The sequence below is a fragment of the Arachis hypogaea genome, chromosome 13, assembly GCF_003086295.3.
Source record: "Arachis hypogaea cultivar Tifrunner chromosome 13, arahy.Tifrunner.gnm2.J5K5, whole genome shotgun sequence".
NCBI classification, from domain to species: Eukaryota; Viridiplantae; Streptophyta; class Magnoliopsida; order Fabales; family Fabaceae; genus Arachis; species Arachis hypogaea.
This window is the reverse complement of record NC_092048.1, coordinates 18,296,913-18,369,001: the sequence shown is the minus strand read 5'-3', so window position 1 is coordinate 18,369,001 and position 72,089 is coordinate 18,296,913. Positions and strand designations below refer to the sequence as shown.

At 33.1% G+C, this 72,089-nt stretch overlaps 3 protein-coding genes across 13 annotated transcripts; 2 read left to right on the top strand and 1 right to left on the bottom strand.

Annotated features, from left to right (window-relative positions):
• Positions 1 to 23,667: 23,667 nt before the first annotated feature.
• On the bottom strand, positions 23,668 to 31,706 carry LOC112737554 (uncharacterized). Of its 2 annotated transcripts, none has more exons than XM_025787508.3 (4): positions 31,464 to 31,706; positions 25,729 to 25,941; positions 25,281 to 25,435; positions 23,668 to 23,996 (listed from the first exon to the last, which is right to left on the bottom strand). In XM_025787508.3, the coding sequence occupies exons 2-3, from the start codon at positions 25,888 to 25,890 to the stop codon at positions 25,292 to 25,294; spliced, it is 306 nt and encodes a 101-aa protein (XP_025643293.1). In that variant the 5' UTR covers positions 25,891 to 25,941; positions 31,464 to 31,706; the 3' UTR covers positions 23,668 to 23,996; positions 25,281 to 25,291. The 2 variants fall into 2 exon arrangements, with proteins under 2 accessions (XP_025643293.1, XP_072067448.1); XM_072211347.1 differs by having other exon boundaries at positions 25,729 to 29,893; positions 31,464 to 31,705.
• A 13,305-nt stretch (positions 31,707 to 45,011) lies between these two features.
• On the top strand, positions 45,012 to 48,537 carry LOC112737553 (peroxisome biogenesis protein 22). Its single transcript, XM_025787506.2, has 8 exons — positions 45,012 to 45,475; positions 46,192 to 46,428; positions 46,517 to 46,564; positions 47,010 to 47,066; positions 47,153 to 47,254; positions 47,433 to 47,498; positions 47,828 to 47,929; positions 48,082 to 48,537. The coding sequence occupies exons 1-8, from the start codon at positions 45,383 to 45,385 to the stop codon at positions 48,184 to 48,186; spliced, it is 810 nt and encodes a 269-aa protein (XP_025643291.1). The 5' UTR covers positions 45,012 to 45,382; the 3' UTR covers positions 48,187 to 48,537.
• A 1,746-nt stretch (positions 48,538 to 50,283) lies between these two features.
• LOC112737551 (zinc finger CCCH domain-containing protein 13) lies at positions 50,284 to 57,874 on the top strand. Of its 10 annotated transcripts, XM_072211357.1 has the most exons (13): positions 50,284 to 50,412; positions 50,581 to 50,869; positions 51,887 to 52,734; positions 52,835 to 52,942; positions 54,096 to 54,129; positions 54,678 to 54,819; positions 54,915 to 54,971; positions 55,466 to 55,563; positions 55,681 to 55,752; positions 55,894 to 56,114; positions 56,289 to 56,491; positions 56,728 to 56,928; positions 57,526 to 57,874. In XM_072211357.1, the coding sequence occupies exons 5-13, from the start codon at positions 54,116 to 54,118 to the stop codon at positions 57,592 to 57,594; spliced, it is 1,077 nt and encodes a 358-aa protein (XP_072067458.1). In that variant the 5' UTR covers positions 50,284 to 50,412; positions 50,581 to 50,869; positions 51,887 to 52,734; positions 52,835 to 52,942; positions 54,096 to 54,115; the 3' UTR covers positions 57,595 to 57,874. The 10 variants fall into 10 exon arrangements, with proteins under 10 accessions (XP_072067458.1, XP_072067453.1, XP_025643287.1 ...); XM_072211352.1 differs by lacking the exon at positions 51,887 to 52,734; XM_025787502.2 differs by lacking the exon at positions 51,887 to 52,734 and having other exon boundaries at positions 57,482 to 57,874.
• Positions 57,875 to 72,089: the final 14,215 nt, after the last annotated feature.

Below are 72,089 nucleotides of genomic sequence, written 5' to 3'. Positions count from 1 at the left end.
GTTTTGGTGTTTTATGTCTTAATGTTGCGTTTGTTTGTTGAATTTGCTGAATTAATTGCATGCTTTATGCTTAAAAAATTGCTTATATTGATTAGAATTTATTTATAATGTACTACATTTTAAGTTCATCCGCCCACCATAATACTATGGTGGATTTTTAGCTTTCCTCCATGAGCCGCCATCCGCAATCTAAAACTATACCCGCAAGTCAAAAAATTCAATAATCAAATACCATTTTGTCCTATCATGCACTCATTATCAGCGTCAACGTTACGAAGAATAATAGGATCTATTCCATCTTTACAATCAAATCTCTGTTTAAGAGCTTGGTTATATTTGACAAAAACAAAGTCTTACAACTTCTGGTGCTCAAGTTTGCTCCTCCTCTTAGAATGAATCTACAATCAAATTAAAATAGAAAAACAAAAGGTGTCGGTTTTGTTGATAACTTGGTGTCATTTCATGAAATTATTAAATTGTAAAGGAGAAAACCACTTGAGAATTGAGATTTACCACTTGTTTTAAGAAGAGAGGCAGAAGAGAAATTTAGGATTTCTCTTAATGTTATATATACATGGGAGTGAAAATGATTTTAGTAACTGAAAAGTCGCAGACTAGAAAAGGGCAGTGAAAGTACGCATATACCTCTTTTAAATTCATCATTGATGCTGCTTATAGGGCGGAAACGGTTTTCAGCATCCACATAAGATCCCAGCGGGATTTGCCGAGGAAAGTTGGGATTTGGCCGAGATCCTGCCACATTACCAGTTGGGATGGATGGGATGAAAAAACCGATATCTCATCTGATCTCGTCTCAGATGCGTGCTGGGATGGGGTGGGTTGCCTCAATCCCATTAGGGTCCCATGGGATTGACTGCTATCATAGATAACTCTGCAAATAACATAGGTCTACAACAATCAAAATTTTCATTTCAAATTATTATTTAAAGTTGTGTTAGATCACATATTATCACATGCTTTTTCTTTATTTAATGATCTAGAGAAGAGCAAAAACCCGGATAGAGTTAGTTGTTTGTTTGGTTCCATCTTAAGCTTTTAGTTAAAAACTGCTCACCAGTTTTTTTTCCTGATTTTATCCATTTTTAATTGATTTTGTGTTGAATTGTGCCAACTATTGTAAAATAAATAAAGAAACAGAAAGAAATATAAAATAAAGAAGTGAAAATAGAAGACTATAATATTAATATTTAGTAATATTATTACCTCAATATAATAGAGATGATTTATATATATTCACTAATTATATGTTGCAGTATATAAAGAGATGGAGGAATGTTTGTTGTTTGTGTAAGTCATTGCTTCAAACCGCACTTCTATTTATAAACGTACAAAAGTTACACTTTCAAACTCAATTAACTTTAGGTTTGTCTTTGATCAACTGAACTTTACTATTAAAAAAATTAGCCGCCCAAGTCATTAATTGGGCATCCATCCTTATCACAACACTTTCTCTTTGATGTGCATTTAAGATTATGCCTCATTAAAACCTTATTAAAGAAAAATCTAATGGAAAAAAAACTTTAATGAAGGAAAAAATAGTACAATATCCTTTGTGATGAGAATTGTTTCATTAAAAACCTTGTAAAAAAAAACTCAATAGGGAGAAAAACCTAACCAAGAAAAAAAGTGTATAGTCTCATAATTAGTGTTCAAACACAAATAACTGGTGGATTTGTTCTCATAATTAGTGTAGCAACAATTTTAAGGTATTATATAAACAATAATAGTGATTCATTTTGTGTATAAACAATAAACTACTGGATGTTCAAACATTTTCACCAGTGGCCACACAACAAGCATAAATAATTTCACCCATACTATTAAAATAAAAGTTTTGATCGGGTTATAAGACTTTGGTGTTTTTAAATTAGTTACTTGCACAAGTAATCTCGCAAATTTCAGGTTGCAAGTCATATTAAACATACGTATGCTGGTCTTATAGATGTATCTATTAAGAACACAAATTGTCTAATCAAAGCTTACATGTTGGAAATATTCACAACATATATCACTATAAATTCCTTTTGGAAATTCAACCGATTCAAATCCAAACTTTTGTTGATAATAGCCATAAAATATTGAAAACATATAGTACAAGAAAATTTATTAGATTGAAAAAATCGTTTGAACCTTCAATAATTATATAAGTTTTTATCCCATTTTTCATATACTTATTATTTCAGTATATCTCATTTGATTATCAAATGACAAACTATTTGAACAAGTAAACTTCTGGTTTACTCACTACCACAAAAACGGATTTTAGCCACGGAAAAAACCGTAACTAAAGTCAAGAAAAACCGTGGAAATGACACATTAACAACGAATGTAGATCCGTGGCTAATAAGGGTGACACATTTTCATTTAGCCACATTTTTGGCCTGTTAGCCACAATTTTATAGACTGTGGAGACATTTAAATAGCCACGATTTTGACATTGTTGCCTACACTCTAAACTGTGGCTAAATGAGAATAATGTAAATAAAAAGTATAATTCTACACTTTTTTTCCGTGGCTAATATTAGCAAGTCGGATTTTTTCGCCATATTTTTTCCGTGGCTAATGTTGATGGGTTATTTAGCCACCGTGTTTTCTGTGGCAAAATAAAAATATGTATGAAAAAATTTGCTAGGCCGGACTTTTTTCCACACTTTTTTTCGGGGCCAGTATTAATTGGCTATTTAACAACACATAAATCCGTGGCTAAAATTAATATTTTTTTTAAAAGTAAGCTTTTAGTCATAATTAACAATTGAATAATTTTTTTTTTCAAATTGTTATTATATATATATATATATACTAACACGTTAAACATATTTTATAATAAAAAATACCATTTAAACAACCATAATATATAGAATAAATTATCATTTATACCCATAAAAGATACAGATGCTGACAAATGTACCTATATAAGAATAAAACGACAATTATAACCATGGAAGATAGCTTCCGTATGCCAAGAGTACCTGGATCTTGGTTACACAATTGGTCCGTTAGGGTATTCTTGGCACACGGAAGCTATCTTCCATGGATACAATTGTCGTTTTATTCTTATATGGATACATTTGTCAGCGTTTGTATCTTTCATGGATACAAATGGTAATTTATTCTAATAAATATTAAAACAAAATAAAATTAGCAAACTAAGTAATAACGGTGAAGAATATGCATTGTTCATATAAATAGTTAAAAAATAAAATAAACCAAGTTCTATCATTTTATACGATAAAAAATAAAATTATATCTAATAATAGTGTAAACTAGATATAAATTAAGATTAAAATAACAAGGCATGAGGTGCATCAATCCGATTGAGTGTGTGGCACATGATTAGAGAAGGTAGGTACTTCATCACCATATTTCTGTCGTAGAAATCTGTGGAGAGTTGTCACTTGATCCTTAACTTCTTGAAGTTGCCTCTCTAAATATGCGACATGTTGTTGCGATGCACTGCTAGAACCTCCGTAATTTGCAACTCCAAAGATGCGCTTTGACTTACCAAAACCACTGGGACATGTAGCATAACTAAAACCACGAACTCGCTTACCATTCTCAGGACCACAGACTATTCTAATTGCATCATCTGGATGAACCAAGACTTTTGAATGAATACGTTCAGTGGCAGCATGCTCTTTGATCTTCAGTCAAATGCTCTGATATTTTTTTTTTTACAAACAAATGCACATCGTTTTGAACTAGTGTATTCACATAACTAATTCTTAAAAAAATATACAGGAGTATAAAAAAAATTCAGGCACTTACAGCTAATCGTTGTCCTTTCCCGCTTACATAACTTCCATCTTTCTTTAGCAAAGTTGATACAATAACCTTGCTTCGACATACATGCCTTCCCATTTGTTTTTCCTAATACAATAAATAGAATTTTAAAGGTAATCACAAATTTAATTATAAACTCTAATTTTATGGCAATAGTATAACAGTACTAGGTACAATAAATAAATAAAAAAAATAGCATCTGAGTTGCTCTTATAGCATTGCTTTTACTTCTACCGGCATGCGAAACTATAAGATTCTCACGATTTCTGATGTTTTGCAAATATTGTTTCTATGATTTTCAAAAACAAGAAATTAGTAAATAAATGTTACCAGATAACCATAGCCAATATTCAATAAGAAAACACAAAAACATAGAATAAGTATTTACCTTTGTTTTAGAGTGCATATAATGATCCACAAAAGTAGTTCATTCAACAGGTGGTATGTCTGATGGATTCGCAGCCAGAATTTCTGCCTTTCTTTTGTTATGATAGAAGTGTTGTCCTCATAAAATTATACTTATGGGCCTTCAATTTATCACATGAGGTTCTCATAACTCATTTGATGTCAGCAGCATAATCAAACTCAAAATTTTCTTTGAAATAATTCATAGATAAAATCAATTATTAAATGATAACAAATCAATAAAAATACACATCAAAGTGAAGCAACTTACTTCAATAAATTTTCACTGTCTTTTTGTGTTATCTTCTGGCATCTTATTCCATCTTTTGATTGATATGGGACAAAATCTAATTCGCCGAGCTACTTGACCAAGAAATCTCACAAACAGGTTTAAGACATTATCTCAACCTTGTTCATCTGCATCCAATTCCATCATGACTTTTTTCACTTTTTTCAAGGCCCAAACTTGATTTGCTGTCATTTTGTGTCTAGTAGAGGTGTTTGAAATCATGGAAGACCGTCAAGTCAAACTAAACCAAAACAGCATGGATCACACACACACGCACACACACACGCACGCGCGCACGCGCACACGCGCGCGTGCACACACACACACACACATTAGTAATTAATCTAAATTGCATACTAATCTAATCTAAATTGCTTACATATATCGGTACCAAATTAAACATAGTATTAGACAATAAAAGCACGGTGGGTTGGTTCCAAGGTGTTTTTAAAATCCTGAACTTACTAATTAAACAAGTGCGGCTTTAACGAAACGCAAAATTAGATTGTATAGTTCAAGGTTTCATCAGACTAAAAGAGGTTAACAACAAACTAAACATATACATTGCTAGTATGTCCATGCATGATTAATCAAGATAAAATAATATTATTAATTATTGTGTGTAACAACAAGAACCAATTCAAGGCCCATAATGCGGGCCACAACTAGTAACATATTTTATCCCAAATATGAATTGTTCCTGATCGTGTATAAAATGTATAAAAACTACAAGCAAAAACACTATATCACACTATCCAATAATTTTAAAATATATATATATTTATTTATATATTTTAAAAGAGTAAAGTATCATTTTTGTCCCCAACGTTTGGTGTAAGTCCTAAAGTTGTCCCTAATATTTAAATCGTCCTATTTAAGTCCCTAACATTTCAAAATTAGTTCAATGTTGTCCTGCCGTTAGGAATCTGAAAGCAGAATTGACGACGGGACAAAATTGAGACGATTTTGAAACATTAGGGACTTAAATAGGACGAAAACGTTGGGGACAAAAATAATACATAGAAAAAAAATTTTAATTTTATTCTTCAATAATTTCAATTATTTTTTAATCACATCTAAGTAAATTACACTTAATCACGTTACTTTCATTCTGAATAAATTTATTTTTTTTATAATTTTACTCTTGAAAATTTTTACTCATAATGAAATGTTTGTAGAATGACTAGTACATAAACTTGCGGAAAAGAAAAAAATAATACATATACAATAAAGTATAAATTGTACCTTTTTTTTCCAATGTATCAAAATTATTTAATGTTTAATTTAGCTAAATTTTATTTTTAATTTCATTCTTTAATAATATCAAATTTTATAAAAAAAATTAGAATGAAAATAATGTGATTAAATGTAATTTACTTAGATGTGATTAAAAAATAATTGAATAATTATGTATCGTAAAAAATTGATATTATTAAATGATAAAATTAAAATTTATTTCTATGTATCATTTTTGTCCCCCAACGTTTTCGTCCTATTTAAGTCCCTAACATTTCAAAATCGTCTCAATTTTGTCCCGCCGTCAATTCTGTTAACAGATCCCTAACGGCAAGACAACATTGAGCCAATTTTGAAATGTTAGGGACTTAAATAGTACAATTTAAACGTTAAGGACAACTTTGGAACTTACCACAAATGTTGGGGATAAAAACAATACTTTACTATTTTTAAAATTATACATATCCAACAAGAGAACGCAGCAAAAACACAAATAGGCTAGGTGCAGAGTAAACAAAAAAGGAACAGAATAGTCAGTGCCATACATAAACCACACAGACAACACCTATAAACAGTATTGATCGATTCTAGTGTGCTACATCTAACATTCTCATGCATTAAAGAGTTTCACAAGTTGCGATATCCAAAAGGAATGAGAAATATACAGTAAATTATTATGAGTTTACTTTCCTAACAAAGTTATCAGCGATTTAGAAAGACATAAAGGGAAAAAAGCCTAAATCATAGAAATTAAAAAAAAAAAGATGATAAAAGAAACCAGCCAGCACAAGTATAACTTCTAGAGAATAAAATCAACCAATACTGGGCTTTGTGTGTAAATGCACTAGAGATTGATGAAATTAAAAGGCATCTACAAGAAGAACACATGTAATGGGCTAAATAAATACATTTGATTTGGCAGAGGGACCACTTATAAAAAAATTAAAATATTCAGTTCTTACAATTAACTAATTGGAGCATATTAAAGGAGCAATGATTGAAGGATGGTGGACTCAAATAATAAAGTAACTAGAAAAGTCACATAATGTTATACGGGTAAAACTAAACCAATAAATGAAATAAAAACTGAAAAGAACAATCTAACTTTGTAGGTGAAAAGAAAATGCCGCGAAAGATAACGGGCAAGACATAAATGGATAACTAACCTAACCAAGGCCATGCACTAAAATGATAACCATTCAGCTGAAATCAGTTTCGGGCTCCGAGATGTCAGAGCCTTTTAAGATGCTTAAAGAGATTAAAAAGGATACAACAGTAACATATATATATTTTAGAGGAGCATTTGGACAACAAACTTATATATCGATACTATTTTCTAGTTGCTTGAAAAGAAAAGTTAGAGTTTAAATAAACCTACCTTTGACATTCACAAGTAGTGGCTCATTTTTATCTCTTTTATTCATAGATGCATCAGGTTCTGGTAGATCAATACCACTTTGATTTATCATCTCTATCTCTGAAAATTCATCCCCATCATGATTGAGACTTATTTGGTCCAAACCTTCTTCTGAACTCAAGCTTATGTCTTCACTTTGTTTTCGTAGCTCTTCAAGGATTGATTGTCCAGAAATATTACCTTCACGCTTCATAGTAAACTAAATGTCTATAAAATAAAGTCATAGACAATATAAAAAAATTGAGAAAAAAACAAGTCAAATAAAAAATAGTGAGATAAAATAGTTCATATAATTGAAACACAAGAAGTCAAACAACATAAAAGTAGTTTCATACATGTCTCCACATTTAAATAAATTAAACATTACTAAACATAATAGTAATACAGCATATTCATTAAGTCATTCATAGAGCATATTTAACAATTCAAAATTAAAATTAGATTTAGGATATTTTAGAAGTTTCATCATGCATAATTAAAAGAAAGCACTCAAGTCCAACATACTAAATCAATGATTTCCTGCTTAGAAACTGGTAAATATATATTTGGGTAGGTTGGATGATGTTTCTCCAATCTTATATCATTGGTTAAGTCTTAAAACCAAACAAAAATATCAAAAGTAAAAAATCATATAATTTTCTGCTTAATGTGTATTCTCATTGATGATGAAATCCATATACTAACCAATAACTCAGTCGTGATCATGGATTTAAAACATAAGGCCAAAGAGCTAGTAAACGGGTAGAGAAAATTAGAGACTTGTTAATTAATAATTACCTCATTACATACATAGAAGACTACCTAGCTTAATACATATAAATAGTCATGATGATCTAACCATACCTTTGCCCCCTTGAAGAACACCATACATGGGCAGAATTTTTTTGAAAATCCTTTTAATCTAATAAGCCCTTTTTCACTCTTACTCTGTGGTTAGCTATTGTATGAAGTTGAAGGGAATTACTTGAATTGGATAAAATATAAATTTTAGATGAGATATATTTTATTGAGATTAATTAAATTGGAAAAAAAAGGAAGACTTTGGTATCAATCACTAATCATGTTCTTAAGCATAGTTTCAAAAGAGATGCTCAAAGCACCATTGCAGAACATGCCTCGGACAACGCAATCAACTCCAACAACAATAAGACGAGAAGAAAAAACATAAATCGACCAAGATAGAGTTTGATTTCAGTGTTTGAGAGAGGCAAAGATTTAGAGCAGTACCTCTAGACAGAGTGACGGTGACAGAAGCACAATGGAGCAAATTAGGGTTCCTTCCAGACTTCTTTGTGATTTGGGATTGCCGGTAGAATCGTGATTCCCAAATGTTTTTTCTTCTTTCTTCGATGACTCCACAGAGAATTTACTGATCCCACTCGAACTGCAAATTCAGAATGGATAGAAATTATTAAATCCCCTGCTCTTCAACAAAACCATCCGGTGAGACCGATCCCAAAACCTAAATAGGATTGGATTTAGCGAAATAGATTGGTTGAAGGTCATTTGAATTGATCTGAGTGCAGAAACTAAGAAAGTAGGTATTTGAAGAAACTGAAGAAAATGGATTCAGCAACACGGATTGGATGAAGGTTAGCATGCTTGATCTGAGTGCAAGAGCTAAGAAGCTAGTAATTTGGAGAAACTGAAGAATAGTGTGAGGGAGTTATTCTTAAAACTAGATGAGTTGGCTATGGTGCTTAATAAAAGTTGCTTTTAAGCTTGTCGCTAAAAATTTCACTTGTTTTATTATAGACGCTAATTTGAATTTTGTTTAGTGAAGTAACTAAAATTTTTAATTTAAATTAATATTTAACTTTAATAAAAAATTATAGAATTATAAAATTTATAATTATATACTATATTTCAAAGATTTCACATACTAATTAGAATTTTAAATTTTGGCTCATTGGATTTCATCTAAAAAATTGCAATAGTAAAAATTAAAGTAGATAAACATAAAAATTTGAATTTTCTGTCTTTGGATTGGAAAAAAATTAAAATTTTATAAATATTTAAAAAATATACTTACATGAAATTAATTTTCAATCAATTTTTCTATTAAATTAATAGTATGATAATAAAGAAAAAGAGTAATAAAATTTAGCAGTACAACTAAGATTGTGAATTTTAAAAGTTAGACCTCTATTTATAAAGTTTGCAATAAATTATTTTTGGTCTGTTCAATTACAAAATAGATTAAAAAAAGTATATACCACTAACTAAAGTCCAGCAAGTCATCAATACCAATTTCATCCTCACAAACATCATCATTGTCTTCAGTAACATGCATTTCATCCGATTCTGGTTCGTTAATATCGTCCCGCACTAATGAAAATTCTTCGAGATTCTCTACTTATTGCTCACAAAATGGTATGTCCTCCACCAAAGACTCATCTAGATCCTCCTCATTCAAATCCCCCATATCATATAAATCTCTAGGCTTCATGTGACAAACAGAATACCATCCTTCGTCAAATGGATCATTAACATAGTAAACCATTCTCGCATCTGTTGCAAGAATAAATGGCTCATCTAATTCAAGAGCACCCGTGTGTATCAACTCTGAAAATTTACACTTGTAATCCCAAATTGATCTACCTTCCCTTATTAAGCGTGGTGTCAACCCAGATACATTTGAAGAAGATAACCCTTAGCTTGCCAAAATAGTCTAATTCTATTATATCAGTCACTTTACCATAGTACGTATTGTCACATGATACTGTAACAGGGTTCCGTCCACGGCTAACACTAGTGGTAATTGCAGACATGACTACACCACTATTTTGTATTTTAAGTCTTTCATCGTTATTTATTGTGTGAAACTTGAATTCATGAATATTGTACTCTTCAAATCTCTTTACAACATCATTAGGCCCTTCTGCAAGCCATTAGATTTCAGGGGTAATGTCATATGTATCATCATTTACACACCACCTGCATGTGATAGATTACTCTAAATTTAAAATGTTTTCACAAATTATAATATAGAAAAAGGTAAATTTTACAATAAATGTAACTAACTCACATAATCCCTAAACCACTCATGGAACTTGGCATGCATATATTCTTCAATGAGTTTAGCTACATTTCTTTTATCGCGGTGTAATTCAGAAATTTCACCTCTGCATTTACTGGTAAAGTAGATAATAGTTACACAAAAACTATAAAAAAAAATAAAGATTAAAACATAGATTGCATTATGAATTACTTGCGAAACTTGTCCACTAATGAACAATTTGCCAGCACATAGCAATGAGCCTGTGTTTTCTCAAATGGTGTCAACGAATTGATCTTTTGCGACCTGCAAGGACTCCCTCTTGTTGGAAAAATTTTAGCAAAAATGTTAGAATAACTACTAAGAGTGTTGTCATTTTGATCGTCGTTATGATTTGGTCGGTTAAACCTTGTCTCAATCCCATCTTCCTCTAAATATCTAGAGCAGAAAGTTAGACATTCCTCCATCAGGTAACCTTCAGCTATGCATCCTTCAGGTGCAGCTTTATTACGAACATAAGATTTTAAATGTCCTAAAGTCTGTTTGCAAGAAGATAACATTAATAAACAAATATTAAACATTACAAATAGAGTCAATCAAGATTTTCAATAACATGAACCACGAAATATAAACATAACATTCTACCTTTCAACAGGATACATCCATCTGTAGTACACTGGACCAGCAATCATTGCTTCCTCTACGAGATGAATAACCAGATGAACCGTCACGGTGAAAAATGACGGAGGGAATATCATTTCCATGTGGCAGAGCGTCAAAGCAATTCGATGTCAAAATTTTTCCAAGTTATCAATGGATAAGGATTTGCCAGAGACTTCCTAAAATAGTTGCACAACTCAATTAGTACAGATGTCACCTCTTTAGGCATGGAATTTCTAAGAGCGATCGACAAAATGTGCTCCATGAGAATATGTGAATCATGGCTCTTTAGGTCAAAGACCTTCCTTTTTTAAGATCAATATATCTAGATATGTTTAAAGAATAACCATCTGGAAAAGAAACAATTTTAAGAATTCTGCGAAAAATATCCTTGTCAGCATTTGTCATTCTGAAACAAGAAGGATGGTATTTGGAAGAATTAGTGTACGAATGGAGTTGTTCTCGGATTCCCATCAATTGCAAGTCCTTACGGGCTGCCAAGTTGTCCTTTGTCTTATGTTTGTCGTCAAGTACAGTAAATAAAACATTGTCACAAACATTCTTCTCTATGTGCATCATGTCAAGGCAATGACGAAGGAGATTATCCTTTCAGTATGGTAAATCCCAAAAAATACTCCTCTTTTTCACTGCGAAGGGTTGTTTCTAGCATTGAGTGCTTCCTGTGATCTATTTTTTCTACTCTGAATTTGAGACAAAATAGCACTTCCTGATAATGTTAGAGGAGGGCCTTTTAGTTCTGGAGCACCATCAAATGAGTGCATATTGTGTCTATACTTGTGGTTATGGGGTAATCACCGACGATGTACCATGAAGTAATATTTCATGCCATGCTTTAACCTTCTAGATACTGTATCAAAATTACATGAAGAACATGCAAGACTATTATGTGCATTCCACCCAGATAGGTTATCAAGATCTGGAAAATCACTTATAGTCCAAAATAATGCAACATGCATGCGAAACAATTTACCATCAACAGAATCGTATATGTCAACACCTTTCCATAGTTCTTGTAACTCACTAATAAGTGGTTGCAGAAAAATGTCAATATTATTACCAGGCATCTTTGGACCAAGAATTATCATAGACATAATAAGGGAGGTTTGCTTCATACAACACCATGGAGGATAGTTGTATACATACAACATCATCGGCCATATGCTAATGTTGGAGCTGAGAGTCCCAAATGGATTGAAACCATCGGTTGCCAAAGCAAGTCTTATGTTACGAGGATCTTTAGCAAACTCAGGACATAACAAATCAAACTCCTTCCATGCCTTGTTATCTCTTGGATGCTTTAACTTTCCATCTGAGTTAGGAAACTCTGAATGCCAACACAATAGTCTTGATGTTTTAGAGGACATGTATAACCTTCTTAACCTAGGAGTGAGAGGAAAGTATCTCAACACCTTTGTAGGTATTAGCCTATTCATATCTTCACCTGTTTCCACAACTCCCGGATTGTTGTTGGTGTTCTCCTCTACTTTATATCAAGATGCATTTCAAACTATGAATTTACTCTTTATCTCATTATCTTTACCCCAAAAGAGTATACAGTTATTTGGACATGCATGAATTTTCTCATATCCCAAGCCTAACAGCTTAGTCATCTTTTTTGCTTTATAAAACGAATTAGGTAGATTAGCATGAGGAAAATCTCTCTAGAGAAGGTCAAGTATCATCAAGAATATCCTGTCAGTCACATCGTATACCACTTTGATATGATGCAGCTCAACAATAAATGACAACTTGTTGTACTTTGCACACTCGGGATATAATTTGTGATTTTCATCCCTTAGGTAGCGTTTGTTTCGAGGTACTGGAACAGAGACTGGGATTCAATATCTTGTTTGTCGATCCAGAGACTGATATTAAAAGTTCAGTCTCCATCTCCAAAATTTCAGTATTTCAGTATCTCCAAAAAGTAGGGACATTGGAGACTAAAATTTTTGAGACGAAGACTGAAATTTAACTAATAATTTTTTTTCCAAATACACCCTTAATCCAAATTTATAATTCCAAATTCACCCTCTGTACAAATCTAATCAGGGCTCCTTTTCATATGCTCCTCTTATCAAATATTGGACCACCATTGAAGGGACCTTCGTAAAGCCTCTGCCATATCGCCGCCTTCAAGACCACCATTTCCTACTCCTCGTTGTAGCCACTATGTTCGCGTTTGTTCGTGTTCTCATCTTCCATCCTCTCTTTGCTTGTCTTCTCTTCTCTTCTTTGTTCACGTTTCTATTGTTGTGAATAGGTTCTCTTCTCTTCGGGTTTATGGGAGCACTTTCTTCTTATACTCTCTATGTATGAAGCTTGTCTTCTCTGGGTTTTTGTTTTTATTGTAGAATTCTTTTTACATGAGGTTGTAGAACGTATGTAATTTGTTGCAGAATTTGTTGTAGCTTTTGTTTTGGAAAAAATTGTTTTACATGAAGCTTGTCTTCTCTGGGTTCAATTTTTTGTGATTAATTCTATATATCAGCGTGATTAATTATTTGTATGAAACTTGTCTTCTCTGTATTCAATTTTTTGTGATTAATTCTATTTATTGTGAATTTGTTATATCTTCAATTTGTTACTGATTTGTTAGTTGTCACTAAAGAGTGAGATGCATTGATGAATTTGTTTTTAAAATGAGAGTACTCATGAAGAACAAGTTATCCTGATGAATTTCTACCTATTATAGCTTGGTCAATTTGGTGCATCTAGCTTGTTTGCAATAGTTTTAATTGAACCTTTTATTATATATGCCTGAATCTTCCTCTAATTTTACATGAATCTTCCTTTAGCTTGTTGTTTTTGTTTTGAAGAATTTGTTTTACATGAAGCTTGCCTTCTTTGGGTTCAATTTTTTGTGATATATAGAGTGAGATGCATTGATGAATTTGTTGTTAAAATGAGAGTACTCATGAAGAAGAAGTTATCCTGATGAATTTTTGCCTATTATAACTTGGTCAGCTTGGTGCATCTAGCTTGTTTGCAATAGTTTTAATTGAACCTTTTATTATATATGCCTGAATCTTCCTCTAATTTTACATGAATCTTCCTTTAGCTTGTTGTTTTTGTTTTAAAGAATTTGTTTTACATGAAGCTTGTCTTCTTTGGGTTCAATTTTTTGTGATTAATTCTATATATCAGCGTGATTAATTATTTGTATGAAGCTTGTCTTCTCTGTATTCAATTTTTTGTGATTAATTCTATTCATTGTAAATTTGTTATATCTTCATTTTGTTACTGATTTGTTAGTTGTTACTAAAGAGTGAGATGCATTGATGAATTTGTTATTAAAATAAGAGTACTCATGAAGAACAAGTTATCCTGATGAATTTCTACCTATTATAGCTTGATCAATTTGGTGCATCTAGCTTGTTTGCAATAGTTTTAATTGAACATTTTATTATATATGCATGAATCTTTCTCTAATTTTAGGTTTGTGTTATCTGTTTCTATTTATTTTTCGGTGGTGAAGCTTAGATACAAAGTGGGTAGACTTGGAATTACTCATGCAATGTGTTTTGGTTTAATATGTTTGATTTGAGGTATTGATTTGAATGGAATAAAGTGAAGTACCAGATGTGGGTTGAAACTAAAAAGTTTTATGCCCTTTTACCTACTGTGCTTGAGACAAAGTCTAATATGTGTTGTTGTTAAACATAACTTTCTCATCTGTGTTACTACCATTTAGTATTTAGACAAATGCATTGCTCATCATTCAAATTTCACTACCATGATCTGAATGCTCTTCTTTAAGTTATGAAAACCTCTTTTTTGGTTCACTAGATGGTAAACTTTGACAAAAGAAATTGAATGAGTATATCTAATTTTATTTTTATTAGATAAAGTTGAATATTTATGCCTTTTTTGAATGAAATGACTTTGCTAGGAGGGAATATAGCGATCGAAAATTATTAAGCGATGTGTGTCTTTTTATGAAGACATGAGAGTGGAGCATGATAATTTGATACTGTTCTTTGTTCTTACATTATTTGTGTACTTTAAGGAGAGAAGTAGTGGGCAAGTGTCGTTAGGCAGAAAAATGAATAGCAAAATTAGACGTGATGTTTTAGAGCATATTATTGGCAAGGGTGATAGAAATTGTATTTGGGAGTTGAGAATGAACACAAATGCCTTTGCTAATTTGTGTGAGTTGCTCCAAGTTCAAGGATGACTTCGAGAGGATGGTCAAGTAAGCTTGCCAGAGTAAGTTGCAACTTTTTTTAATTATCTTAGCGCATCACAAAAAAAATCGCAGTCTACAAGTTAAATTTTGTAGGTCCGGAAAAACAGTTAGTAAGTATTTCAATAAGGTTTTAACGGCTGATATACGTATCCAAAGAATTTTGTTCGCCAAGGCTTCTTCGGTTGAAGAAGATTGCGTAGACCCCACTTAGAGGAGGTTTAAGGTATAACTACTAAATTTTGTGTATAATTTGTTGTTCAGTTGGAAGGACTGTGTATCTAAGTATCATAATTTTCTATGGATTATAGGGTTTTTTGGGAGTATTAGATGGCACTTATATAGAGGTGACAGTCCCTAAGTCAAAAAAGTCAAGATATCGAACAAGAAAAGGTAAAATATGTACCAACGTCTTAGGAGTATGTAACCGGAAAATGAGCTTTGTTTATGTACTTTAGTGGATGGGAGGGATCGTCATCTGATTCAAGAATACTTCGAGATGCAGTCACTCGTTGTAATAGTCTCAAGATACCACACGGTAATTCAGCCACTGTTAGATTTAGACATATAGCTTTTGTTTACAGTAGTTAAGCTTACGATGTTTGTATTACTTGTTTATAGCTAATTAGTATTTAGTTGACGCTGGTTACACCAGTGGTTCTGGATTTCTAGCACCGTATAGAGGCACTCGATATCATGTTAGAGAGTGGGCCCAAGGAACACGTGTACCTCGCAATTATCAGGAGTATTTTAATAGGAAGTGTAACACCCTACCACACGGAGTCTTATGCTTAAGTCATAAAGCTGCGGTGGCAAGGTATTACGACAAGTAAAAGTAAAAGTATATATATGATAATAGTAGTTGAAAGGAATTTATACCGAGGAGCCTGTGAAGAAAAGTTTAAAGCAAAAATCGTAATGCTCACGTAAACGGGAAACTTGCGTGTGAAGAAAACTAAGTTTCATAAGTATAATAAACAAAAAGTAGGAATAGAGGGTCAAAAATACAAAATAACAAGCTCTTAACTCAGCCTGCAAAGCTAAGACTGGCCGGAGAATATTTACATACATAATATACAACCTTAAGCCCAAAGGAACATGTTTAAAAGCCCTAGTTCTCCATAAGACCTCTAGGAGGTACAATAGCAGAATAGTAATATACACATGAGGAGAGTCTAATACATATATATATATATATATATATGAAAAGTAGGGCTCCAAAATATTTCTCTTCACTGCAGAAATCCAAACGCCTAGCGAGGTGCCTCTCGACCTACATCTAAAAATAACAACACAGTATGGGATGAGAACCGGAGGTTCTCAGCATGGTAAATATGCCACGCATATAAGATATAAGGTCCTGGGAATGCCAGAGGCAATCTTAGAACGCCGACACTTAGATATAAAACTTAAGGAACTAAAAACAGAAGCTATAAATCAAGGTGGTCATTCTAGGGATTTCTAACTTAACCAAGTTTAAATCTTAACTAAGTCCCTAACTTCTCTGCCTTTCCTCCGTTTCTCCATATCCGATAATTCGCATGAACAAACAAACAGACAAGGCAAGCACAGGTAGAAAACAAGTAATTCAAGTAGCAATTACAACAGTTAGAAGAATATAATCAATTAGGCATTCCCAATTAATGCACAAGCAAGCAGTTCAAACAATATGCATATGATGTATGTCTGTCCTATGGATGTTGATATCAATTGTTGGTTACGTAGCCAGCCCAACATGTCCTCAAGCTCAACACTCACCATGGGGGAGAATCCCCAAGCTGACATGGGAGAGACAACACCCCAAGCTCAAAAATATCCATGAAAAAAGTCTCAAGCTGACATGGGGAGAAGAGACAATACCTCAAGCTCAAAGATTAACATGGGGAGACGACACCCCAAACTGACATGAGGGAGAGAACACCCCAAGAAAATAAGATATATTCTTAACCAAATAAGATAGATTCATCTTTATAAATAATTTTATATTTATACTTTATCATTCTTTTTAAATACTAGGGAGTAGGGACAAGTTTTAAGTTTTTTATAAAATTAATCAAACCAATTTAATTTTTAGAAATTGGTGATAATAAATTCATAATCTTATTCAAAGAAAAATATAATAACTCCTATAATGGTACAAAATCATTTATTAAAATTATATATATTCACTACTGGAATATAAGATTTCAAAATACTTATTCATATACTTCAGGCGATATGAACATTGAGATTTATTCACTTTATGGAATAATCTTTTGATATATTCCTTTGATGAAATATACAAATATAAGATCAATTGTAATTTTGAATTATAATGACACAATCACTTCAAGGAACAATTATCTTTTAATTCCATATGTCTTTGTTATGACAAATGGTAACATCATTATTCACTTTGCTTGATGAGCAATAAAATCATTATTCTTATAACTGCTTCTAGCAGATTAAAGGATTGTCATTATCTATAGTGATAAATTTGCGTGCAATCCTACAAGGATGCAAATTTTCATTATTAAATGGCATCTTGAGGATCTATTAGTTCACAATAAATTTTCGTAATCCTACCGGGATTGTCGTTTTAGAGGAAAAACAACCATTTGTACCCATGAACTTTACGAACGCTGATAAAATACTCATTAAAGAAGAAAACTAACGTTGTATTCATCAAAGATGGATTTCGTACGACAAAAGTACCCAAATCCTAAATTTATGTTGACTTTTTAATAAAATTCCAGAATTACTCCCACCATTATCTTCAACATCAACTCCCAACTATCTCTTTTTTCCCACTCAAACTTTCACATCCCTCCATTAGTACCACCTTAACTACCTTCTTTTTTCTCTGCTACTTCACCACCGCTACCATGATGCATTTCCATCTTCATGAACCATATCCAAGAAACTTGATCACCGACTCAACCTCTCCAACCGGATCCCTCTCCCCCTTTCTCTCCCCCTCTTCCCCAAACCCCGCGTCATCTTCGTCACGGTCAATGCCACGCACCTCCGTTGTCGTTGTGGTTATCGAAGTCATTCTCTGACTTGACAAGTATCCTAACATAGATATGATTGGAGATTTCTGAGAGAATTTGAACAATGAATACACTCAATTGGTTTAATTTGGGTATAGACAAAAACAAATAAATTATTAGTTACAGGAGATTTGTTCAAGTTCGTTAATTATATAATAAATTTGTAATTTATACTGTTGTATATATAGGACCTTTCTCCATGGAGTCCGTGAGCTTGAAGTGGACCTAGGAGGAGTTGAATCGCACCACAGGAAGGGACCTTGCGCGTTGGATCTCAGTTCAGTCTCGCTTCCAGAGCTTCTCCATCTTGTGGCGGCATTAGACGGGGTCTTGGCCGAAGAGGCATTGCGGTATCTCTGTGCAACGGCGTTGCTGGAGCTTGAATCCGGTGGCTTTAAACTCTGAACTTGCCACTGTGCCAAGGTATAGGTGATTTGTGCATGGGCTTGAGGCGGCGCTAGGACCGCCGCGGAGTTTGGGTGGCTGCAGTTGAAGGTGGTAGCGTTGTGTGGGAACGGATGGATTGCCTGGTTACCTTGTTGTCGTCTTTGTCATCGTCAGCGTGGAAAGATGACGGCAGTGGTAGTTAGTGGAGTAGTAGAGAATAGAGGGTGGTTAAGGTAGTGGCAATGGAGGTGTTTGAGATTTGAGAAAGAAGAAAGGAAGGGTTGAAGATAAAGGATGGGGTAATTCTAGAATTTTATTAAAAAGTCAACATAAATTTAGGATTTGGGTACTTTTGTCGTGCGGAATCCATCTTTAATGGATACAACGTTAGTTTTCTTCTTTAATGGATATTTTTGTCAGCATTCGTAAAATTCATAGGTACAAATGGTTGTTTTTTCTCGTTTTAGATATTCGAAAGAAGCACTTCTTATAGGTGATAATAATGTCTTTCTTTTGATCTCTTTCAAAGATCCGTAGGATCTTTTAAAACAAGATACTTGCTTTTATTGAACCATATTTTTTTAAACAAAATTATTAATCAAAGAACAATTCTTTTTTTATGTAGAAGGTCAGATAATACTGCAACCACAAAGCATACTCAAAGTTGAACATTTTATCCAATGAATTATATGTAATTCTTCAGGGATCAATATTACAATAATGTCTTTAGGACATACTTATTAATATAATATTATAAGACTTATAGTTTTGCATTAATGGTAATTTCAGACCCATTTAATCAATATGAATTTGAACTTTCAATATTGATGATAAAAATTTCTTTTATTAATATATTAAGAGTTACAAATTAAAAATAAAAAAATTTGACATAATTAAAATTTATTACTATTAATCTTCTCTTGCTTAAATTTGATAAGAGCTTCGTACTGATAATGTGTTGTAAAATAAATAAAAAAGGAAAAATAAATATAAAATAAAGTGAAAATAGAGGATTCTAGTATATATTAATATTTACTAATATTATTATCTTAATATAATAGAAATTATTTATATATATATTCACTAATTATATGTTGCAGCGTAGAAAGAGAGGGAAGGAATGTTTGTTGTTTGTGTAAGTCATTTGCCTCATACCATATTTTTATTTATATACGCACAAAGTTACACTTCCAAACTCAATTAACTTTAATCTTGTCTTGATAAACTTAACTTCACTATTGAAAAAATTAGTCGCCTAAGTCATTAAATGGGCATCCATCTATATTACAACACTAACCAAAATTATCAACTGAACCCGATCAAATCAGTCAGACTACTTATTGGTTCAACTAATGGGTTATTAATTGAACTGGTTGACCCGATTTCACTTAAATAAAAATATAAAATAGATAAAATTTAAATTTAAAATACATGTTTTCGCTAATATATTAACGACAATTAAGTCTTAATTTCAAAAAAAAAAACTAATACAAAAATAAACATAAAATTAGTTAGTACTATAATAGTATCTATTAAAACTAATAGTGGCCCTGTCTGATGCGCGGATGCTGTAACAATCCTTAAAATTGAATTTGTAGTAAAAGTAAAAACTAAATATTAAAAAAATATTTTATAGAATTGGAAAAATATTAAAGGATAACAATTCCAATTTACAAATATGCATTTGATATATTTTGATAATATACTATAGTTTATAAATTTAGATAGCATGTCTAATTAAAATTAAAATACAAAGTGAGTTACAAATTAACATAAAGAAAATTCTTTCTTTTTTTGTGTCTTACTCAAATATCTGAAATTCTCAAATTTCTGAAATTCTCAAATGTTGACATTATTAACTCTTCTCCCTGTCCCACAAAGACTTCTGAGAATTTGTTAGTTAAACTATTAAAGAAGAAACAAAATAAATAAAAAACAAAATTTATTTTTATAATTGACTTACTTGGACAAACTTTAAAATGGTCCTGAGATTGGCGTTATGTACTAAAATCGTTCTTGAGATTCTAAGTGCACCAATTACGTTCTTGAGATTGAAAAAAATGCACCATATTAGTTCTTAACATATTTTTCATTAACGATGTGATGACATAGCATGATGACGTGGACTGTAAGTGACACGTGTCACTTCATAATTTGGCCACGTGTAATGGTATGATGATGTGGTGACCAGTGACACGTGGCATGCTGACGTGGATAGTTGTGCCACATATCACAATGTTATTTGGCCACGTATCCGTTTGTGCCACGTGTTGCAACAGTATTCGTCCACGTGTCATCCATTATGTCATCGTTGTATATGCGCCAAATTAGTCCCTCATTTTGCATTAAGTAACTCATTTTAGTCCCTGAAATTGGATGTCGTGCACCAAACTAGTCCCTTCACCAATTTTTTCACATTTTTTTAAATTTAAAATTTTAATATTTTGGATACACTAATTTCAATTCTATTTTTTCATATATCATTTAAATACAAGTGCTTTCATAAAAATTTTTAAGATTTTAGTTTTAATTATATAATTTTTTTTAATAATTTAACATTGGTAAATTTTGTAATATATAAGTATGTTATTATAAAAAAAATAATTATATGATTGATTAGACACATTTTTTTCATAAAAAAATATGTGTTTTTAACAAGAAATTAATAATTAAAATAAATATTTTTTTATGAAATACACGTTTTCGTTATGTGTAAATGAGCTAGATTGAAGGCACTTCAAGCATCCTCACTACCATCTTTGACCTCTGCAGTCTAGACGAAAGAGGTCGGAGATGGTAATGATGGAAGCTTGAAATGCCTTCACGTCAACTCCAAGACGGCGGTTGTTAGGGGTATCCGCAAGAAAAATTTTTTTTATAAAAGTATTGAAAGAGGTCGGAGATGGTAGTGAATGTGCTTGAAAAGCCTTCACATCAACTCCAAGTCGGCGGTTAGGGTATTTGCAAGAGAAAAAATATTTTATAAAAACACTTTTATTTGAAGAACATGTGAAAAAATAGAATTGAAATTAATGCATTAAAAAATATTGAGAATTTTGAATTTATAGAAAAAATGGGAAAAAACTGGTGAAGGGACTAGTTTGGTGCACGACATTCAATTTCAGGGACTAAAATGAGTCACTTAATATAAAGTGAGGGACTAATTTGGTGCATATACAACGATGACATAATGGATGACACATGGACGAATACTGTTGCGACACGTGGCACAAATGAACACATGGCCAAATAGTATTGTGACACGTGGCACAACTATCCACGTCAGCATGCCACGTGTCACTGATAACCACATCATCATACCATTACATTTGGCTAAATCATGAAGTGACACGTGTCACTTATAATTCACGTCATCATGCCATGTCATCACGTCGTTAATGAAAAATAGGTTAGGGACTAATATGGTGCACTTTTTTCAATCTCAGGAATATAATTGGTGCAATTGAAATCTCAGGAACGATTTTAGTGCATGACGTCAATCTCAGAGACCATTTTGGAGTTTAACTCATAGTTATAGACATAATTGCAGAATGATCAATTATATAATTTATGTCTTCTCTCAAATCAATAACCAATTATATCATTAAAATTATTCTCATTTAATACAAAGTTTCTTATAAATATATTATCCTAATATGTTTCGTTCAATATAGACAAACTATTCAATGATTATAATTCATCATTTACAAAGCTATTATCACCAACATACATTATATTATTTTTTTGTTGCTACGTGCTATTTAAAACACATGTGGAATTAATGATATTTTTTACTTGAAATAAGTATCATCTTTTCTATTCTTTACAATAGAACAAACTCTTCCAAAAAATTATCCGATAGAGATTTCAAAAATATTTCAAGAATCAACATAAAAACCTATACAATTATATTATACAATTAACTTCTAAATTGTATGCAATCTATAAAAACCATCACATTTATCACCGTTGTCAACTATAGTAATTCTAAACCAACCATCATCAACTTAAATTCATTATATTTTTTATGAGTAAATAGTTATTTCTGATCATAAAATATTCAAACACGGACAAAATCGATCATGAAATAACAAAATTAAAGTTGTACCCATAAAAGATCGGCTTCCTATGACAAAGTTATCCAAATTCTAAAAAACTACCCAAAAATTCCAAATTACCCTTCCCTCACCCATCATCATCATCACATTACTCTCTCTTTCTCTCCCCCTTCTCTCTCAACACAGGCTTGCCGCTCCAATCCCCCTTCATCTCCTTCCGTTCACTACCGTTATCTTCGAGCCCCTCTCTGCATGTGCCCACCTTCACCACCGCTATCTTTGAAATCGATGAGCAACAAATTCCAATTTTTCCGATTCGAGCTATTCACACAACCTCCAGTGGCGATCCAAGCTTGCTTTGCAACCTTGTTAAGCTTGAAGAAGTCGGGTCAAGTCGGTTGGTATTCAGGTTTTGCAAGTGGGATTGGGAATGCATCGCTGAGGAAGGCGAAGGGGTGGATTTTTCAGCGCTGGAGACAGCGGCGAGTCTGAATGCGAGTGGGTTGAATAGGATCACCCCAGCCGGTCCTCTGTAATTAGCGCCAATCACCTCCACACCAACGTCAATTGAATGCTTCAATGCAAGCTCTGATGATAGAACTGGAGAGAAACAAAAATCCCCAAAATCAGCACCAAAAACAAAATTGACACCATAACTCGAACAAAAATGAAGACGAGGATGAGTTTACTCTACCACACTAATCCTAATCTTTGAGAATCAGGGTCTCTCCTTCGACGAGGACAAGTTCACTCTCTATCGCGCTACTTGCTTATGTCGGTCCGGTGGGGGTTGATGACGACGGCCATCGAAGGGAACCTTAGCCGGAGCTCTGATCGATTCTCTCTCTAGTTGAAGCTTTGCGATGAGAAGGATACATCTGCTGCTTGATTACGTTGGGGATGAAGCCCTTCTGATGGTGTTTTTTGTTGCTGCAATTGTGGAATGATGAGAGATTAGGTTTTGAACGCTCAATAGGACCAAGGATTAGAACTACTACTATGGCCAACGCTGGTAACTGTGACTTCTCTTTGCTGCAAAATGTGTGGTATATGCAGCTAGGGCACAGCCACAGCTCTGGAAGTGATGATCATGATGATGGGAGAGGGAAGGGTAATTTGAGATTTTTGGGTAGCTTTTTAGGGTTTGGATAGTTTTGTCGTACATAGCTGATCTTTCATGGTACAACTTTAATTTTATTATTTCATGGTCAGTTTTATCAGCGTCTGAATTTTTTATGGTAAAAAATGACTATTTACTCTATTTTTTATGGTTAAAGAGATATTCAAGTAAAAATAAAAATATTATCAAAATCTAATTAACTCTAAAATCAATAATAAGTAATCGAAGTTCTCTTTCAAGACACCTCTACTTGCTGAAGCCTTCATTTCAACTATCAATCCTGAAAGTCCAGTTCGCTCACTTGCCACCCTCAAAACACCAATAAAATCCCATGTAGGAGGAGCATTTTGAAGTTCCTTCATAGAAATGAGAGGATTTCTTTTTTTGAGCTGAAAATCAAACATTACTCAGCATTAAAGTAGTTTCTTTCAGAATATAAATATACATAAATCGAGAAATAAAGCAAATCATTAACCATGTAAAACTTCTATAACATTGTTCCACACAATCTCTTCCAAACTGTTACGGGACGGACTACCCTCACACCATAGACCAAAACCATAAAATTCAACAAACAAATGTACCCCAAAACCAATGACATCGGCTTGACAATTCTCAGGTTACTTTTTGTCGGATCAATGTTGCATCTGTAAAAAAAACTGACTACCTCATAATCTCCTACATCATGGTTGCCAATTCCTATGAAGCTACAAAAAAAAACGTTGAGTACCGTCAAATTTACCGGCAGAATAAATCCAACGGTATAAACCTTGCCAGTAATTATTTACTAGCGAATTTTTTCGTCTATCGCTAATTACCATCGAAATATTTCCACTGGTAATTTTTACCGTTGGATTTTTTTCCGGTAATATATTATTAATTAATAATTAAATTAATAACTATAGGAGAATTTTACCGACGGTAAACTTAAATTTTAATTTTTTTTTAAAAAAATTGTTTAAAATTAATATATAATTTTAAATATTTAAATTCAATAATTTCTAAACTAATAATTCAGAAAATACAACACTGAACTAATTAACTCAGAAAATAATTAATTCAGATAGTAATAAATTTAGAAAATTGACAACAATAAACAATAAGTCAATAAAATGTTTAATGGCCTCAATAATAAATCATACAATTAATAGCAATCAACTAATTAACTCAAAAAATAATTATAAAAAGAAAAAAAAACGTAATTCATGCATATTCAACAAGACTTCGAAACTTGAGGGTAATAAAGATCAAACATTCACGCTAACTTGGCAACCTAAACTCTAGCAATACTTATGTGGAAATGAGATTGGAAAAGATTGGTTTTCAAACTATCTAGTTACAAGCTAATCAACCTTAGAACGCAGCACAAGAAAGTTCTCCTACCATAACAAATTTAGAGATGATATCAGAATCTCAAAATGGAGAACGAAGGAGGTTTTGGATTTTCTTCTAAGACGATGACAGAATCAGGGGTTACATTTCAATCTTTCTTACTAATAGTAACAAAACAGTATAATCAAATTCAAGCTGCAAAAAGTATGCATATAAACAATTTCTACTATACTTGAAAAAGGTAACAAACAACTAGCTGACTCTACTGTACTTTATTTCCAATTCCATTTACGTCAACAGCAAAACTGCTGTAGATTTGACAACTAAGATTCTTTCAATACCTTACACCAATTTAGGGAGCAGGTGCTTCAGTGCTTAAGGGCACATTCTCAGGTACTGGTGTAGTGGGAGGAGTATATATGCGTGCTTTCTTGAGAATTTCAGCAACAATCCAATGTTTGTGCTTGCTCAAAGGCCTAGAAGGATCCAGTCGAACCTGAAAGAACAACAGCAAAAGAGATCGCTTACTAAATGTTCTTAAAAAAACTAGAGGGCATATTAACATTTAACCATCAAGTGATAAGAATAATACAACTACCAAGCCTTATTTCACTAAGAGAGATTAGCTATATAGATCAAATATCATTATAATATCCTATCATAAACCATGTCTAAAGTTAAAATACTAAAATCTCAAGCTACAAAGACAATACTAATAACTAAATTCAATATTTTAAGAAATAAACAAGGACTGCAAATTAGATGGATAAGTTGAAAGTTGTTACTAACTCGATCACCAATGTTACAATGATTGTGCTCGTCGTGTGCCATAAATTTAGAAGTTCGTTTGATGTAACGGTTGTACACTTTGTGGTGGAATAGCCTGTCCACTGCCACCACCACTGACTTCTGCATCTTATTGGAAACCACCATTCCTACGACTTGCTTCATCGTTCTAACCCAACCTACACAATCTCTAAGCCAGATTCCGATGTACAACAACTACAACACAATAAAAAAACAAAATATATAAATAATGAATGCCAAAAGTACATTTTGGGAACAATAACCAAGGACAGAAATTCCGGTGGATCAGGGCATGTTTTCATTACAATCACCACCCCTAATTTCCATAGCATAGTCGTTTCATTTATGCCTAAAATTTAAAATTGTTGAATTTATTCCGTTCAAATAACATAGTTTCATGTTAATTTCAAATATAAGTAAAAGGCATATTAGTAACACAATAGCAAAGAGGCCTTGATTGCACATAAAAACCTAACAAAGAAGAAGATGAAGAAAGCACTCTAAGTTTCTAAGTATTCAGCTCAATTGATGCATTTTAACAAACAGGTAAATGTCGAGGCTGTGACCAAAACAATCTCACTCGTTTTGTTCTGTGATTCTTATAAGTCTTAGGGGTGTACATAGCCCGGCCCGGCCCCAAACACTTTAGGGGCTAATTTAGTGTGATTTCATTGGGTCTAGGGCCAGGTAAGGGTCTCAAAAATAGATCCGGTCATTATTTCGGGTCGGGTCCGTGCCATAGCTCAGGTCACCCAAACTCGGCCCGGTGGCCTGGTCATCATACACAATTAATATTTTGTGTTATTAGTGATGGATGATGGCTATTCTTATGTGGAATTTAAATATTTTTAAATCTTATGCACAAGGGAAGAAGATCAAAACTTTGACTACTATCGAAGGATTCGAGACTTCGAGGTAAAAGAGGCTCTAAAGCAGATGAAAAATGGTAGGGCAGTAGGACCTGATAATATTCCGATTGAGGTTTGGAAGGGTCTTGGAGAAAAAGGCATCAACTGGTTAACCATGCTTTTTAATGAGATTTTAAGGTCAAAGAAGATGCCTGATGAGTGGAGAAAGAGCACCTTGGTACCTATCTACAAGAATAAGGGGGATATACAAAGTTGCGGAAACTATAGAGGGATTAAGCTTATGAGTCATACTATGAAGTTATGGGAAAGAGTGATAGAACGGAGGTTGAGAAAAGAGATACAAGTAACAGAGAACCAATTTGGATTTATGTCAGGCAGATCTACCACTGAAGCGATATACCTATTAAGAAGGATGATGGAGATGTATCGTAGTAATAAAAGGGATCTACATATGGTGTTTATTGATTTGGAAAAAGCGTATGATAGGGTACCAAGGGAGGTCTTATGGAAGGTTTTAGAAAAGAGGAGAGTAAGGATCGCATATATTCGGGCAATTAAAGACATGTATGATGGGGCCACAACTAGTGTGAAGACTCAAGGTGGTGTGACAGAGGAATTTCCTATTGGTATAGGATTACACCAGGGATCATCCTTAAGTCCATACCTTTTCACATTAGTCTTGGAAGTACTCACAGAGCATATCCAAGAGCCTGTGCCATGGTGCATGCTTTTTGCCGATGATATCGTCCTTATGGGAGAGTCAAGGGAAGACCTAAATAAGAAGTTGGAGTTATGGAGTGAAGCTCTAGAAGTGTATGGTCTGTGCATAAGCCGTAGCAAGACGGAATATATGGAATGTAAGTTCAGTCTGAGAAGGGAAAACCCCAATATAGAGGTGAAGATTGGAGAAAACATCCTACGAAAAGTTAAAAGTTTTAAGTATCTTGGGTGCATCATACAGGATAATGGAGAGATTGAACAGGATGTAAATTATAGGATCCAAGCAGGTTGGTCAAAATGGCGGAGTGCATCTGGTTTTATATGCGACAAAAAAGTGCCTTTAAAACTTAAAGGTAAATTCTATCGCACCGCTATAAGACCGGCTATGCTGTATGGTACGGAGTGTTGGGCGGCTAAAGGGGAGCACGAACATAAGCTGAGTGTGGCAGAGATGAAGATGTTGAGATGGATGAGTGGTCATACGCGATTGGATAAAATAAGGAATGAAGATATAAGGGAGAGAGTTGGAGTAGCACCCATTGTAGAAAAGATGGTTGAATCGCGTCTCAGGTGGTTTGGACATGTGAGAAGAAGACCGATAGAACATCCAGTCAGGAGGGTGTATGAGATGGAAGATGGACAAAGGGCAAAAGGCAGAGGAAGACCTAAGAAGACCATCCATGAGGTGGTCAAACGAGATCTACATGTAAACGGTCTCTCTGTAGACATGATACATGACAGAGCACAATGGCGTCGTTTGATTCATGTAGCCGACCCCACTTAGTGGGACAAGGCTTTGTTGTTGTTGTTGTTGTTGTTAATATTTTGTGTTATTAGTCATTATAAGATTATAAGTTAATGTTTTATGTTTAAAATGCATAAGACTTTAGATTAATGCATAATATTGTGTTATTTGTATTGATTTAAATATTTGGTGTTATTAGACAATATTAATATTGATTATGGTTATGCTTTAATTTTAGAAAATGGTTGGTTCTTGTTATATTTTTTTAAGTAAATTTTACTATGTGAATTGTGAAATAATGATTGGAGATTATGTGATTTTTACATACTAAAGACCCAGTTTTCATCCAGTTTTTACCGGATTTTCACCCGGCCCGAAGGCGCGTAGGTTTCATCAGGTCTAGGATCGGGTTAGGGTCTAAAAATTGGATCCGGTCTATATTTCGGGCCGGATCTGGGTTAAGCCAAACCCGGTGTGGCCCGACCCATGTACACCTAAGTCTCATGCTAAGTACGTTTTAGAATTACATAAAATCGTTAAAACCCAAAGGTTTAGAGATTTTTCTTAATCACTCAAATAGTAGAGTGGTTCTCAATCTCCCCCACGTAAGTATTTATCTACATATGTACGTACGTACAATTGGAGAAAATACGAGAGTGGAGCTTACTGAGATAAATGGGAAGATATTGGTAGAGACAAAGGGGGCGCGGGCAGCGACTGAGGGCAACAACTGGCAGTCGACTGGCGGCGACACTTACGAGAGAGGGAGACTGCTGCACTAATTGCTTCAGAGTGTATTTTATTTTAATTTAATCTTTTATTTTTTTGATAAAGATTTTTTTTTTTAGGTAAAACTTGATCTTTAAAAAACAAAAGGAATACTAGTAACTAATACCATTTCTAACTCTTCTTGATATGATTCTCATCATTTTCAAACTCAAAATTCAATTACACAAAAAAACCAACCACATCAACCTCAACCCTAGTCAGAATTCTCAAAACCCCCAAATTGATTTGTACTTTTCAAACATTTAATACATCAGCAGGACGTTGTTGGTGGTGGCCAACAACGTCTTGCTGATGACCAAAACGCAGCAGTGCACTAATTCGAATTACTGGTGGTTTGGACGATAATGATCGCACCAATTTATTTTTTTTCTCCAATTATTATCAGCGAATTTACCATTAAAAAACCGAATTCGACGGTAATCTTTTTTATCCTACGAATTTATTGCCAAATCCGCCGATAAATCCACTTCTAACGTTCGACGCTAAATCTGATGGTAAATGCGACGGTATTCAACGTTTTTGTTGTAGTGTATTATCTAATCAATTCACAGAACCAACCCAACCAGAGTAGGGATGGCAAAACTCCTCGAAGTGCGGCAATCCCCGTAGGGACTGCCCCAAATGGGGACCCAAAGACGGAAAATTTTTTCCGCGGAGATAGGGATGGGAGCCGAAATTCTCCCGAGGCAGACGTGGGGACTTGAGCGGGAATCCCCGCCCCGTCCCCGCTAATCTCCGAATTATTAAATTTACTTAAATACCCTTAATAATTTATTTCTTAAATTTTTTAGTCACACACACACACACATATATTGAAAAACCTAACCCTAATTTCAAAAGTGTCTTCCCTTATTTCCATAATACTAACATTGTGTTGTCTCACTCCCCAGTCACCCCCAGAAGGCCAGAAATCGCAAATCCGAATCTCCCATAGCGTCACAACTATACACATCGCCACTCCTGCTTAGTGTTCATCGTGTCGTCACCCTCTCGCTGCCCCACCTTCCCCGTTGCCATTTCTAAACTGGAGCATATTCCAATCAATCATTATATAAATCAATATATATACATATCTCTAAAAAAACAACAATCAATATAGAATAAATCAAGAATAAATAGCCATTTTGGCAATCGAAAGATTCTAATCTTAACAAAATGGACCATAATATTTTCTTTTAACAAAATGAATCCCAAAATATATACTCCGTTTGACAAAACGACCCAAATGTTAAGTCAACAGTTAATTTATCCAATCAATTGTTAAATTTTTATGAAATTACTAAATTACCCTTTTTTGGTTAAATCACAAATATGTTTTCATTCCCTCTCTCCTCTCTCCAAATATATGATGACCTCACCGAGGTTGTGGAACTGGCTGTCGGAGAGCTCCTTGGTGTAGCAGATAAGCTCGGATTTAACGTGGGACTCGCCGATGCGGAGGCAATCCTTTACTTCTAGGACAATGGCTTCCACCAGGTTTGTGTTCTGCTGCATATCTCCATGCTTCACTGCGAAGAATTTGGGGTGTGTAAAAACTACGCTCTCAAACTTTATGAAGGATTGGGAGGCGGAGGAGGAGGCGAATAGGTCTTCGCTACCACAATAGAAGAAGAAAACAGTGGAGTGATGGGTGAAGGACTCCTTCAAGTACACATGGATGAAGCCATTTACATTGGCTTGTGGATAGTCAGAATCAGAATTGGAAGGAAGGGAAAATGAAAAGGAGCAAGGGAAGCTGATGATCAAGTGATGGGATGATGGAAACGTGATGAAGTAAGGGCAGGAAAATGGAAAAGGAGATGGAGTAGGGGTGATGCAGATAAGATGGATTGAGACAAGAAAGAGGATGTAGCGGGGGTGATGATAGTGAAGGGTAAATTAATAACTTTATAAAAAAATTAACAATTGATTGAGTAAATTAGCTGTTGACTTGATGTCAGTGTCATTTTGTCAAACGAATCACATATTTGGGGGTTCATTTTGTCAAAAGAAAATATTAGAGTCTGTTTTGTCAAAATCAAAATATTTTAGGTGCCAAAATGGCTATTCACTCATAAATCAATATAGAATAAACAGCAACAATCAACCCCTAAATAGATAACTTGTTCGTTCATTGTATAATGATGTATTAGAACTTATAACATTGAAAATAGAAGAGCAACTTTTCTAGAATCAAATGAAGCTGCACGCTTATATCTTCTCCAACTGTTACTTGGTAAATCATGTGACTTCTCACTGGTGGACAATACAAGCACACAAACACACTTGGTGGCTTAAACATCACAAAAAGGACCAAGATAAAAACATGGAAACTATGTGTTATCAAACTATGAAGGCTTCTCAATGCGATTAATCAGGAAATGCATAAGGATTATATGCAACTTATACTTTTCCTCATGTTCAGATCAACCAAGTGTAATTATCAGAGTCTTTAATATGTTTGATTAAATGCAAATGGAACGATGCAAAACCAACCTATCCATATTTACCACCTTGCAAAAGTTAAATATATGGTTAATCAATACTCTAGAGTACATGTCAGTATCATCCAGATCCAATCAGTCAAGTACACGTTTCAATAATAAAAAGCTCACCTCAACAGAGAAGAGAAGCCACGGGATCACAGCTGACGGCACGCAGAGAAGCGAGCTCACGCCAAAGCACAGCAGTGAAGGCAACCCACTGCGGAGGAGGACGACACGAGGACCACGGCGAGAGGCTCGGCAACGAGGCGGCGATAGTGCAGTGGCGGTGAAAGCTCTGTGAGCTGCGGCTAACGTTCTGCCGTTCAGTTCAACTGAGAGAGAGAGTGAAAATGAAGCTCTGCCTCTCTTCCTTCGATCAATTAGTGAATTAGATTTTTTTTTTAAAATTACAAATTCGAACCGGTCCAGGTTTTTCAAACCTGCCAGCTCACCGATTTTCACAAAAATCGGCCAGTTCAAACTTATTTTTACCAATTCTATTTCTTATCCGGTCCAATGTCCAATCCAGTCCGATTTTGAGATCGGATCACCGATTTTTCAGTCCGATCACCTGAGTCGGACACCTGAGTCGGTCCGGTTTTTATGTTTAATGGTGCCAACTAGGTGCCCAATTCTCTATTGAATTTTGATCTAATTATTCAAAACATGGTTAATATTCGATCTAAAAATAATCATAATTTAATATATTCATTAGAGTTAAAATTTCTACAATACGAAAAAAAAAAGGTTAAAATTTCAAGCTGAATAAACACCAACCTATTAATTAATGACTCCATGGCTAAGAAAAATTAATTTTTAGTAGGATAACTTAAACGTATTTCGGTCTCGTTATATATTCAAGCGTTTTTATTAATTGAGTCTAATTAAATTGGTCAAAACTTAATAAAAATTACTCACATAATGTATATGTGAATTATACATTTTTTTTTTGTTCCTCTTTTTTCCCATGTTTCTTACTCATGATCACTTTTTAATTGTTGTTATTATTGCTGTGTTTTTTTTTTCTCTTTTTTCTATTGCTACTTGTGATTATTGCAATATTTTTTAGTTTTTTTTTTTATTCTTGTTAAAAGGATGAAACAAAAGAAAAATTATGAGAAGGTAAAATAATAACAAAAAGACGAAGAGAAAGAAAGATGATGATGACGAACAAGAAGAGAAGAAAATTTTGAATTGTGCAAAATTTATCAAAAAATACTAAAAATTTTTAATTGTGACACATGAAGTTTCTTAATTTTGACACCGAAATGTTTTAACTGCAATATAGATTCTTATTAAAAGAGTGAAACAAGAAAAATTATGAGAATGTAAAACAAAGAGGAATAAGAGTTTTGAATTGTGTAGAATTTATTAAAAAAATAATACCAAAACTTTTTTAACTGTAATGCAAGTTCTTGTTAATTAAGAGGGTGACAAGAAGAATTATAAGAACATAAAACAAGAAATATGATGATAATGAGGAGGAGGAGGTAAAACAAGAAATATGATGAGGAGGAGGAAGAAGAGGAAGAGGAGTTGTTTTGAATTATACAAAATTTATTAAAAAAAATAATACCAAAATTTTTTAATCATGATATTGTAAGTTTCTTAATTTTGACACTAAAATTACTTATCCGTGACACAAAAAATTTTTTAACTAAATAAAAATTATCAGAAAACTTTTTAACTTGTGATCCTTTGAAAATTTTGTGTTATTCACCAAAAATTTCTATTATTTTCAACTAAATGATGTGCTTTCTTATTATTGAACTCATATATAAGAGGTTTAGCTAATTTTATGTCATTTATTACAAATTAATTATTTTTTTGTTACAAAACAAATTTAAATGTATTTTGTTAATTGAGTAAGTGATGATTTTGGACTTGTAGTTTTTTAAAGATTTTTTGTATGATTTATTAAAAATTTCAGTATCATGTCAATAGATTTTTTGTATCACTAGCTAAAAATTATTGTGTCACTTTTATTATCATCAAACTCATTATGTGACATTGAACTAAGAAGAATACGATGATAAAGGATGAGGAAAAAAAAAAGAAAAAATCAAACGAAAAAAAAAATGGAGAAAGAAAAAAAAAGAGAAGGTGAATAAAAAAGAATGAGATAGTGATAATAATGATGCAGATAATAAAAGTGGGGAGGAAAAAAAAACAAAAATGAGAACAAAAATAAAAACGTGAAAAATATATATACATAAAATCATAAATTTGATTTGGTTGGATTTTGATTGTCTAGCATTTTTGTTTATTCAATATTAAATCGTATAAAGATTTAGATAAATAGTATTTAATTTTAAGGAAATTGATTGAATATTAAAAATGAAACTTTGATTTCTTTTTATTTTAAAAGATTTTGATTTAATTTATATTTCTACTCAAACCATTTGCTTTTAGTATTAAAATAAAGTTTTTTTTAGGTATTTGTTAACAATCTTTTTTTTTTTTTACCAAAGATAGGAGACTCGAACTCGCAACTTTTTAATTGAGTATGGAGAGACTGTACCATTTAAACTATTACTCATTGACATTTGTTAACAATCTTTGTGTATAATTATTTCGTTCAATCACATTGAGCCAATTTTCTTTTACCTGTATGAAACATCACATTAAAAATCTCAATCCATACTGACCTTATCATGTTTGTTTTCTCTTTCGACCACGACTTATTTCTCCAAAATAATTTAGTAAGAAAGATAATTGCAAAATTTGTTACATAACCATCCGTAGACTAGTAAAATAAACATTTAATATATCTATTATTTATATTATTTAATATTTATATTATTTACCTATATTTTTTCTAAAATTAAAAGTGATGATCATTTTAAAAGGTCACATATTTTTTACTTCTATAAGAATACGCCAATCTTTTTTACTAGCCATCTAGCTTTATTTGTGGGATATCTAATCTGATTCGATTGTACTCTAATTCACAACGAATTAATTTAAAGTGGTATAAGATTAACTTGTGGATAAAATTAGGTGCAGATTTATTCCTAATTCAATCGGATAAAGTTGGTAACACGATTCACAACAAATTGAATTGAAAATGATACATAATTGATCTTCGAATAGAATCAGGTGCAGGTTTAGATTAAATCCTACTTAAATTAATTTGTATTTTTAATATATTATAATATATAACTAAAAATTATTATATATGTATAGTAAAGTAAATGGAAGTATAATCCACGTATTCTCCTTTTTATAAATTTGTGAAACTATTAAGTCAATCACTTTAACATTCATGATTTTTTTTTTTATTTTCTTCTTCTATTCCATGACCATGTAATATTATTTTTTTATATATATCTTTTTATTTTTTTAAACTATTTTAGTTTATTAGAATTTTTAATTTATTTTATTGTATTTTTTTATCTTGCAAACTTTAAGATTTAAATTTTTTTAGTTTAAACGATTTTAATCATGTGATCAAGAAGTGGTTTAAGAGAATAAGTTTGAATTTAAACAACTTATTAAATGTAAATAAAATAAACATATTGAAATATAGTAAACAAAATTGTTAATTAAACATTTATTAATGAATATTAAAAGAGAAAAATAAATAACAAAAAGAATATATGAAATTTCACTTTTTATTCTATAGTGCAAAAATAATATAGAATATAATAAATCGTAATATTCTCATATATAAGAATAATTTTTTTTAAAGATCTTTATGTTTATTGTGTTTTATTTTAATTTTGTTAAAAAAATATTATTTAACTTTTAGGATAAATAAAAAGATATGACTTTTTATGTATTAACTAATGCAAAAATATTTATTATAGAGGAAATAATATTAGTTAATTTTAATTTTTAATTTTCAGAATAAATAAAAAGATGTGACCTTTTATGCACTAGATAATTCAAAAATATTATTATAAAAAAGTTAAAATATTCAAACTTAAAAAAATTAATAATAAAATTGAGAGATAGAGAGATTTTAAACTAGTTATAGAAAATCACCACTATCAACTATTAAATTTAAATAATATCAAGTGAGGATTCAAAAATAAACCAGAATGATGAATTTTAAAATTTTTTTATCTCTTTATGTAATGTTTCACTTTAAATAACCATTTTTTTATGGAGAGTTTTCAAATGACAAATAAAATAGTAAGAAGATTCACATTAGATTATAAAAATTAATGTCATCCTTATAGTATAATTACATAATTTCAAAATATGCAAAATAAAATAATAAAATATAATTTAATTAATGTGCACAATAAAGCAAACTTGAAACTTATATAGTAACAATCTAATGTGAAAAGTAATGACAACTTTCTGTCCTAATGTATTATATTAAATTGCGACTTACATATTTTTTATTCATTAAAATTATGCATGAAGATAAATAAATATTTTGAATATAAACTTTTATTTCTACTTCAAATTAAATACGATTGAAAAAATAAATAAATAAATTTAAGAATGTTTATAAATAGTTTAATTGAGTAAATAGTCAATTTTGACCATGAATGATTTAGTTGCTAACAAAACTGACCGTAAAAAATTGAAACTAAAATTGTATTCATGAAAGATAAATTTTGTTTGGCAAAAAAATTCAATCGTTAATTTTTTATTAATTGTGATAAAGAATGAATTAAAATATCCAAATTACCCCTATTTTATTATTTTCAATTTTTTTTTATTTTTCTAACACTATCATTGTTAAGCACCATAAAAAATTACGGCAGCCAACATTAAATCATAGTAGCGGCAACTCGAACCACCGCCACACACACACAAGAACCCACTCACACACCACCATCATCACGCGGAAACACACATAGACAAAAATCTACCCACACACCATTGTCGCCGTACACACGTACAGTGACAGATCCAAAAATTTTAAGTCGTAGGGATAAATATATAATACATAAAAATAAAAAAATACACAAACATATCAAAGTATATAAAAATAATTAACGTAGAAATATTAAATATTAAATAATTTATTATTTATTTATTATTAATATTAATATATTAATAAATAATAAAGTATTTATTAATTCAACTTTTTATAATAATAATAATAATAGTTCAGCATAAAACTCAAAAGAAATAAACTTCAACTAAATAAATTCATTAATTTATAATGTAATAGTAATGTTTTATTTTTTATTAAATTAAATTAATATATATTTTTATTTTATACTTTTAGATATAAATTAGAGTTTAATTTTGATGTACTAATAGTATAAAATATTTTATACAATTGTTCAATTACGTATGTTCTTTTGGATTATCATTTACACGATCGATGTAAAAGATAATTATTTTTTATGACATGACATTACGTAATTGATACACGTATAAATTTATTTACACTGATAATATATTAAAAATTAATTCTAAAAATTAAAAAATATATATATAAAATAAAGGAGTTAACTAACTTGTGTCCTAAAGAAACATATTAAGAGTATAATAATAAAAAATTTAAAATTTTAATATATTTAATACATTTAAAAATAAAAAAATTCAATAATTTAAGGTCAAATTTTTATTTTTATGGTGTTTTTAAAATGTGCTCTCATGTGTTTTCACGAGGTCCTATGGCCTTCAACAAGCAACTGACACTCTTTTTTAAGACCGGCTAATAAATAAACTCTCATTTCATCATATCACGGTCCCTTAAAATCAGGTCCAATTGCAATAATACCATCCAAGACAGGTTGAAAGTAAGGTGATTGAATTGTATTGAATGGAATACATGCATCAATGATCTATTTTGCAAGCCCCAACTTAATCTTGTGCACAACTTATTTACTGGCCAAGACACTTTTCAAAGTCGGTTGAGAGCCTAGCGTAGTCCTTCCCTTGAAATAACTTCCAATTGGAGTAGCAGCAATAGCTCTTCTCTTTCCTTTGTCTCCCATTGTTGCAGGAGCCGGAGGTTGTACAGGATTAGGTGCTTCACACTCTTCTTCCACTTGTGTTTCCACATCATAATAATTACTTGCAATTTTTCTTTTTTCTGCCTTATTTTTTTGTTTCCTCCAAAAGCCTTTTGAATTAAAGTTCAACATCTTCAGTCACTTTGTTACAAACTTTAATTTGTCTAGAAATTTTTGCAAGATGATATTTCATTCTATATATCCCCCCTCCATTGTAAGTATTCAAGCACAACATATATGTATATTGAGCCTTGTTATTTTTGTCATACTTTACTATAAAATATTGCCAAGTTAGATCAGATTTACCTCTTGAAGAACCAGTTTGAGAATCTTGAACAACATTATCTTGTGGCTGTGGGTTACTCTATGATTATTCCATTTGTAACATACAAACAATAACCTCAGCAACCAAAATCATGAATAAATAACAATAACCTCAGCAAACAATTGCTAAACCAGCAAGCAATAACCTCAGCAAACAATATCCTCGGCAACCAAAATCATGAATAAATAACAAATAAATCAGAAATAACAAATAACAAATAAATCAAAATAACCTCAGAAAATCAAAAATCAAAATTATGAATCCAGCAAATAAATAAATCATGAACAAATAACAAATAAATCAAAATCATGAATCCAGCAAACAAATAATTCAGAAATTCATAAACAGAAAATAAAAAATAACAAATAAATCTATTCCAGCAAACAATAACCTCAGAAATAACAGAATATTACTTATCGGCGGTGAGGAGGAAGGCGAGCAACGGCGACAACAGAGGAGGCGACACTGACGAACACAGATAAGGCGAGCTCGATGATGACAAGGACGCGGTGGGGACTACGGTGGTCAAACCCATCGCTGCGGGACGCGGTGGCTGCGGGCTGCTGTGGCAGCGGGCTGCGGTGGCTCCTCGATTGGTGGTGGTGGCTTCTATGGTTCTCAGAGAAGAGAGGAGACATGAGTTTGCGAAGATTGAAGAAGACGGGTTAATGGGAAGATTTAGGGTTTAGCACTTCGTTTAGCCTTTCTTTCCTTTTTTTTTAAAGGACAAAACGACGTCATTTAGACGATTTATTTTCGAACCGAAAATTCTCCAAAAAACTGGACGATTTTGTCAGTTCTTCGGTTAACTACCGATTCAACCGATTTTTTGCCATAAGGTCTATAGATTTATCTGGACCGGCTAGGTGACTGGTTCCCAGTTAACCCAATTAAACTAGCTGGTCCGATTCAGTTTTTAGAACTATGGTAAAATCCTTAAAATATTTTGGCATGAAATTTAATAGATAATTTTTTTAATGTAGAGACAATATAATTTTTTAATAGAGGCACATATATATTTATACATATGAAAAAGTATAGGGAACCAAGTGTCTAACCAGCCAAAAAGTGAACAACTCAATTAATTATAATTATTAATAATTAATTTTAAATTTTTAAATTCAAAATTTAAAAATTTTTAAACTGATTAAGTAAACCTAATTAAAGCTTATAAAAACCTTTCTCTTCTCTTCCACATTAACCTACCCACCTCTAAAAACTTCCACAAGAATTTGTGTCCACTCAATTCCAATCCAAATGCTATCTCATTCATTTGCTGCACAACTTGGAAACAAGCATTGACAAGCGTGCACACAGCGGGATCACTGAGCAAGATGGAAGCCCTGTGGTGCATTGTCCCAGCAAGAACCTGAAGAATCTTCATCATAACAGCGTCTTGAGACACCGGATCAGTTTTCTCGAGTCGGCAATCTGTGATGGCGGTAACAATGACTTTCATGGCTTCTCTGGCACCGGGAGTCCTTTCATTGAACACCTCGAACTTGAGGATCTTGAGGATGAAAGAGAGGGTGACGACTGTAGAAAGGAAAGAACGAAGGAGAGGAATTCTTAAAAAACTATGAAATTCTTAAAAAAATAAAGATATTCACATTTGCAATACAAAAACATTCAAAAAATATATAAAAGAACATCCATTTAGTATGAAAAAGAAACATTCTGATACTTAGCAGAAGAAACATCCATGTATATTAACTTATTTATTTATGATTTAAAATATTGGTTATTAAATGTTTCACCACATTCAAATTAGGAGGAGATACGTTCAGTATCATTACAACGTGAATCACGGAAACTGATTCAATTAGCTTCCGTCTCTTCACCCTCCTTCTCTCTCCAAATGCCTAAAACATGATAAATCAAAAAGTAGATTCAGAACCATTCAATTTACAAAGAAAAGAAACATTCTAATGCCTAGCATAAGCACCATCCACATAGAGATTTTAGATTCACCCAGAGGCATTTGGCTGATTTTTGGCTGATACCCTCTTGGTTCTCTAGCATTGTTAAATTTTTTTGTATTTTTTTAAAATGTTAGTGTGTCTCTACACACACACACATACACACCACCACGCGGAGACATATACACAAGAATCTATCCACACACCGCCACCACCACTGCGCGCACACACACACAAAAACCCACCCACACACTAATACCACCACTGCGAGCACACACACACACAAAAACCTACACACACCACCATCACCATGCGGAGACACACATACAAGGACCCACCCACACACCACTACCACCACGCACACACACACAAACAAAAACCCACATACGCACCACCACCACTACATGCACACACACAAAAGAATCCACCCACACACACCACCATCGCACGCGCGCACACACACACACACACGATAGAACTCACCAACACACCACCACCGCACACATGCACACATACACGAACCACCGCTGTTAACATTGAAAAGGCCGAAAACGCATCTCAAACCACCGCTATCGCCTCTGACATTGAATCACAATAGTAGCTTCACAGACACACGAACCACCGTCGATATTGAACCATAACAGCGGTGACTCTAACCACCACCGCACAGATACACAAGAATACCTTCGCGATATTGAACCAATTTATCTTATGCGTAGGGAAAATGACATTGTCAGTTTGGTGAAGCGTGCTGCTTGTGAAGCTAAAGATGCTCCAACGCAATTTGAAGACCTAACAAAGTCAAGGCACCGATTATGTCTTCTTGTGAGAAACTTCAACCCCTGTTTCTTGTTTCTTTTTTCTTTTGTCCTAGTGTTTTGAAATCAAACGTAAAGATGATGAAGCAAAAGAAAAAGAGAGAAGATAGAGGAAAAAGAAAAGAAGAAGAGGGAGGAGGGCCAGCACTGGTGAGGCTAAGAGCTATCGTCAGTCGCCGACGCAGCAAAGAGGAGAGAGAAAGAGACAAGGGGATGACAGAGAAGTGGAAGAAAGGAATGGAAAAAGAAGGGAAAGAGGAGAAGAAGGAAAAATGGTTGAAATCTTAAAAATAATAAGATAGGGGTAATTTTAATTTATTTTTTTATCGAAATTAATAGAAAATTAATGATTGGATATTTTTGTCAAACAAAATTTATATTTATGGATACAACTTTTATTTCAATCTTTTATGGTCAATTTTGTTAGCGCCTAAATCATTTATGATCAGAAATAGTCAAATAGCTATTTACTCATCGTTAATTTATAACTTTGTAAATATTTATCTTGATTTTGTTATACATAATTTTTTTAATATCTTATTTAATTTAAATTTATAAATTTTATAAGTTCTAAAAGTTAAATAACTTATAAAATTTTTATATTTATTATTAACATTTTTTATTCTTATCTTTTAAATTATTTCATTAAATTTATAAGTTTAAAATAAAATATAAAAATTGTTCTGATGGTTACCTGAAACTGAGTTACTTTATGCTTGAACTTGAGGTCCAAATGCCTTTGGATGATTTGTCCGACGTCTTTTCCAATGAGGATGAATCCGTCTGAATTGTTTGTGAGTAGAGGTGGGAGGTGGTACCTACAAGAAATTTCGATACTTAAGTTAGTAAGGTTTTAGACAAGTTTTTAGTAGATTGAGTTCAAAAAATACATGAGATTGTAAGGACATTTACATATGTAGATGTAGAGTTAATAACCACTTTTTAGAGTTTGTTCCACCTTTGATGGTGGATAATTATTCTCTTTTATTAGGGAGACTGTTAAGATTTTCTTTCTAAATTTATAGGAGATATTGAGAAGGTTAGTTACTTATTTGGATCAGTAGAGTTAAGCTCACATCATCGTGTCTGACTTCTATTAAGGTCAGGCAGATGTTGGCCTAAATGACATCAATAAATTGAACTTTATTTACTTTAAATTTGACTGTGTATTGGACCATTGTATAAACAAAAATTAATCTTTTAAAAATAATAAAAAAACAACAAAACAAACACGGTAGTATACATAAATGAGAACTTATTTTTATAAATACTATTTACGTTTATTTCATAAATCTTGACATAATGTATTCTTCCTTCGCTTAATGAGATCATATCCTATTATATTATGTAAAATATATACACATATTATATATGACATTACATATTACTTATTATTAATAAAATTTTTTTATAAAAAATACAAAGTTTAAATTTTAATATATTTATTATTTATTTATTAAAATAAAAATTTTAAAATTTTTTATTAATAATAATATTAATATATATTTTAAATATTATATTTAAAAAGAAGACAAAAACTAAAGGATTGAGTCTAAAAAAAAATTAAGAAACAGATTAAATTAATTTTTTATATTGTATTTAGTGTAAATTATTTCGAATTGAGTTCGGTATTGTGTTTAGTTTAAGGTTAATATAAAAATTAAAAAATAAATAAAAAATTTAAAAAATTAAATAAAAATATTTTAAAAAAATTATTAAAATATATTTGAGATGTACTTTTAATTAATTTTTAGATACTGTACTAAATGACAAAACATTGAAAATATAAAATCTTAATTATCTTAATTTGATCTTTATTTTTCTACAAAATTGGAAAAACGGAAAATTTTTAAAATAAATCAAAATCTGAAAACACAAATCAAACAAGAAGTCGATCATTTTAAAAGAAAACTATATCCAACACAAAATAAAGAATCCTGAAATTAAAGAGAAGCAGGGATTACTAAATTGAAAACTTACCTTCAAACAGACACGGAGAGAATCAGAGAACAAAATTTTGTGTTATATTTATAAAAGTCAAAATAAAAAAAATAAAACGGCTTAATCAATTCAAATTTATTTAAATTTGTTTATTTTAGTTCAAAGTAATTTTCCAAATAAAATCAAACTGATCATATTGATTTGATTCAGAATATAAATACTTTTGTTTTTAATCAAAATCAACTTAAACTGAACCGGTGCAAACGGAGTTTAATTTAGTAAATTTATCTCGTAAAAAAAAATTAATGAATATTGTGTTAACATAATTATATATCCTACTTATCTATTATAGTTTAAGAAAATTATCACATATACTCTGACAGAAAATAGAACATAAAGTTTATGTGTACAAAAGTTATCCAGTAGAGATTTATTTTTTATTGAATGGGAAAGGACTAAATTAATCATATTTAAAGAAAGAAAATGTCAAAAAAGATAACTTTGAAAGCAGGTAATCAGCTTGTCGCTGATTGATATAAAACAAATGACAACCTTGAAGATAGTGGGCCATTATAATTTTTTTAAAGTCCAATGCTACTGCTACTTACTTGCATGATTATTGAAATTTGAAAATATTAATGCTATTATTTATTGTGCAAACTCCACTAGATTAAGGTCCAGTTTGGGTAACTAACTTAATTAAGTTTCTTTTGATAAAATAACTTAAACAATAAATGACTCTGTTAAAAGTAACTTATAAATAAATTATTTTGTGTTTGGATTTTTAACTCTAAAAGTACTTATTTTAAAGAAATGTAATGAAAAGTAGAAGTATTATGAGAGAAGTCATTTTTTTTAACTTCTCCATAAGCTCCAAAATAGCTTCTTAGAAAGTTGCAATTTGGTTTTGAAAATTGCACCCGACATTAATACTACTACGTTTTATAAGTCAAAAGTTAAAAAAAGTTACTTCTAGAGTTTCCCAAACAGACCCTAACTTCACTTGACTTTTTTGTGTGAGGAATTAACTTTATTTTAATCATATTAAAAAGTTGTAATATTTACATTTGATAAATTAAATTAAAAATAATTTTTAATAAATAATTTTTAAAAATAATAATAAATATATTTGATAAAATAATTTTTAAAAATAATTTTTAATAAACACAAATAATAATAAACACGCAATCTTATGAAATATTAGTTTATTATATTTTTTATCAATTATATTTGGGACCTTTTTAAAATAAATAAAAAATTATATTTAATCTTTGAATTAATTTTTTAATTTTTTACTGTTTTAAACATTCTGTAGTTATGTAATTATGTTACAAATAGCTATAGCTCACGCGCTAACTATAAATAAGGGAAAAACAGCTATAACGGAGCTGCTGGAAACGCAATAAAAGTATAAAACAATAACGTAGTTGTTGATAGCCTAATAGTGTGATAATGAGTTTAATGCTGGTATATTTACCATATGTGTATTATTATAACGTTTTAACATTAATATTATGTACTCGTATTATTCTATTTATATAGTTAATTAAATATTCAATTTGAAAAAAAAAATAATGATTTCAATTTTTAAATTAAAAAATTACAATTTAAAATTTTAAAATTATTCAAAATATATACAAAACCTCTTTAACATGTCGATATAATATTTTAGATAATATTGTGTTACTTTATTTTTATTTTTTCATTTCATTCAAATTTATTCAAATAATTTAAAATTTAGATGAATATAATTTAAATTAACGATTAAATTTAATCCAATAAAAATAAATATACTCGTATTATTGTATCCATATAATTAATTATAAATGTTATCTAATTAATTTGTTAAATATTTTTAAATATAAATATAAATATTAGATGACTATCTAATAACTAAAAGAATAATATATTTAATAAAAACAAGTTATATAATTATTCCTTGTTATATAGTAGTCTTAAGTAGGGCTGACAATAGATAGGGTAAGGTAGGGTTTAGACTCTACTCTAATCCTACTCACGAGTTGAAAAATTTTTTAAAATTCTATCCTACCCTATTGGCGAGTTGAAAATCTCTCAACTCTAACCCTATTCGCGCTCTAAAATTCTAAATCCTACCCTACCTGATCCTACTCGCAGAAACAAAAAAAAAAATCAAATAAATATAAAATTCAACCATTTCAAATTTTATACATATTAATAAAATAGAAAATAAAAAATTAAGTTCAAATTAAAATTAAAAACAATAAAATTTTAAAAAAATCTAATATAAAATTACAAATAATATGATTATCAACTATCTTAGTGATTATTTTAAGTTTTTATAAGAAGAAAATTGTGAGTATAAGACTCACTTTCTTCACTACATACATAACTTTTACATATATATTATATAATATATTAAGTGTACGAGTAGGATAGAGTAAGGTATAATCATATCCTGTCCGTAGTCAAATTTACACTCTACTCCCCTACTCTATCTGTAGCAGTAGGATAGATAATGGATCCTCTCAATTGTTGAAAAAAATTGAGGGAATAAAGTGTGATCTATAACCCTTCAATGCATTCTCTCTCATGTTTTCTCTTGATCCTACTTATAATAATTAATAATAAAAGATCACACTTTACTCTCTCAATTGTTAAAAAAATAGAGAGGATCTATTTCCAAATAATCCTACCCAAACAAATTAATCTAAATTGAATACTCGCAAGTAGATATATATTGCCCGCCCTAGTCTAAGTATGTACCCAGTGATCCAGTATATTAAATATTGTGTATATAGGTACATATTTTTGTAAATATTATATTTAAATAATTTATATAAAAAAATCCATTAAATGGATGAATAGATAGATAATAGTAGTCATTACATAGATTGGCATCGTTGACGGCTTGACGCCCAAATGGGGGAAAGAAAAGTTTAGAAGGGAAAAAATAAAAAAATTGTGGAGAAAAGAATTGGGGTTTTCCGTTGAAGAAGCGTGAATGGCGATGGAGCAAGAAAGAAGGTCCTAGATTTTTATCTGATCCATATTCAATACAATTCTTTTTCCTGCAAGGTACCTACTCTCAGATCGAAGGGAAAAAGAGGGTTCTTTCTTCTGAGTTGTTGTTTCTGCCATGGCGGAGAGCTCGAAGGAGGAGTTATTAGAGCTCATCAAGCGCCTCACTCTCAAGATTTCCGACCTCTTCTCCTCTTCCCTCAACAACCTTGTACTCTCTCTCTCTCTGATTCCACAAGATTCCATCTTTTTCTTTGTAGTGTCCCACCCCCAAAAAAAACCTTCTGTGTGAATTTCGAGCTTTTCTTCTTTAATGATTGGGGATGGTACAATTCTTAGCTCAAATAGAGAGTTTTTAAGTTTCTCTGTTTAGTTTTTTTTTAATTGGTGATTTTTTTTTAAATTCGGTTATTTCAGTTGAAAGTTTTGGAGGGACTAGGATAGCGAAACAGGAATGTCATTATGGGCACTTAAATACAGTCTTAGGGTTACAGTTTTTATTCATGTGTTTCTTGTCTGTATGAAAAATATGAAATTTTTGTAGCTTGTTTGACATTGATTAGTGCTGAATTTGAATTGCTTATTTGCTTGGGCTACCTTTTTTTTGAGTAATTGTAGTTGAACTAACTGGTTTTTCAATTCATGGCTATGACTTTAGCGAACAATAACAATGTAGGACTTGAGTCTGATCCTTTATGTGTACAATGAGTGTGTATTTCTTTGTTGGATTATGTTTCTTACATTGATGCAACTTACTCGGTTGGCGTTGTAATATGCGCTATGGAATAGCAGTGTATGTAGAACTTATCACCTCCTACTGGTTTAGTGAACCTCTCATTGTTGCCTTGACTGGTAGTGTAATATAGAGGAAAATTACTATCTTTGTGCAAACCTATTGGGTTCTCATTTTGCTCAACTTGGTGTTAGGATACACACTCTATTGGTGCTGTTGCGGGCCTTGCTGTTGCAATTTTTTTCACCTGGAGGCTGTTGAGATCACCTTCTGTGTCTCAACGCAGGCAACAAAAACGACAAGTTGCTTCTTCCAGCACACCTGGAGTCAGTGCACATTCAAATGCTGTGGTGGTTCCTTCTGGGGTTTGTTCAACATCAGAGGATTCAAGGGCACAAAATGTTGTTGATGAGTTCTTTCAGCCAGTCAAAGTAAATGTCTTTGCCTTGTTTTAGTTTGGTTGCTTCATGTATAGTTGGTTCACTATTCTTAGCTTACTTTTTCTGCCATTTTTTCCAGCCATCGTTGGGCCAGATTGTGAGGCAGAGGTTGAGTGAAGGAAGAAAGGTAATTAAATGTACCCTGATTTTAGGTTTATATATAATTTTTCACTAAAATTGCTTTTTGTGATCCCTAAGTTATGTGACAAAATAACTTGAAAGGTTAGAAATTTCCTGAACATACTTTTTCTGGGAAGAAACACAAAATAGAATTATTGATCATAGTAATCTGTTGGGAGGAGTGTTTTTGCATTATCAATGCTTTTAATTACTAATGATGTATGTTGATAGATGCTATTAGTCTCTCTGTCATTTTTATGTATTTATTTATTTTTTTTCGGTTGTAAACACAAAATAAGACTTGTTTCCCAATTGACTTTGAGCAACATAGGTACATGATGAAATGATGCAAATTTAGAATTACTGGATTTGTTACACTTTAGACATTGCTATAGTCATTTTTCCATGTTTTGTAATGCTGAATGTTATTCTCTATTTTGGGTTCTATGCAGGTTACTTGTCGTCTTCTTGGAGTGATCCTAGAGGAAACTAGTCCAGAGGAGCTTCAGGTGGTGAGATTGTTCCTTTTTTATACTTTTGTCTAAGTCATTAATGTGAACCAAGATATCAGTGTGGTTCATTCTGTTCTTGACAGAAACAAGCAACTGTGAAGTCCTCTGTGCTGGAAGTATTGTTGGAAATAACAAAATTTTGTGATTTATATCTCATGGAAAGAGTCTTGGACGATGAAAGTGAGGTATGTCATTTATCAGTCTATATTTGGTGTCCATGTTTCTTCTCTGATTCCGATGAGCTTAATGAAATTGATTATCAACTGTTCACATTAGATGCAGTTTATACTATTGCTCAGCTGTTATGTTTCAGATCATCAAAACTTAATATACTTCTCTTCTTTGGTGTAATTATTTCTGCAGAAGAGAGTTCTTGCTGCATTAGAAGATGCTGGGATATTTACTTCAGGTGGTTTAGTCAAAGACAAGGTATATAAATGTTGCATTGTAAAGTTTAAATGAAAGGTACTGTTGTAGTTATTGGTAGAGATCTCGTAATACCTGAGGAGAGTAGATTAAAGTTTAAAGGTTTAAATTCATACATGATCTATGGTAAATTATTATATGGTTGTTTGATCCTTGTAGTAGTTCTGAATTCTGATAATAAGTGGTGTGATTGAAATTTGTCTCTGTTTTTTTTTTTTTTTTAAATTATTGTTGTTGTTGTTGTTTTTTTTTTTTTTTTTGCAAGTTATAAATTAAAATAATCTGGATGCTTCTCAATAACCATTTTTTTTATCTCTGGTACCTGTAATCAGGTCCTCTTCTGTAGCACAGAGAATGGACGGTCATCGTTTGTTCGACAATTGGAACCAGATTGGCATGTTGACTCAAATCCTGAAATCATTTCTCAGCTAGCAGTATGTTACTGTTTAATCTCAACTATATTCAGCAATAATTGAGTTCGTGCTCTTGCAAGATAGCTGTTATGCCAGCATATTATTTGTTTCTGGGCCTAAAATACCATCCTAATTCATATCATCTAATGATTAACACCTTGTGATGTTTGCAGAGATTCATCAAGTATCAACTTCATGTTGCACCCTTTAGACCAGAACGAGCTGCTGCTAATGTGTTCTGTGCTCCGTCCTTGGAACATTTCTTTGGATCCATATGAAATTCAAACAACTAAAAATGAGATATAATTCATTAAAAAAAAAAAAACAGATTAGTTTGTTTGTGTTTGCATCTCGGTTGCCATACATTTTTCCTGTTTGTTAGATATTTGAGAACTAGGTTAGATTTTCAAGATTAGTTTGTTTGTGTATCCCTGTATAATGATATAAGGAAGAAATTTCTTTCTTTATACTTTTTTCTTTTTTGCAAATTTGGTTTGAAATTGTGCATTGAAATGGATCACAGCCCATGCTCTTAGGTCTTTTAACTGTCAAGGGGCAAGTTTTCTTAAAGATTTTTGTATCTGATCATAGTTAAATGATATGCCACCAGGGACAATTGTTAATGACCATCCTCTAACATTTTGTTGTTGTTACCGAACTTTTGTTCTTATTGTATTTGCTTCTCTTTCATGTTGTAGGCATGACAATACTTTTTTGAGAATTGAGATGGTCCAACTTATGTATCTAGACATAATTTGATAAAGAGAGAGAGAGAGAGTGAGTATATTTAACATTTAGTTACTTCTAATATGAAGTTGGTTGGATATGTAGATATCTTTTCTCTTTTAGGTAATGTTTGGTTTGAGGATAAACTGTGGTTAGTCTTTTCAAGGAGAAAAGTTCTATGAAACAAGCTGTTTGGTTATTGAAGAACAAAAATACTTGTTGCCATGGAATTTTCCTGATGATGTTCACCAATCTTGATATGGCATTGTCGTATTGATAGGTTAGCGGATATATTAATTGTTTGATACCAAACAATTTGGTCTTTTAAGGGACAAATATGATTTTATGGTTGCATGTTTTGTTTTACGGGTTAATTTGAAATTTCTGATTTTTCGAAAATCAAATTGATCTAGGGGTAGTTTTTCAAGGATCAATTTCTTTTTCTAAATTTGTTTTTAAAATTTTTTTATTATAAAAAGCAATTGTGTTTGGATAAAAAATATAATAAATATTTTTTTAATAGACAATTCACTAAAATATTTTTTCAATTTTTTTTAAATATGTTGTTTGCTTATAATAAAAGTTTTTTATAAACAAAATTATATTCTTTTTGAAGTTATATGCAAATACCTTTAATTTTATTTATAAATAATTCATGAACACAAAAATCTAATATCATATATTTGTGTATATTTATATATGTTATTTTACACCTTTTAAGAATAAAATAATTAATTATTAAAATAATCAAACTTATGATAGCAGAATAAATAAATTATTTAATGATTGATTTTGGTCTTTTTGTAGTATGGTTGAATTTTTTTTTAATTAATCCCTTTTAAATATTCCTATAACATAATTAGATTTATGCTTATGTAATTTTATTAAAATACCAATAGTTGATCTAATGTAATGACATTAAAAGTTAAATTGTATCACTGCATATAATATTCCTAACAACACCAATCTAAATAAAATCAAAGTTAAGTTTATAGTTATAAGCAATTTATTTTTCTTTCAAACTTGAACCAAACCTAAGATTGAACACCAATGCTTATGCGAAAAAAACGTAATTGGCTAAAATATATTTATTAGGATGAATATTAAAATTATCATTTAAAAAAATATATAAAAGATAAAAATTTCATTTATTAAAAAATTTAAATATTTATTATTACTAATTTTATCATGTGTCTTTAGCTAATCTTTAAAAAAAAATAATTTGGCCCATTTGCGAACGTCAATAACTAATTTATATTTTGGGAAATATTGGCCAAAAAAGGTTAATTTTTTTTAGTTATTAAAAAATTTTTGATGTAACACTCAATTATTGAATTTTATAATATTTTTTAAAATTTTGGGAATAGAATAATATGCTTCGATTTTATGGAAATTTTTTATTTTTTAAATTCTGGGACAGAAAGCTAAGAATATATTATTCTGTCTCCAAAATTTTAAAAACACCGTAAAATTCAATATCTGAATGTTATACCAAAATTTAACGAATATTTTAAAAAATAAACGTCCACAAAGCCCTAACATCGAAAAGCTTTTACAAACTACAAAGTAGCACTGACCAAAAAACAAAAAAGTGGCACAGAATACGATTCGGGTCGGGTCACGCGGGAACTAAACAACCCAACCAACACCAAAAGTCAAGTCTTCTAAAGAAAAAAAAAAAGTAAAAAAACAAAAACGAAAACCATTCTACACTTTCAGTGTCACTCCTTCTCTGTTGTGACTTCACATTCTTCTTTCAGTTTCAAATTTCAACCAAGGTACCACTTTCTTGCCGAGTTTGTCTTTTCATTCTCCTCATCGATTTCTGCTCAACAAGAAAACACCGTTCCCTTTTTCTTAATACAGTTTTTGTTGTTTGCTTCAATTTCTTTTAACGGGTTCTTGTTTTTCTCGTTGATATTATTCGTTTTGTGGCATTTTCACAGCAAGAGGCATTGTGTTTGGGAAATTTGGAATTTAGGGTTACTTGTTCGCGCGGGAACTAAAACACTGATATTGATTGTTGTCATCGCTTCTTTTGGCACAACACAACTCTTTTTCTTTTTGGCTTCTTTTTTCGTGGAGTCTGATTAGAGCTGAAGAGGAAGATGGTTGAACGAAAGCAATTCAAGACAAGGTTATGTGTTCCTTATCAGAGAGGACGCTGCACGCGTCATAATTGCAACTTTGCGCATGGCAATGCTGAGTTGCGAAGGTTCTCTGCCACTTATAATGGTAAAACTTTTCATCTTTGAATTGCTTGTTTATTTTTATTTTTGTGTGGGACACTCTGATAGTATTACTTGAATTTATTCGGGTGAAATTGCCTTTCACATGTTAATAACTGACTGGGTTAGGTTAGGTTCCTTTTGTTTGTCGAGAATAATGTTTTGGTGTAAGTTTCTTGAAGAAGAAAATGTGTAGTTGATTGATTTCAGTTCGTTTTGTTTCTCAGTATTTGTCAAATAATGTATGGTGTAGCTCCTTGGACGAAGGATGAAGCTTCTTTATACTGTGACTCTGTGCTTGTTTTTTATTTGAGTAGAAATTTATCAGACTAGGAAAGTCATGCATGAACAGAAAGGAGATGCAGCACGAGGGTTTTTATGCTCAATGCAGTTAGCTGTTAGGTAGTTTAAAATATTTTAGATATGGGCATATTATTTGAATTTATGCACATAAAAATAAAGTGAACCTGAGCAGTTTGAGTATCTGTGTGCTGGACTGATTCTTATTGAAATTCAATAAAGAAACAATGGGTAAGAGGACCATGATCGCATTGGTTAATCATTAAATGTTGTTTTGTTGCCATTTATCTTGCCTATGCCATAAAAAAAATTGAGAATGTTATTTTTTGAAATGGTCAAATCCATCATTCTTCTTGGTTACTCTATTCTTGATTGTATATTGGCGCAGCCTATAGTTGCTTGTGTATCATCACAACCACTGCTTTTCTTAATTTGTTATCGTTCCAACTTCTTTCTCTTTTTTATTTTCAAATACGTAGTGCGTTTTCAACTAGTTAATTTGCACCTTCACATGAAAGTGGTAATACCAACTTACCCAAATGTCTATAGTCATGCACTTTGCGGAGGCGGTATATCTTCGATCAATCTTTTTCCATACGGCTTCTTTTCACTCTAATGTGGCTATTGGTCCCACTGTTGCTCTCACAGTATTTCCAGTCAAATATTTAATCATAGCCCTATTCGCTGCCTTGTTTTTTGATACACTATTCTTCAATTTGTTTAGCTGGATTCCATATTTCTTAAAGGAGTGAGGATCTCAATACATATCTGACATACTGGACCTGATGTACTTTGATTCTGTGTCAGCATAGCCAGAAGCTTAGATATGCAATAACAAGTAGCATATGAGAATAATGTCAAATTAGTTTGTCAAGGATAGGACATCATCACATTACCTTGTTGAAACTGTTGCATTTCCAGCAGTATGGGCATTTCATTTTAGATGAGTGGTTCTTCAGGATGGATGCTTCTGGTTGAAACTAGTCTTGGCATAGCATTTTCTTGTCAACCATTTTTATGCTTCATTACATGAATATGTGGAACTACTGTGTTTCGTGAAGGATCATGATTATGCTCATGTGGATATGTCTGCTTGCATTATATCTTGATCAGAAGCAAGTTCAGCAAATTTCCCAATTATTTTATGCCCAAATTCTACTGCCAGAATGCATGGAGCTTATGTTGTTCATTTTGACTGATATTTCTGTATTTACTGTGGCTACTTGGGCAATGGCAAAGTGGAACCATTAACAGAAATGATGTCCGGAGAAATCAAGTCTGATAGCATGTGGATTGTTTTTTTGGTTTACTAAGCATCTTGGATATATCTCTGCATTTGAGATTGAAATCATTAAATTCATATGTTACTGCTTATCAAGATGAGGATCTGAACTGTCCTTAACCCATTGTTACCTTGATTACACTCCAAAGCTAAAACTACATACATGGGTTTTACCATATCTGTCATAGTATGAGGGCTGCTAGTTTCTGTTCCCTTTTTGCTCTCATCAGGGAGGCTCTATTACTATTCATTATTATGTTTCTCAGTTTCTCTTATTATTCCAGTTAATGGTAAGTGTGGTCTTGTTATTGTTTTTTGTATTTTTATTTTGTTTGCATCCATTGCTTTTGATTTTGGTCTGTAGCAATGGAATTTCTTGTCTTATTGCAGGTAGGAAAGACTTAGCCAATGACTTGAGGGATACACTAGACAGAAGGTATTTATCACCTCGAAGGCACTCGCCAACTCGAGATGGTAGAGGACACCAGGCCATTCATGGTCAGATGCATCTTCATATCTCTGTTTACTTTCATTGTTTTCTTTACTAATTCTTAATGTAGTTCTGTTCTGGTGTTAGCACTGCAGCTTTAGTAACACTCAATAAATGGTTTTTATTTCCATTTATAAATTTTACCTTTTTCTTACATTGCAAGAATGATCTTTCTAAAATCTCGAAACTAGATCTTAAGCAAGGTATTGTTTGAGGCATGGCTGTCAATTTCAGATGCCTGTTATTTGAAAAACTACAGGTAGTTTCATGCCGTCCTTATGACATATATAAATGTTTAAAAAAAAGTCATGGGCAATAAAACTCATTCATTATCAATAATGAAGTATCATAAACCCTTCCATAGTCTATAACTAAAAAACCCTCAATGGTTAAAACATAAACCAGAAATCGACGGGAGCAGCAGCCACAATAACCTAGAGAGTAGAGGCTAAAAGGAAGAAAAAGTATAGGACATTGAGAGATGGAGATGGAAAATATTAAAATAAAACAGACAGAGAGGGCAAGAGAATCAAAGAGGGAAATAGAAGAAAAAAGGAAGAACCTGATGGTGGTTTGGTGTTGTTCTTGTTTGTCAGATGTGAGCACTGCTTGATGTAGTGCCGCCAGAAGAGAGAGCCAAATGAGAGTGAGGAGAAAGGATCCAGTTCACAAAAAAAAAAAAAAACCCCTAAGGTATTCCTTTAAAACAATTAAAAAGAAAAGAGGAAATGGAAATTATTTAAATGCTCTCTCATTATGTCAATAATGGTAAGAAATATGGGGCAAAATAGGATCTCCAACAACAAACCAAATAAAGTCCACTACTACGCCTTTACAGCTGCAACTGCAAAAACGATATTCTGTCATTGAAATAGCAGTTACCCTCTGCTCTGCTGTTATCACGCACTATTGCAGCGCAACTAATATCTATGATTCGAGGCACAGTTTTTGTTTGTGGGTATGTTTATTTTGTTTCTTAATACCTATGGTTTGAGACAACTTTTTTATAGGTGCATTTGCTTCAATCTTTTCATGTGTGTAGTTTGAGGCACATCATTTATACGAGTGCATTTGTTCTTATACATGCAAATGCACGTGTTGTTTACTTAATGATTTTCTCCTTTTCCTGTTTCCTAATCTTCCTTGAATTGAAAATTGTAGAACACAGTCCGTCAAGATCCATGGAGAAAAAAAGGTAATTTAACATGAATCACTATTGATAGTATGACTTACTGCCTTCGAGCTTTTAGCAACTCAGCATTGTTGTCTACTATTTGGTCGTTGTTGAAATGTGAATGTGTATTAAATTAAAATATGCCATATTTGAGAGAAACAGGAAATTATTATTCTCTTTGAAAAGAAAAGATTTGCAATTTGACATTGATTTGGGAGAGGCAACCATTGAAGGGAGTGGAGACTGCCAAACTATTGGGCGATAATCAATGCATCATCGTGATTCATAAGAGATGAAAAAATTTAGAAGCAGCATGCATGCTAAGTAGACTTAAATTGGCAATGTGAACTTTCCATGTTCTCTAGTTGCTCGGAAAGTGTTGTTTAATAATTAGAGTTACAGGCTTAACCATGTTCAGCATATGATACATGAGGGAACTTCAAATATTAAACTTAATGACTGGAATATGCCTCTCTCAGGGCCAATCTTCAATTCGTTCATTCATCATTTCATTTTATTTCGGATTCTGATCAATCTATTTGTCTAAATATCAGTTATTGCCATCGCAGTGACAGAAGACATTGGAGAAAACAGGGCATTACTGGCCAAAGTGATATTTCTGCAAGCTTGAAAGTCTCAGATAGAATTCAAGAACCGGTTAAAGAAGGAAAATTCGTTTCTTCTTGTTCTAGAAATACACTTGAGGAGCAGGTTTTTAATTTTTCTTTCAGAAATTCATTCTCAAAATCATCTTACGTGTTCTGTGAAAACTTGTTTACGTTATTAATTCTTGGAACTGTGTGCAGTTAAAGAAAGTACAGTTGGATATCAGGACTTTTGAGGACCGAAAATTCCAACTATCGGTTAGATTCATATCTCTTAGTTGCATTTTACTTTTAATTCTCAGGCTTCTCTATATGTTTTGTCTTTGTTATCTAAACACTTGGTAGGTTGGCTATCTCAACTATCATGCATATTTCTAATTGTTTTGTAAGTTTGTGCTATTTGAAATTATTTCTCAGAAGTGGTTTTATTGAAGTTTCTTCCTAGATTGGTTGGGGCTAATGATGCTTATAGTCTTGTGGGGGCAGTGGCTAGGTCTTAGCTCTTATGATGTGGGCTTGTGCATTTTAGAATTCTGCTATGGCAAGGTGTCTCTGCTTCTGACGCTGAGGTGTTTGTTTCATGAGAATATTTATGGAATTCACCTTCAAATTCATTTCCTTAATATAAAAATAGGAAAAGAAAATCCATCGTCTTTTCAGTTGATGGATACTAAATTACTAATGGTCCTATTGGAGTTGGGAGAAAATTCGATTCAATACCTTTTTGACTTTCAATGTATGAATATAAAAAGGTTTACCTGGATGAGAGTGCTCAAGAAGTGGATAGCCTTAATTCTAGAATTCAGGAACTTGAAGCTCAGTTAGTTAAAGAGAATGAGGAGTGTAAAAGGTACTGCATCTTTCCTAGATGTACGTGTTTTTAATTAATAACCCCTTTGCATTAATCATTTATTGCCAACAATGTTCCTTTTCCTGGCATTTTTCTTTTGTTCAATGGAAAATTCAGAATCAATTCTGGAATAAGGAAGTTTATCAGAGTGTACAATCATAATTCGCAGCTACAAGAAGAACTGAAGAGGTAAGTTACATAATATCGTTGCTGTTTGTTTTCATAGTTTGATGTCTCTCTATGCTTTTTTTCTTGAATTGATTATTTATTTATGTTTTTCTATTTTAATTGGGGGACGATTTTTGTGTTCAACATGGTTGTTTAATGTAGATCACAAGTCCGACTTCAAAGGCTTGGTGATCAACTTGTCTCGGATATTGCTAGAATTGGTGCTGAGGAAGAAGATCTAAGCATTGATATTGTAAGCAATGGTGAGAATAATAGTCATCCTCCAATCCCCAAACATAATGCCGAACAGAATGATGCATCTCCCCATGGAAAAAAGCTGCATGTGCATGCTGAGCAGGATGTATTGGAAGAGTTAAAACAAGGTAGTAGTTTTGGAAAATACAGTGTAGAAACAGTTCTGTTTACAGTGAAAAAAATGGTAACAATTGTTGTGAGCTGTGACTTCTTTGTCGCTTTTGTTCTGGTAATTACTCACGGTTATTGCAATTGCCTCTCTATTTTGTATACTGAGCTGAATTCTTGTTACGTGCATACAGATAGATCAAAAGTTGGGAATTCGGTTGAAACAAGAAGAAACAGGAAGCGATCTCGTTGGAATTTGCCTGCTCAATTGAATGACAAGGATAATGTAGGCCTTGAAACTCCAAACGATGGAACTGAAGATGCTAGGCCTTTAGATATTGAAAGCAAGCAGAAGAGAGGAAAGCTGAATTCTTCTGACAACCTTTCTTCAGAAAAGGTACAAATTCAATTAGTTATTGGTAGCTATGCCACTATCTATGTGGGCACTCTATGCTTTTGAGGTGTTATAATTCTTCCTGGGTTGTCTGTGAACCTCGTGTTACCATTTTTCAAATTAATTCATATATTAAGCTGCTCTATTGTCTATACCCTGCATGGTGTAATTAATATTTTGCAAAGTGGACTTTTGTCATTCAAGCTGACCTTTGTCTATTCTTCTCTATCAATGTGAAGTTGAAGGAATTTAGGAATGAAGTGCCGTCAACAAGCATGGCAGCTCATGTGTTTGACGAGGAAGTTGAGATTGTATTTGATGACAGAATTGACCTCAACGAAATTGCACATACAGAAAATGACAATGAAGTGGCATTAGAGGTGAAGGGCGTACCCCTAATGCTTCCCCCAGCATTGATTCCCCATACCAATTATTCGCAGGTTAGTTATTCCTCAGATATTTCTTTTTAAATCTTATCAGACTAATTTAATTACTTTTGATCTTTTGTTCTATAGATACTGCATTTTTGTTTTGACAAAATGTGGTTTCATTATGCTAATGTAATTGCTGTCTATGCACATCAACTATGAACTTATATAAATTATACCCGAGTTTAGAAAAGTTCAATTGTCCCCAATAAACTTAACACTTGCAAACAAAACCCCTTTTATCAAGCAAATGATTACAGGATTACTGTAAAGGTTTTGTGACCTGCGTACGTATCAGTCAAACATGTTTTAACATTCAATATATAAAAATCATTTCTGCCATCATTGCAAAATGCAAATGAAAACAGGGCTTTAATGCATGAAATTTCGGGCAGCCTTTTATTATGCCTTATAAACTCAAATTATGAAGTTTATGCGTTATCCAATTTTCATGTATTCAAACTTTCCAAATTCTGCATCACAAAAGTTTAGGGTGTATAGTGCAATTTACACTCTTCTATGACCATAAGTATATTGTTAATCACTTAATTGCATTGAAAATCAGACATTTGTTGTTAAAGACTTAAAGACCATTTCAATCTCGTGCAGTACGAGGGGGACGACGAGAATGTGGACGTGGATGGTCTTGATGAAGGGGGAAATGTGGATATTGTCTGATTAACATTATGGAGTAGCAATTTCTAACCTCTGGTGATGTAAAAGTAGATTTTGAAAGCGACCAAATATCTTGAATAGAGCATTTTGGAATACGTTAGGATGTAAAACGGTGGAAGAAACAAATGACGTTAGTACTTTGTCTATATACTGTAGCACTTATTAGTGATATGATTTATACAGAACACTTGTATAATAGTCTTCATGACTCGGATTTTCGGTGGTTCAGCTTCAATTATTGGAATGGTTTTATATTATCAACCATAACATGCAATTTTCTACATTTTCTGGCTTTTACGGTTTATGTAGTTAAATAGATGTTCTTATTTAAATTCACACGGCTTTCATATGTGTGAAAATTCTTACTACTGTAGTAAAAGGTGGAATCTAGACAAGAAATATGATATGACATTTTATATAGATTGGGAAAATTAAATGAGAAGATTCGCTCCCTCTGCATATAAAAGATGTTGGGAAAATGATGCTCTACCAGCTACCTGGAGAGTTTAATATCATTGATTTTTTAGTTTACATCTGAATTTTACTATTTCGAATTTGATTTAATGATGTATTAGATCTTTAGTTTTTATTTTGTCAATTTTTTTCATTTTGAAAGAATTTAATCCTGAGAAGATTTTTTTTATTGTTCCACACTAATTCAAGGTTTTTTTTTTCTTATTTTTTTATTTATGGTCATGCAGTTGAAGTTGATGACATTAAAATATGATCATATTAGATGTACATTAAAATTATCTATATAAAAAAATATACATTAAAATTTAAAATATATATTAAAAATTAGTTAAATTATAACGAAGCTGATTTTAACATGTAAATAGTATTTTTGATTAACAAATCGTAAGTTTCGAGCGTTTACAAGTGAATAATGATAAAATAAACTCACTATGTAAGGTAAAGTATTTTTTGTCTTATGATGGCTACATGCAAATTTGCACCGAAAAAATTGCGCGTTTGCTATTAAGAAAAGAAAATTAGTACTAGCTGGTAATATATATATTCTGTTTGATTGATGCCTCGAGAGGAGTGAACATTTGAGATAGAAGTATATTTTGTCTTGCTAGACGTTGACGGAGAACGTCAGAAATTAATCTAAAAATAGAATAAAAAGTGGTGTAATTAGTTGCTAATTAATTTTCATATGGAGGTAACGTTGGGGTTAAATAGCGTTATGGGGAGGCTTTGTGCTTTACCTACATGTGAGATCAATGGAAAAGAAAATCGGACCGTGCATATTGAGAGAGCTAATCGGACGGTCCGTCTTCAACGCACAACACGGAGGGTCCGAGTTGTGAACGAGCTTCCACGCGTCGCACCTCTCTTGCTCTCTAGGATGGTGCCCCCTCAACCAGCAATGAAGTCTTTACTACCCAACCTACCTCCGAAACTCCCTCAAACTATCATTTTCATCTATCCCTACCCACTCAGTAGCCACATTCTTCCTTCTTCTTCATCCTTCAACAACACACACAATCCCTTCATACAAAACAGATCAAGATGCCGAAGAAAAAAAAATATAGAGATGTTGATCGTCCTGAGTATGATATTGTAAATTATTTCAGCTATGATGACTATGTAAGTGTATTTATTAATTTTTTTTGAATATTTCAAAATCAGTATTAGTGTTGTTAGAAAGTTAATTATAGTTATTGTTTGAGATAGTTTAAAAGATATATAACAACCTCAATATTATTATTATTCTTAATGTTATCATCATTATTATTTTTATTATTTAAAATTATAATTACAGTTGTTAGAGTTTTAGTTATAGTTGTTGTTGCGTGGTGTAGTAGCGTTTAAGTTTAGGATAGTACATTATTATTATTATTATTATTATTATTATTATTATTATTATTATTATTATTATTTAAAAATTTACTGGTTATTACTAGAAATTTAATTAAGATGGTTGTTGTTAGTAGTTCAAGTTAAGAGGGTGACATTATTATTATTATTATTATTATTATTATTATTATTATTATTATTATTATTATTTAGAAATAAATATACTGATTATTTTTAGAAATTTAATTAAAATAGTACATTATTATTATTATTATTATTATTATTATTATTATTATTATTTAAAAATTTATTGATTATTACTAGAAATTTAATTAAGATTGTTGTTGTCAGTAGTTCAAGTTAAGAGGGTGACATTATTATTATTATTATTATTATTATTATTATTATTATTATTATTATTTAGAAATAAATATACTGATTATTTCTAGAAATTTAATTAAGATTGTTATTGTTAGAGGATTTTGGATTAACAATTAGAGTTTGTAAAATATAATACAATGTGTTAGCAGGCCATGTAGAAGCGGGTCATCTTAGGGCGATCTTTGGTCACGCGTTTTAGAAATCGATTGGGTACGAATCGTGGCCCGAAGCAGGCCATGTAGAAGAACCAGATCTGAAATCTTCTTCACGACACACACCTTTTTGTTCATATATATACGCACCCATAACTCGGACCCAGCGATTACTTGCTTCTGATTCAAAAAATTATAATACTCAAATCGAACCATGCGACTTCTTTTAGGATTTTTAAATCAAAATTTAAACACACACCCAAATCGGACACTGCGATTACTTGCGTCGGATTCAAAAAAAACTATGAAACCCTAATCGGACCATGCGACTTCTCAAACCCATTTTTAATTAATCTTTAAACACTCACAACACGGAGGGTCTGATTAGGGTGTTGCTGCATTTTCAAATTTTTCCTCCATTCAAATCGGACCATCCGATTTTGGCACCCTATTTTCGTTGCAAAGTAGTCGTACGGTCCGAGTTCTCCAACCTGCTACTGAGCAAAAAGCTGCCCCACACAATGGTCTAGCTCTCATGTGACCCATATCCATGCGAAACACAACCCTGGTCTCCATAACAAAAAAAAATGAGCCGTAATTAGTGGTGGCAAATAGGCAAGTTTGTCTTGTCCGGCCCTCCCAAAAACTTGCTATTTGGCGGGTTGGTGTGCCTCACCCATCTAGTAAGGACTGTAAGGCGGTCTCGAATGTCTTTTTCATCTCGCTTAACGGCAGCCAATTTTTTTAATTATTTTTTTATTAATAAACTATTAAATATTAAACAATATGTATAATTTTACAACTATTTTAATAAATTTATAATTTTTAAAGACATAAAAAACTATAATTTTTAAATTCAAAGACATTAAAGTCTTTATAATTCTAAATATGTAACAAACATAATCATCAAGCAAGTTTTTTGAAACAAAAAATAAAACTAAAATTGTAAAAAATAAAATATTAGAATAAATATTATCCAAAACATATAATTAAATATTTTTAAATCTCTAATCAATCAAATATAGAACATAATCCAAATTATAACGTCACCAAAAAACAAAATCCAAATTATAACATCTTCAATTTAAAAAAAAAACCTACGGGCCCGCCCTGTCCACCAAAACCCACCAAAGTCCGCGGATTAGGCGGTGCGGGTTAGACGAATTTTTTAATGATGGCGGTTTCAAATTTTCAGCCCGGTTCGCCTTTTTGAGCGAGTTACGCGGGCCGGGCCGGTGGGTTTCGACTCGTTTTCCACCTCTAGGTGTAATACAGGTATATTAGTGCATAGTGTGTTATGTAGAGATGTGGACCTATAACTTGACTGTGCTACAAAACGCAAGTTGCGTTTGCCAGAAAAAAAAAAGTAAAATGGTTGCTGCAAAAAGGAAACCACATTTCGAAACGTGTCCCCTGCATACAGACACACCTACAACTTTGATCTTTTTTGCCTTGGAAGACGCCAAACGCAGCTTGCGTTTTGCAAGTGGCAGAGCATAGTACAAAGTATGTTTTGCAGGGAATATACTTGCATGTTCGACATGTGTACTGAGAGGAAATTTTATATGCTTCGCCCAACCATTTGCGTTTTGCGTGGAGAAAGAGAAAGAAGTGTTCCTGTATTTTGAGTGAAAGAGAAGTGTTCTTCAGGAGAAGGAAGAAGGAAAAAGCTTGTGTGAGGAGTAAAATCAGTGAAAAAAAAAGGTTCATAATTTTATATTAGCTCAAGAATATATTATTGAACATCTGAAAAATCCTCAATCGGTATGTATATTTTTTATTTTAATTATAAATAATTTGATTTATTTGTGTTGTTATTAGTAAATTTTTGCTATATAATGTTCGTGTTAGTTATGATTATTATTATTACTGTTGTTGTTGTGGTATTACCTGGTGATTATTGTTATGTTATTATTTACTATTACAATATGTTTTTATTATTAACACTATAAGAAATATCGTTAAAATTGACGGTCAAATCGACGGTAATACTGTCGATAATATTAAAAATCGACGGCAAAATTGACGTCGAGTGATCGCTTTTAAATGTATTGATTTTTCAAAAATCTATTAAAATCAACGGCTTGGGGCTGTCGATAATATTAGTTTTGTATTTTTACATATTTAATAAAAGTGACACTTTAATTGTCGATAATATTATTAAAAAGCGACGAAAATGGTGACCGTCGATTTTTGACGTCAAAAAATACGTTGTTTCTTGTAGTGTACTATATTATTATTATTATTATTATTATTATTATTATTATTATTATTATTATTATTATTATTGTGTTAGAGCTACGTTTATTATTATATTATTATATTGTTATATTATTATTATTGTTGTTGTGGTTGTTGTTGTAGTACGGTGATTATTATTATTATTATTATTATTATTATTATTATTATTGTTGTTGTTGTTGTTGTTGTTGTTGTTGTTGTTGTTGTTGTTGTTGTTGTTTAGAACTACTGTTATTATTATATTGTTATATTATTATTATTATTGTTTATATTCTGGTTCATTACTTAGTCAGATTCAAAATGAATAAAGTTCAATCTACATACATTATACAAATTGACACTTTTCTGACCTCATAGAGGTCGGTTATAATGACATAAGCGCAGCTCTACTTATCTAAATAAGTAACCAACTCCTACTATCTCTCCTACTCATCTAGAAAGAAGATCTTAAAAGCCTCCCTAACAAAAAGGAGTAACAAACCCATCATCAAAGGTGAGACTACTCAAAAGGTGGTTATTGACTCTACGTTTACACTTATAAATACCCTGACACCCTCAGGTATTTTTTGAACCCAATTTACTAAAAAATTTGCTAAAATCCTTGCTAACTTAAGCATCGGAGTCCCTTGCAGGTACCATCCCCCAACCTTTACTCGTAAACAACTCGAACGGATTCATCCTCGTTGGAGAAGACATCGTACAAATCACCCAAAGGTGTTTGGACCTCACATTCAAGCCAAAAGCAACCCAGTTTTAGGTAACCTTTGGAACATTTGCGCCATTGTCGGGGATCTGAAAATTAAGACCGTACGATGGCGAATGACATCTCAGAAGATGGACACACAGCTTCAGATTCGGAAGTCCGAGATGAAGATCAACACAACGACGAGTGGGCATTAGTCATACCTCCTCGAGCTGATAGAGGAAAAGGTGTAGCCAGAGATGCGCAACCATCAAATCCTGAAGGAGACAGGATAAGCTCAGAAGTACACCGACCTGAAGGATCCGGGCCAAGGGATTCCACGGAGACCATGGGATTTGTCCACGGACATCAAGGTCAGCTAAAACAACTCGAGCAAGAGCTAGAGCGACGGCGAGAATCTGAAAGAACCCTGAGAAGGGAAGTTCGACGACGAAGAGAGCTAGAAGAAAAACTCTTAAAACTGAAGTTCGACTTTAAGGGCAGGAGAGCCCGTGCTGATCGAGAAGAAATGCCTCTAACAGGCGAAGATCCATTCATAGAAGATATCATGTGCGCTAAAGTTCATAGAAACTTTAAGAGCCCAGACATGGATCATTATGATGGAACCACCAATTTGAGGCATCATCTGAGCAATTTCAATAGCCGCATGTACTTGGCAGATGCATCGAACGCAACTCACTGTAAAGCCTTCACGACTACGTTAACCAAAGCGGCTGTGAAATGGTTTGATAGTTTACAACCTAGATCAGTCACGTGCTTCAACGATTTGGCAAAGAGCTTTCTTACCCGATTTTTCATAAAAAAAAAAAGGATAGGGTCAAGCATGCGCCAAGCCTTTTAAAAGTAAAGTAAGAAGTCGGGGAATATCTACGGTTTATATGGAAAGATTCAATAAAGCATGTTTAGAGATTCAGAACCTACCCATCGAAGCAATCATTATGGGACTAGTCAACGGCCTTATAAAGGCACCGTTCTCCCAATCCATATCAAAGAAGCACCTGACCTTTTTGTACGAGGTGCAAAAGCAAGCCGAAAAGTACATTAATATGGAAGAAACTGCTCGGTTGAGAGAGCCTGCCTCGAGGCAACACAACCCATATCCAGCCTGAGATAAAGAGAAAAAACCAAAGAAAAAAGAAGAATACAGCTCAGACAAAATTTGAAGGTATCACAACTACACTCCGTTACGAGTATCCCTTGTTGACGTCTACAGAAGAATCTATCACACGAAGAAGATTCCAGCTCTCAGACTGATCAAAAATAAAAAAGGTGGAAGTCATTCAAGATACTGCAAATAAGACAAAATTTATGGACATTCCACTAATGATTGTTATGACTTAAAAAATGTGATCGAGAAATTGGCTAGGAAAGTTTGGTTGGATAGGTATCTAGCAGACACGTCGGATGATCAGGGCAAGAGGAAAAGAGATGAAGAAGTGGTGCACGAAATTACAATCACACTTTTGCAATTCCGTACAACTAACCAGCAAGTGCACTGGGTCGTCCAAGTAATACCTTACGTGAGTAAGGGTCAATCCCACGGAGATTGTCGGCTTAAAGCAAGCTATGGTTATCTTGTAACTCTTAGTCAGGATATCAATAATTCTCAGATTTAATTGTAAAAAGTAAAAGAACATGAAATAAATACTTGTTATGCAGTAATGGAGAACATGTTGAGGTTTTGGAGATGCTCTGTCTTCAGAATCTCTGCTTTCCTACTGTCTTCTTCTTCACACACGCAAAGCTCCTTCCATGGCAAGCTGTATGTTGGTGGATCACCGTTGTCAATGGCTACCATCCATCCTCTCAGTGAAAATGGTCCAAATGCGCTGTCACCGCACGGCTAATCATCTGTCGGTTCTCACTCATGCTGGAATAGGATCCATTGATCCTTTTGCGTCTGTCACTACGCCCAGTACTTGTGAGTTTGAAGCTTGTCACAGTCATCCATTCCCAGATCCTACTCAGAATACCACAGACAAAGTTTAGACTTTCCGGATCTCAGGAATGGCCGCCAATAATTCTAGCCTATACCACGAAGGTTCCAATCTTAGATTAGAAACCCAAGAGATACACATTCAAGCTTGATTACATGTAGAACGGAGGTGGTTGTCAGGCACGCGTTTATAGGTGAGAATGATGATGAGTGTCACAGATCATCACATTCATCAGGTTGAAGTGTGAATGAATATCTTAGAATAGAAGCAAGCGTGATAGAATGGAAAACAGTAGTAATTGCATTAATTCATCGAAACACAGCAGAGCTCCTCACCCCCAACAATGGGGTTTAGAGACTCATGCCATAGAAGATACAATATGAAACGTGTAGAGTGTCATGAGGTACAAGATGAATCACTAAAAGTAGTTTTTATAGTAAACTAGTGACCTAGGTTACAGAAAATGAGTAAGCTAGAATAGTTAGTGTAGAAATCCACTTTCGGGACCCACTTGGTGTGTGCTTGGGCTGAGCATTGAAGCTTTCACGTGTAGAGACCTTTCTTGGAGTTAAACGCCAGCTTTTGTGCCAGTTTGGGCGTTTAACTCCAGCTTTCATGCCAGTTCTGGCGTTTTGACGTCAGAATTTCTATGCTGACTTGGAATGCCAGTTTGGGCTATCAAATCTCGGGTAAAGTATGAACTATTATATATTGCTGGAAAGCCCAGGATGTCTACTTTCCAACGAAATTGAGAGCGCACCAATTGGGCTTCTGTAGCTCCAGAAAATCCACTTCGAGTGCAGGGAGGTCAGAATCCAACAGCTTCTGCAGTCCTTTTTTAGCCTCTGAATCAGATTTTTGCTCAGGTCCCTCAATTTCAGTCAGAAAATATCTGAAATCATAGAAAAACACACAAAATCATAGTAAAGTCCAGAAATATGATTTTTGAATAAAAACTAATAAAAACATAATAAAAACTAACTAAAATATACTAAAAACATACTAAAAATAATGCCCAAAAGCGTATAAATTATCCGCTCATCACAACACCAAACTTAAATTGTTGCTTGTCCCCAAGCAACTAAAAATCAAATAGGATAAAAAGAAGAGAATATACAATGAATTCCAAAAACATCTATGACGATCAGTCTTAATTAGATGAGCGGGGCTATTAGCTTTTTGCTTCTGAACAGTTTTGGCATCTCACGTTTTCCTTTGAAGTTTAGAATGATTGGCATCTATAGGAACTCAGAATTCAGATAGTGTTATTGATTCTCCTAGTTCAGTATGTTGATTCTTGAACACAGTTACTTTATGAGTCTTGGCCGTGACCCTAAGCATTTTGTTTTCCAGTATTACCACCGGATATATAAATCCCACAGACACATAACTGGGTGAACCTTTTCAGATTATGACTCAGCTTTGCTAGAGTCCCCAATTAGAGGTGTCCAGAGCTCTTAAGCACACTCTTTTTGCTTTGGACCACGACTTTAACCGCTCAGTCTCAAGTTTTCACTTGACACCTTCACGCCACAAGCACATGGTTAGGGACAGCTTGGTTTAGCCGCTTAGGCCAGGATTTTATTCCTGTGGGCCCTCCTATCCACTGATGCTCAAAGCCTTGGATCCTTTTTATTTTACCCTTGCCTTTTGGTTTAAAGGGCTATTGGCTTTTTCTGCTTGCTTTTTCTTTCTTTCTTTTTTCTTTTCTTCTCTCTTTTTTTTTTTGTTTTTTTCGCCATACTTTTTTTTTTCTGCAAGATTTTTACTGTTTTTTCTTGCTTCAAGAACCATTTTTATGATTTTTCAGATTATCAATAACATTTCTCCTTTTCCATTATTCTTTCAAGAGCCAACACTTTTAACATTCATAAACAACAAATTCAAAAATATGCACTGTTCAAGCATTCATTTAGAAAAACAAAAAGTATTGCCACCACATCAAAATAATTAATCTGTTTTAAAATTCGAAATTCATGCACTTCTTTTTCTTTTTCAATTAAAAACATTTTTCATTTAAGAAAGGTGATGGATTCATTTTCATAGCTTTAAGGCATAAACACTTAGACACTAGTGATCATGTAATAAGACACAAACATAAATAAACATAAAGCATAAAAATTCAAAAAACAGAAAATAAAGAACAAGGAAATTAAAGAACGGGTCCACCTTAGTGATGGCGGCTTGTTCTTCCTCTTGAAGATCTTATGGAGTGCTTGAGCTCCTCAATGTCTCTTTCTTGCCTTTGTTGCTCCTCTCTGATTTCATGGAGGATAATGGGTTGCTTTTGTTGAGGTTCATGAGTGGGCTCTCTTGTTTGCTCCATCCTCTTTCTAGTGATGGGCTCTTGAGATGAATCTCTCCATCTCTCATGACTCGGAGTTGGAAGCAATTGCCTTCCCTTTCCTCTTCCTAGAGGTTTCTCTGGCCTTAGGTGCCATAAATGGTTATGGAAAAATAAAAAGCAACGTTTTTACCACACCAAACTTAGAAGGTTTGCTCGTCCTCGAGCAAAAGAAGAAAAAGGGTGTTATCGAAAGGTGTGAAGAAGAGATAGATAGAGTTGAGGTAGGTGGGGATCCTGTGGGGTCCACATATCCTGAGGTGGCAAGGATTTTTCATCCCTGCACCATGTGACGTGTAAACGCCCCCTTGATTACCAATCCTGGCGTTAAACGCCAGGTTGCTACCCATTTCTGGCATTTAACGCCATCTTTTCTCCCCCTTTCTGGCGTTTAACGCCAGCTCTGTGCCCCTTTCTGGCGTTAAATGCCCAGAATGGTGCCAGACTGGGCGTTTAACGCCCATTCTGCTACCTTTACTGGCGTTTAAATGCCAGTAAGCTTCTCCTCTAGGGTGTGCTGTTTTTGATACTGTTTTTCATTCTGTTTTGTTTTTTCAGTTGTTTTTGTGACTCCACATGATCATCAACCTAAAGAAAATATAAAATAACAATGGAAAATAAATATATATAATTAAAGAACATTGGGTTGCCTCCTAATAAGCGCTTCTTTATTGTCTTTAGCTGGACCTTGACTGAGCTTTTATTCTAGTCTCAGGTTTGAGCATTCTTGTTCAAAATTGCTCTCAAGATAATGTTTGATTCTCTGTCCATTAACAATGAACTTTTTGTCAGAGTCAATATCCTGAAGCTCAACATATCCATATGGTGACACACTTGTAATCATATATGGTCCCCTCCACCAGGATTTCAATTTCCCGGGGAATAATCTGAGCCTAGATTTAAACAGCAGAACCTTCTGTCCTGGTTCAAAGACTCTAGATGACAGTTTCTTGTCATGCCACCTTTTTTCTTTTCCCTTATATTTTTTTTGTATTTTCAAAAGCATTGAGTCTGAATTCCTCTAGCTCATTCAGCTGGATCAATCTTTTCTCTCCAACTAACTTAGCATCTAGGTTTAGGAATCTGGTTGCCCAGTAGGCCTTATGTTCTAGTTTCACGGGCAGATGACAGGCCTTGCTATACACAAGCTGGTATGGAGAGGTTCCTATAGGAGTCTTGAATGTTGTTCTGTATGCCCACAGAGCATCATCCAAGCTTTTTGCCCAATCCTTTCTATGGGCAATTACAGTCCGTTCTAGGATTCTTTTTAGTTCTCTATTAGAGACTTCAGCCTGCCTATTTGTCTCTGGGTGATATGGAGTTGCTACTTTATGGCTAATTCCATATCGGACCATAGCAGAGTACAGCTGTTTATTGCAGAAATGAGTGCCCCCGTCACTGATTAGTACTCTGGGAACACCAAACCTACTGAAGATATGTTTCTGGAGGAACTTCAGCACGGTCTTAGTATCATTAGTGGGTGTGGCAATTGCTTCTACCCATTTAGATTTGTAGTCTACTGCCACCAGAATGTAAGTGTTTGAGTATGATGGTGGGAAAGGACCCATGAAGTCAATACCCCATACATCAAACAACTCAATCTCTAAGATCCCTTGTTGAGACATGGCATAACAATGAGGTAAGTTACCAGCTCTCTGGCAACTGTCACAGTTACGCACAAACTCTCGGGCATCTCTATGGAGAGTAGGCCAGTAGAACCCACATTGGAGGACCTTAGTGACTGTTCGCTCACCTCCAAAATGTCCTCCATATTGTGATCCATGGCAATGCCATAGGATCTTCTGTGCCTCTTCTCTGGGCACGCATCTGCAGATCATTCCGTCTACACATCTCTTAAAGAGATATGGTTCATCCCATAAGTAGTACTTTGCATCAGAAATTAGTTTTTTCGTTTGCTGCCTGCTGTACTCCTTGGGTATGAACCTCACAGCTTTATAATTTGCAATGTCTGCAAACCATGGTGCTTCCTGAATGGCGAAGAGTTGCTCATCCAGAAAGGTCTCAGAGATCTCAGTAGGAGGGAAGGACACCCCTGCTACTGGTTCTATCCGGGACAGGTGATCAGCTACCTGGTTCTCTGTCCGTTTTCTGTCTCTTATTTCTATATCAAACTCTTGCAGAAGTAACACCCATCTTATGAGCCTGGGTTTTGAATCCTGCTTTGTAAGTAGATATTTAAGAGCAGCATGGTCAGTATACACAATCACTTTTGAACCTACTAAATAGGATTTAAACTTGTCAATGGCATAAACTACTACAAATAACTCTTTTTCTGTGGTTGTGTAATTCTTCTGTGCATCATTTAAAACACGGCTAGCATAGTAAATGATGTGCAAAAGCTTGTTATGCCTCTGTCCTAACACTGCACCAATGGCATGATCACTGGCATCACACATTAGTTCGAATGGTAATGTCCAGTCTGGTGCAGAGATGACTGGTGCTGTGACCAGCTTAGCTTTCAGGATTTCAAACGCCTGCAGACACTCTGTGTCAAAGACAAATAGGGTATCAGCAGCTAGCAGATTGCTTAGAGGTTTTGCAATTTTTGAAAAATCCTTTATAAACCTCCTATAGAATCCTGCATGCCCTAGAAAGCTTCTGATTGCTTTAACATTAGCAGGTGGTGGTAATTTTTCAATTACCTCCACTTTAGCTTGATCCACCTCTATTCCCTTGTTTGAAATTTTATACCCAAGGACAATTTCTTCAGTCACCATAAAGTGACATTTTTCCCACTTTAAAACTAGGTTGGTCTCTTGGCATCTTTTCAGAGCAAGTGCTAAATGGTCAAGGCAGGAGCTGAATGAGTCTCCAAATACTGAAAAGTCATCCATGAAGACTTCCAGAAATTTTTTCACCATATCAGAGAAAATAAAAAGCATGCACCTCTGAAAGGTTGCAAGTGCATTGCACAGACCAAAAGGCATCCTTCTGTATACAAATACTCCAGAAGGACATGTGAATGCTGTTTTTTCTTGATCCTGAGGATCTATTGCAATTTGGTTGAAGCCTGAATAGCCATCCAAAAAGCAGTAATAGTCATGACCTGCTAGTCTCTCTAGCATCTGGTCTATGAATGGTAAAGGAAAATGATCCTTTCTGGTGGATGTATTGAGCCTTCTGTAGTCAATACACATACGCCACCCTGTAACTGTTCTTGTAGGAACCAGTTCATTCTTTTTCATTGTGAACCACTGTCATGCCTCCCTTTTTGGGTACAACTTGGACAGGGCTTACCCAGGGGCTATCAGAAATAGGATAAATAATCCCATCCTCTAGTAACTTAGTGACCTCTTTCTGCACCACCTCCTTCATGGCTGGATTTAGCCACCTCTGTGGTTGAACCACTGGCTTAGCATCATCCTCCAATAGGATCTTGTGCATGCATCTTGCTGGGCTAATGCCCTTAAGATCACTTATGGACCACCCAAGAGCTGTCTTGTGTGTCCTTAGCACTTGAATGAGTGCTTTCTCTTCCTGTGGATTTAAAGCAGAGCTTATGATCACTGGAAAAGTGTCACCTTCTCCCAGAAATGCATATTTCAGGGATGGTGGTAGTGGTTTGAGCTCAGATTTTGGAGGCTTATCCTCTTCCTGAGGAATTTTTAGAGGTTCTTTTATTTTCTCTGATTCCTCCAGATCAGGCTGAACATCCTTAAAGATGTCCTCTAGCTCTGATTCAAGACTTTCAGTCATATTGACCTCTTCCACTAAAGAGTCAATAATATCAGTGCTTATGCAGTCATTTGATGTGTCTGGATGCTGCATAGCTTTGACAGCATTTAACTTGAACTCATCCTTATTGACTCTCAGGGTCACTTTCCCTTTTTGTACATTAATAAGAGTTTGTCCAGTTGCTAGGAAAGGTCTTCCTAGAATGAGAGTTGCACTCTTGTGCTCCTCCATTTCCAGCACTACAAAGTCAGTGGGAAAGGCAAATGGCCCAACCTTGACAATCATGTCCTCAATTATGCCTGATGGATATTTAATGGAGCCATCAGCAAGTTGAAGACATATCCGGGTTGGTTTGACTTCTTCAGTCAAGCCAAGTTTTCTGATAGTGGATGTAGGTATTAGGTTGATACTTGCTCCAAGGTCACATAGAGCTGTCTTGGTGCAAGCACCCTCTAATGTGCACGGTATCATAAAGCTTCCTAGATCTGTAAGCTTCTCTGGTAAGCTTTTCAGAATGACTGCACTGCATTCTTCAGTGAGAAAAACTTTTTCAGTTTCTCTCCAATCCTTCTTATGACTTAAGATCTCTTTCATGAACTTAGCATAAGAGGGTATTTGCTCAAGTGCCTCTGCAAATGGGATCTTTATTTCAAGAGTCCTGATATAGTCTGCAAAGCGGACAAATTGTTTATCCTATTCCGCTTGGCGGAGTTTCTGAGGATAAGACATCTTGGCTTTATATTCTTCAACCTTAGTTGCTGCAGGTTTATTTCCTACAGAGGTGGTTGGAGAAGCCTTCTTAGAGGGGTTACTATTAGCACTTGTAGGTGTCTGATCCCTCATTGGCATTTGAACGCCAGGATTGGGTGCTGGATGGGCGTTTAACGCCAACTTCCCACCCTTTTCTAGCATTTGAATGCCAGAACTGGACAAGGAATGGGCGTTCAACGCTAACTTTTCTCCCTTTTCTGGCATTTGAACGCCAGAAGTGGGCATCCACTGGGCGTTTGACGCCAATCTTTCACCCTTCTCTGGCGTTTTAACGCCAGAATTATTCCTCTCTGGGCTCTTGCTGTCCTCAAAGGGATTTTGGGCAGTGGTTTGGTCATCCTCTGTTAGTTGTTCCTTTCTTGGCTTTCTGCTACTTTGAGCTGATTTATTCAATGTCTTCCCGCTCCTTAATTGGACAGCTTGGCATTCTTCTGTTATCTGTTTAGATAGCTGCTGTCTTGTCTGATTCA

Coding starts and splice junctions, on each gene's coding strand:
- LOC112737551 (XM_025787501.2), top strand. CDS start 50,743: ATGGTTGAACGAAAGCAATTCAAGACAAGGTTATGTGTTCCTTATCAG. Junction 54,130..54,662: donor AGATCCATGGAGAAAAAAAG/GTAATTTAACAT, acceptor TCTAAATATCAG/TTATTGCCATCGCAGTGACA. Junction 56,115..56,288: donor ATTGGAAGAGTTAAAACAAG/GTAGTAGTTTTG, acceptor ACGTGCATACAG/ATAGATCAAAAGTTGGGAAT.
- LOC112737554 (XM_025787508.3), bottom strand. CDS start 25,890: ATGAAGCAAGTCGTAGGAATGGTGGTTTCCAATAAGATGCAGAAGTCA. Junction 25,436..25,728: donor ATTGTAACATTGGTGATCGA/GTTAGTAACAAC, acceptor TTGTTCTTTCAG/GTTCGACTGGATCCTTCTAG.
- LOC112737553 (XM_025787506.2), top strand. CDS start 45,383: ATGGCGGAGAGCTCGAAGGAGGAGTTATTAGAGCTCATCAAGCGCCTC. Junction 47,255..47,432: donor TCTTGGACGATGAAAGTGAG/GTATGTCATTTA, acceptor TTATTTCTGCAG/AAGAGAGTTCTTGCTGCATT. Junction 47,499..47,827: donor GTGGTTTAGTCAAAGACAAG/GTATATAAATGT, acceptor ACCTGTAATCAG/GTCCTCTTCTGTAGCACAGA.